This window comes from Struthio camelus, chromosome 1 (genome assembly GCF_040807025.1).
Source record: "Struthio camelus isolate bStrCam1 chromosome 1, bStrCam1.hap1, whole genome shotgun sequence".
NCBI classification, from domain to species: domain Eukaryota; kingdom Metazoa; phylum Chordata; class Aves; order Struthioniformes; family Struthionidae; genus Struthio; species Struthio camelus.
In genome coordinates this window covers 152,899,393-152,959,962 of record NC_090942.1, presented here as the reverse complement: position 1 = coordinate 152,959,962, position 60,570 = coordinate 152,899,393, and the positions used below count along the sequence as shown (strand labels likewise).

The 60,570-nt window shown below is 40.3% G+C and overlaps 1 protein-coding gene across 1 annotated transcript; it reads right to left on the bottom strand.

The window, feature by feature from the left end:
* Nucleotides 1-3,367: 3,367 nt before the first annotated feature.
* On the bottom strand, nucleotides 3,368-38,620 carry SLC9A2 (solute carrier family 9 member A2). The gene is made up of 12 exons (XM_068925165.1): nucleotides 38,430-38,620; nucleotides 32,290-32,753; nucleotides 26,866-27,116; nucleotides 19,803-20,020; nucleotides 17,749-17,951; nucleotides 14,843-14,932; nucleotides 13,325-13,395; nucleotides 11,681-11,842; nucleotides 10,982-11,078; nucleotides 9,917-10,048; nucleotides 7,977-8,067; nucleotides 3,368-5,833 (listed from the first exon to the last, which is right to left on the bottom strand). Exons 1-12 carry the CDS (start codon nucleotides 38,575-38,577, stop codon nucleotides 5,472-5,474), a joined length of 2,289 nt encoding a protein of 762 aa, XP_068781266.1. The 5' UTR covers nucleotides 38,578-38,620; the 3' UTR covers nucleotides 3,368-5,471.
* Nucleotides 38,621-60,570: the final 21,950 nt, after the last annotated feature.

Below are 60,570 nucleotides of genomic sequence, written 5' to 3'. Positions count from 1 at the left end.
TTTTCGTTTCCTTTCTTGTTTTCTTTTCTCTGAATTTACTTACCACATCACCATTGTAGAGATCGGTACCGTTCTCATTTTCTGAGACTGTGTCGATCTGTGAGCAGGTAACACAGAAACAAAACAGGACAAGTGTGTGGCTTTATAATTGACTTACTGGTTACTTCAAACACTTTTTAATACCACTGTCCAACCCCCATAACAGGCTTAATGTCACAACTGTATAGAAAATCTCATTCTAGCTGACTGGAACCTCTGTGGGTATGATCACTCACTGCCAATCTCTCTTCAGTTACGGATGCTGTGGAATATACTGCGTAAGTATTTATAGCTTGGTGCTTTGGGATTTGTGAAATCCCAGACTCAGCTGTGCTGTCACTGCTATAATTTTGCAGGCTCCTTCACAAAGAGCTAATCATGAATCTTTTAAGGGAATTTATTGTAGCCTTAGCTTTGAAAATCAAGCAGTTGTGAGCGGACCTCAGATTTCTTTCTTGTAGAAACGAAAGTTTGTAGAGCTTTTTCTAAAAGAGTATCTTGAAAATATCCTGTGTTAACTTTGAAAGAGAAATGAAACCAAATTTCTAGTTATTTTTAATTCTGTATTGCCATCAAATAACTGCTTTTGAGGTGTGCTTTATAGGAATTTTCCTTTCTGTCAAGTTTTCCATTCTATCAAGTTTGTAGTAAATAGCAGGTCTCAAACAACATGAACAATAAATAAAGAAATAAAATGGGGTACTTAAAATCCCTTTTCCACGTTCTCTAGACTGTGGCCAAAAATTGCCTCTTGAAGCAGAATCTATGGCAATTGTAGTGCTATTGTAATTCATGAAACGTAAATGTAAACCTGAGCACGTTTCAGATCCTGAAACAGTGCGGCTCACCAGAGCAGCCAGTGTAACTATTACTTCCCATCCTGTGGTCTTAATCCCTGATATTCAGTCAAAACTCACAGGCTAAAAAATCTTCCAAAGCATGTCAGTGCTGTATGGGAACTGCATCAGTATTTAACTATTTGGGAGAGAAATGCTGCCAACCCAATATCCCATTGTAGCTTCCTATTAGAAGCTCTGTCTCCCACCTCTAGAAGGAATACTCCTGATGCAGAACATCCTCAAGTGGAGATGCATGGTTTCCAGGGGGAAGAATTTTCAGCCTGAACTTGGATAACTCCAGAATGCTAAGACTCCTTCAAATATTCAGAGGGGAATTAAGCAACCATGCTTTATTTTTATTATATTTGTATTTTATTTTTATTTATTTGTCTTTTTCTGGTAGCTCCTGATTTAGCTGGCTGGCTGATAAGTTAGACGAGAGAGGAAATGAAACCCTTTGACTTGAAAGTGGTGAGACAGAGCATGCTGGTTCACGTAACTGGCTCTGTCAAGCACAGCTGTAGGTTTATCTGGAAAGTACAAATTACATCATCATCTAGTAAAACATGGGAGAAAAAATGGCTTGGCTTTGGACCATTGATCTTCTTTTCTCTTCTGGAATTAAGTAGCACCTAAGTCAGGTGGGTCAGATAGTTTATGACTTCTCTCTACTATGTCCTTTAACAGTTCCTATTTCTCCAGCTTGGACTTGACCTGTCCTGCTTCATGTTTCCTGCGCTGTGCCTCCAATCTGATGTTGGCCTGGTTGTGGCTGTGTATTGCAGATGCTGTATTTTAAGTGTGTTCAGAGCATGTTTTTATAGGACCAGAGCTCCTGTAGTATAAAAAGCATTCCTCCAGCTAATTTAAAAATCCTTCTTCCACTCAGGAGCTGGGAGATGTTGGCAGAACTTAGACAACTTTGGAAATTGTGACCGGCTGAAAAACTTCTAGCAGTGCCAGCCTTAAAATGTTGCTGGTATCTGAAATCGGTGGACTTGGCATGTCTTGAAAAATCTGGCCCAGAGTACAGTGTGTTTGCTCCCAAATATCCCAAGATACCCTTCACAACAGCTTGTATGTTATTTTGACTGAATTTTCAATTTAGTTTATTTCCCTTCATGATTCCTATGTGGCTTCAGCAGAGAAAGATTCTAAAGTTTCTAAATTGTTATGGAACATTATTACCTTTGGTTGAACACCTGTGGTTTCAGTGGAACTTGTATTACACTTTAATGAGAGTAGCACAGCCCTTAAAATTTGGTCCCTTATGTCAAATTATTCTCTTTTTCTAATACCTCCTTAAAACAGAGAGCTGGATGCCTATCTATTCTCTAGCCCATGCTATACCTACATACTTATCCTATTTACTTTCCATCTATAGATCTCTCAGCAACTGGAGGGAGAAAAAAACTCCCAGAAATCCCTAACCCACATGCTAACATACATATTTTCTCCTATCTCGTCCCTGCAATTGAGCAGCTGGGCATCGTCCTTCTCCACCAAGGCTGTAAAATAGCCATGCTACAGAGTGTGCTGGGGCAACAGAAATCTCTGTGTGCATTTGGCAAGTTTCCCAGCTACGCTGAAGAAGTGCTTTGCTGAAAAAGTGAAAATCACGTCCCCAGTCAATACATGGCTTCCACCATCAGATGGTGCTCGAGGACAGATTTATTGGGCTTCTCGTTCTCCAACAGACAGGCTCTTTCCTCGATACAAGATTAAGAAAAAATCTCCTCTGCAAGCTGAAGCAAAACGGGCCATTTAGAAGCACCTAAAAGCGCTGTTGAACTTGCTTTTCCTCTGCAGGAGAAAAAAAAATGGTAGGAAGAGACAAGCCCCAGACCCACCAGGGTAAGAGTGAGATGAGAGGGGCCAGCTGGGACACAGTCAGCTGCTGCTGTCCTTGCTATTGAAAAGGAGAACGCTCAGGAAAGTAGCTCCAGAAGGTGATGGGGGTCTGTCCAGGCATTAGCGGAAAGGAGCCTGGAAAAAGTGGTAGGAGCAGGGGTGGGCAAGTGAGAGTGCACTCACACGGAGACAGAGAGTCCCAGGAGTCTTGTGATTCTGCTTTACAGCATAATGCTGCTGGAGTCTTGCCTTGGTGCTTGTCTTCCACGGACCTTAAAGGGCTTTGAAAAGGTGATTAACTACTAGCATGTTTTGAAGCACTGAGAGCTCAGGACCAGATTTCATAAAAATGACCTCCAATTTAATGTGCCTGTGCTGTGAGGCACCCAGTTTAAATAGCAGTGGTCTGAGTATGCGCTGTTCTAGTGGACAGCAAATAAAACTGTAACGTTCCTGACACCTGCAGTCATTATTTGAAACTATGCCAATAAAACTGACCACCCTTTAAAAAAAAAAAGGCACTTTTCCCAGATACAAGCCAATTGCTTGGTCATTACCAGCGCAGGAAGGAGAAAGCTCCACAGAGGCTAAAATAAATGTTGATGTGCAATGTTTTATGTTTATTTAGTGGCCACTGATATAAAACACCTAATATAAAGAATCTGATTTGCCAGGAGGACCTGGTTCCAAAACTACAATCCAAACTTAGGGCTTCTTTCTTATTCAAACATGATTTCGATAACGCAGTAACAGCATTCACGACAGTTTTACTAATGAAATGTACATTCTTGTTGAAAGGCAAATTCAGATTTGTTTTTAAAATTTACTGATTTTGAATCTAGTTTTATTTCCAAATAGGAGATGACCATTCATGGATCTCTAAGTATTGCCATGGTCCTTCCGCAAAAATATTTTGTTTATAATAGAGACATTGCCTCAACATGAACATTTGACTGAGATTTTCTAGGGTTCATATAGCCGTCTCTTTGAAGCTTAGAATTTGCATTTGACATATAGCAGAAATTTCCAGAGCTTGAAGAGAGGAAAAAGACTAAAACACCTGTGCTGATAGAAGAGTTTAGGAAAGTTTGACATTTCAAATAAATACAGAAAATGAATATTTCTGAATAGCTATTTAATGAGTGGAAGTCTTAATCCCTATTTATAAAACACATTTGTCAACCCTGCCTCCAACCCTTTGAAAGAAATCTACCCTGTGTTTTAAAAGGAAAATTCAATTTTTAATAGTTCTTCCAAAACAGACTTAAATAAAAAGAAAACAAATCTTATTGCCCACTGATTTAAAAATGTGCTAATCAAAAAGGAAAGTAAGTTATGATTTTCACAGTGTACATTCTTAGATGAAAGTTACGAATCTTGTAACAAGGAGAATGAAAGTGATTTCTGCATTGTGCTGAAATGCATATCTGTGCTGAAGCAAGCTCAAAACCTAGAAAAGATTAAGTGGGACAGAAAGTGCAAATTCCTGAGAGCTACAGTTAAATATCATTTATTTTAAAGCACCCTCCCTTCCCATATGCAATCAAATAACAGACATTTATACTAAGATGAAGAAAATCTGTGTTTCTTATGGGTGTTATTAAGGTGCACAGTGACTTCAACTGATTCCAGAGCCCTATTGTGCTACTTTTCTGTACAAACAAATCAGAAGGAACATTTTCATTGCAGGGAGTGGATAGCCCAGACAAAGAAAAGATTATCTCTCCCTTTTATAGATGAGGAAAAAAAAGTCAAATGTGTATACCAGAGTCACAAGCATGAGTGAACTAGCTTTCTTGAATCTCAGTAGTCAGTGACGCAACCAGGAAAGCCTGCCGGCTTTCTCTATGTGCAGTGCTCTACAGCCATCCTGCTGCTGTGTTTGCACTGCAACTGAGAAACTAAGGTGCAAAAAGCAATCTTAAATAAGAACATTATTTATCTGCTTGAAACTTTCTTTTTCAGGGCTTCTGGTGTAGTGCTAGGTACTGTCATTGGCATTAATGAAAGTCAAAGTCACTCAGATTTTCTTTGGTGATCCTCAGTACCTTTCAGAGGTTACACATTGCCAAAAATTCAAGAAGTAAAAATTCAAGATATCCAGGTCTTGTCTCTATTGCAACTCTATAAACTGTATTTGCAGTTCTGCTCCTACAGCTTGTTCCTTTTTTTCCAGTAAGAAGATACTGTTTTTCTGTGTCCCAGCTTTTCATATAAATTTGGCTTCAGGAATACATTTACTCTTCTTACAAAGTCTGTATGATAGGTGCATTGTGCAGTTTTCAGTGTTATTCTTATTAAAGCTCCGGTCAAAACAAGTATAATTTAATCATAAATAAAATCTGAAATTATATAGAATGTTTTTAAAGTTTCCCTTCATCACTGGACTTTCAACAATGGTATTCAATAGATAATTGGGTATTGAAAATGGGTAACTTTTTGTCCCAGAAAAATGATGTGATAAGGCACATTTCCATCCTATCTTAATAGTGAAAATAACGTAATTAAAGCATTGCTATAAGTTATTTATAAAAGAGATTTTTTTTTTTAAGTCTTCAGTTTTGCAGTTGCTCCAGTATTCCATTCATTTAGTTAACGGCATTGGCTTTACCCAAACGGAGATGCTCATATCCTCATTGAGTTCATTTTTGTTTTAATAGATCCCATTGTCTGATGAGAGAGTTTAGAATCCTAATTCGGTATGTCTGTGATTTATTACTGATAGCTCTATTTTTGATGTATTCAATAGGGCTGGTTCTCAGGCTTATTTCTCTGCCTTTCCCCTTGTGATGCCTGCCTGACTAATCGTGGTGGTGGCATAGGTCTATGGTCTGTAGTCAGATCTTCTGCAGCCAAAGTGCCAAATCTCGGTCTTGTCAGCAGCGGTTGCCTGAACCCAATGGATGGCTGAGGCTGGCCACTTGGTTCCTGGGGCGCTCCTTCGCCCTCCTGTTTCCCGTCAACTTCATTCTTCCACTCCATCCTAAACTCGGGCAATGGCCTCTGTTGTTTCTGTCTCTGGTCTCTCAAAATTTTGCCTGCTCTGGGTCTTAAATTGAGCACTGTGGTAGCAGCATCCATTTCAGAGTCACTGCTGTCACCCACTGTTAATTAAAAACAAAATTCAAATTTTAGGCACAGAATATTGCTGTCTCAGGAATATTAAAATAATAGCACACTGAACAGTAGTAGCCATACGAAACTAAAATACTTCCCTGTGTTTTCTAAATTCAGCCCTTTCTAGTTAGACTCAGTAACAAACACTTAACAGGGATAGAGGACCCTTTCCTACCCACCCCCCACCCCCCAAAAAACTGTGCTTTTTAGAAAGCTCCCACTCAGCTGCCACTCAGTCACTGAGCGACACCCTGTTTTTGCTGACATTTCCCCAAGCTCTTCAGTTCTGGCTATGACATGAAAAAACCTGACTCCATCTGAGTTCCTCGGAGTCTAGTCCCTGCTTATATCCAAGCAGAATATGAAAATGATACCCATATCCCATAAGAGGCCTAATCTGAGAGGCATTTGCAGAGCACTGAATGGTACAGGGAGTCCAGGAACTTAACTTAGAAAAAGGATCTTCAATTTGCCACCAAGCAGAGGGTCTCCCAAGGCTAATGCATGGATGGACAGAAACATCCAGTCCTTAATATATCTGAATGTAAGTTTTCAAAGAAAAATCCATAGAGCATATCTCACAGGTTGCAAGTGCTACAGATGCCTTCACCTCTCCACAGCAGGGTAGAAAGTGCCCGAGGGAAAGCTGGCATTACCATTCAGGGAATGAATTTGTAAAAGATCACTGTCAGGTAAACTGAGCTGGAAATATTCTGGATGTGTATATGCATAATATATTTTCCCTAGAAGACTTATTTAAATTGACTAACATATTCACCAAAACTTGCACACTTCAGTCATCTGATATTCATCTGAACAATCATTTATGAATGACCTACATTTGTTCTTAGACTTAAGTCAGATATGGTGTTTTAAAAGAATCGAAGTAATGAATTGTAGATTGTGCAACTGTCGTAAGAACAACTTCCATGAATAATTTACATGTTATTTCTTTTAAAAAGATGAGGAAGGGGTCAACAAAATGTATCACCATATAATTGTCCATTCACCCAGATCATTTTAGATCAAGAAAGCTCCTCTTCAGACTGTGTTGGCAGGCTTTTTTCCCCCTAAATATGTCAAATAGTATATTTTTTGACAATTTACTAATCTAGAGGCACATTTCCTTTTTCATGTTTAATTCTAGGTGACAGTAGATGACCTCTGTAGACATAGCTACAAAACAAAAGGCATCCTACATTCAGTACAGCAAAGAGGCAACTATCAACAGACAAGGACACAATCTCTTCTAAATTAATTTGGAAGAGAGGAAAACTAATCAGAGCTTGGGTGGAAGTGGGGCAGAAAAATCAAGAACTTCTAGTCATCATGCAGAGATTTAATCTTCCCAGCAGGAGACCTTGATTGTTACATGGCACGAAAGGGAATAATCCTAAGGATGGTATAAGCATGGTAAATATAAGTAAATATAATACATGGGAGTGGTCAAAATGTTCATATGAAATGGTTTTCTTCCTACAGAATTGTTTTTGTTATAAAACTCAAGAACTCCAAAATGAAACCTTTGTGAGTCTAGGCAGGAAAAAAAAATAAATATTTTTGCTGTAATTGTGAGCATTTTGAGGAGTTCTTCATGAGATCCATAGATCAGACATCACGTCCTCATTTGTCTCTCCGGTGTGTTTCTCAGGGCACTGCCCACTACTCTGGCCCCGGGGAGAAAGGAAATCGTAATGAATCATAGAGTTATAATCCAAGAAGGAGATCTGGACATTACATAAGAAAGAAAAGGAGCATGGGTCATGACAGTATTTCTGGTGCAAAAGTGTTTCAGGCTGCTACTTGCTCACATGGCGGGATATGCTGTGTGGACTATGCCACTAGAGCACTTGAACTGCAAAAGCCACACAAGACTGCCTGCTGGGGCATTTCTCTACACTAAAATAGCTGTTCCATGCCCAGTCACTCTATAACCCGTGTTAAATATCCAACACCTAGAAATATGCTAAGAATGCCTTACCCTAAAATGTGTGCTTGCCCATAAAATGGTTAATATTTATTTGAAGATTAATATGCTGATTTCTCCACATCATCCCTAGAAAAGCTTTCCATCTACATAAGCAAGATGAGTAGCAGCACAGTAAGAGAAAGCAGAAAATGTTCCAATACCTCTAGAAGATGTTTTATTTCTTACTCGTAGTTTCTCTGGGAGTTTAGTGTTTTTAGGAAGTGAAAGAAACCTTTTTGTATTCGCAGCAGCCTGTACAAATAAATATAAGAAACATTAAGTTACAGCAGATTGAAGTACCTACAAAATGAATGTTAAGATGCACCACTGAGGACTGAAAGGGTTTATGTAGCTAAAGCTAGAGAGTAGTTTGAGATTAGCTAATGTGTGATCTTTTACTGCACACTCCATGCTTTTTTGCTGGTTGACATCTGGGCTAAGGTAAAGACAAAGACTAATCTCAGTCAGCTCAGTATAATGATATACCCTTGGAGTTAACAGATGTATGCCCTCTAACTACAACCTGACTTGGACAGGTTTTCTGAGGTAGGCAAACACTGCAACTTTTTACGCAGCTCCAGTTTGGAGCCTTATTAGTCAGTGGCTAAAATCAGGTTGAGACTGAAGCCTGGGCACAAGAGCAAATCTGTATTCTATCCTGAAAATGCTTTATACATATAAATGACTTTATGATAGGTGACTAGCCACACTGAAGTTGATGGAAAAGTTACGCACTAGTGTGACTGCAAGTTCAGGGCATGACAGTGTAGTTTCCCTAACACTAAACTCTAAGGGCCCTGGGTACACAGCACACCTCATACTTCCTGGAACATAAGAGGTACTTTCCCAGATTGGACACTTTCTTAAAATTCAGAAATTTCACAAGGGTATCCTTTCTCATATGTATTACAAAGATTTTTTTTAAACTTTTACAATCTACCAGCTCTCCCATGCTTGCGCCATTCGCTGTTGCACGCTCAAAGGGAACATGAAAGGAAAATCCATTTTCCATGAGCTTTTTTCCCTCTTTGGGTACAGTAGTGCTGCTCAGGACCACTAAGCTTCCTTGTATGATGGATATACTTAAGGATAATTATTTTTAAAATTACAGCCTATGCAGTCTAAAAATATGTCAGACACCATGTTTCTGTCCCTGTCCCCAAAATGCCTCAATCTTGCTTCTTCGTTACTGCACCCAGTAAATCATTTATTAGTATGACAAAGAAAACATATGTATCTGTGGCTGAGAGGGAAAAAAATCATTCAGGAGCAGACCTGTTGTTGAAGTAAATGCCACAGAAGCCCAGGTAATGTTCACAAACTAGATACAACGCTTACTGGACATGTCATTCCAACCTCAGCCTTCAAAGGACAACTGTATCAGTGAAGGTAGCAGTCATTAAGGAATCTTGCAACATGAAAATACGTATTTATAAGATGGTTAAATTCCCTGTCATCTGAAACGGGAAGATGATTTGGGGGCTCAGCTTCTCTGCTGAATGAATCGGCATGCTCCTTTCCAATACGGTCCAACGTTTACAATGATGGTATAACAGCATTGCTTCACACCACCAAATCTCATCACGCCATGAAATTTCTTGTAAAGGGAGGAGCTTTTCCTATCCTGTGTCAAAACCTGAAATTCTGACTACATTTTACGGATACTAAAGACAAGACGTTTTTTAAATGAAGTGCTTACCCTGTCTTGATCAAAAATGGTCCTCTTTCTCATATTTTGGAGCACTTTATTTATCTCAACGTCATTTTCTACCTCAATCATACAGGTCTCATCAAATAGTGATGCAGAATTCTCACCAGGTCTTAAAGGTACACTGCGTATGGAGTTTGTTCAGCTCCTCCCAGCTAAAAATCACAGCAGAAAACCCTGCTCCTGCTTCATGCTCTACAACACTGGAGCTTTGCTGAAGGGGTCAACACAAATTCAGGGGCGGATGTGCACAACTCAGGGTGTAAGTGTGACATGTTTGTGTGGTTGCCTTCCAAACTCAGGATTTATGTTTCTGCATTTCAGAAGATTTTTTTTGACGTAACATTTAGCTACAGAGAACTGCTTGATGTAAACAAACTAAAATGCAAGTACCGGTCTTTCTCTTGACAGGCTGTTAGTTTTCCTTAAGCTCTCCCTAAGGCTGTGCCGGCGACGGATCAGAATTTCTTTGGCCTGCTTTTCGCTTGCATCCGCAGCCAGGCTATGTCGGTTGTATGACATTGTCTGAAATATAAAGGCAGTGGTTATGTTCTGAAAAGCACAATGTCAAATGTACTGAACTATATAAACTGTGCAAAACAGGCTTTTTGCTTTAATGGTTTAATAAGCATCATAAATCCTTGCAAACAAAATCACACTAAAGAAGATGATCAAGACCAAGGACAGTAATTATGCTAGCGTTTTTTTAGTCATCTGCTTCACCAGCACCTGCTTTTTTTTTAAAACCTGCTGATATTTATAATGGAAGAGAAATTGGAAAAGGCTGGGTTGATACGGTGTTTACCTCAGCCTTGTACTAGCTCAGTCAATACGTCAATAGAAGATGCATATTTGTAAGCGATAAGATCAGTCACACAGAGGGAAGTCATTTTTACCTCCAGCAAGCTGAAGCAAGCTCCACTTTTGAATGGTTTCCAAAGGTGCAGACATTCAAATACTTAGCCACAGGAGGGTAAATTTGAAATGTCCTTCTGCTTTTATTTCACTGCTTTCCCAGCTCATCACCTCTGTTCTTAATACAAACAACTTCACAACTGGGGGCAAATGGGAAAACTAATCCCACATCAAGAACTGACCAAAATGCTGATATAAGTGGGACAATGTTGGGGTTGAATTTGCACCTATAATCCTTTGTAAGTAATGTAAGTACATGGCAGGTAATATGTATACTATATATAAATATATATATGTATAAAAATATATTTATGCATTATATAGTATGTATAAAACATTAAGCTTTATCAATAGTGTAAGATCAAGTAAACCATTCATGTAAAGGAGTCTGGATATGTTGCTGCAATTTTAACAGGGAATGGACCCATATGCAGTATAAGCAAACAACAGCTATTGTACAGCAGACGCAGGGCTGGCCTAAAGACACGCTTTAAAGGTAGGTGCACTCAAAGATAATTAACTATGTAAAAGCTTCATCCTTACTCGATGTCGTATTTGGTAGAGATTCTTTGTTAATATTTCCCGCATGTTTTCCATTTCAGTGGGAGAAAGTGGCTTTATTTTTCCTTCATGATATTCACTGTGGCAGAAGAAAAAAAGCAACATACATACACAAAAGAGAGAGAGGAAAAATGTTTTCGTCATTGGGAACTACATTGGAACTATTTCCTTTGTTAAAGCTGGAAACAACATTTTTAAACTAACCAAGGAAGATGTAAAAATTTGACACACAGAAAAGAAACTTTTATCTCATTTCAGTCACTGATAACCCTCAAAACTTGCTACTGGTGCTCAGGACTCTCCAAAATTTGATATCAATTACATTAAACTGTGAATTTGATTAAGATACTTTTCCAAATGCCCCTCAAGCTTCTCCTGTAGCTAGTGTAGCAGATGCACAGGCAATGGTTCAACCCCAGCTCAGCCCTACATGGCAAATCAATGCTCCCCGGAAGCCGTGCACAGCTGACCTTGTAAACCTAGACTCTCCGGAAGAGTGAAGTTCACTGAGTGCTTTATATGTGCGCTGCAAGTGAAATGCTCTTGCTTCCTATCTGCTTACCGCTCATGTGACATTAGCACACAGGCCTTGTCAAAGTGATTATCCTGTGTACAGCCTGGGCTGTGAAATAAATACTAAGCCAGTTGTGATGCTCAGCCATGCTGGCCTTGCTTGCTTACCTGAGAGACACCGACGATGGGACCTTGCTTATCATTCCACTCTCTGCCATCTCAATGGCGTGTTTTATTTCCAGCTTCTTGTATAAAGAAACAATGCTGGATTTGGGCTGGTTCTCCCGGATTAGAAGTCTTCGCAGGTATTTATTGTCAAACTTTTTAAACCTGTACATGAGGCAAACCAACCCAGGCAGTTAATTTGTACTGTGCATAGTCCAGGAAAGCCAATACACTGTCTCTAAAGCAATCGTGAAGGCACTTATTCCCTGGGAACATTTTTGCTCATATTAATAACTTACCAGTGAATAACTTAATAAAGGGTCAAGTTCATCTTTGCTTCAGATAGTCTTGGACCTGTGTTTTTGTTAATATGCTAATGGACGGTCTCCCTAGCAGGAACTTTTAACTTGTAGGTACTCTGTGTTATTAGCCAATATTATTTTTAATTCTCCATTTTCATCCAGACAAAGAGAACATTAAATATTTACTGTAAAAGCAAATAAAATGTCTAAGTTTACACCCACTGCTTTTTCTTTGAAATTTTAGCCAGTTCTTGCAAAATCTTGGAAATACTCCCTTCCTCCAAAGCAACTGCAACCCTTTTGGATGCTTAGTGAAATAATATTGATTAGAGTTGAGGTGATTTTGTTTGTCAGAAAATATCTTACCCTACGGTCATCCTGAAATTATTCTTGAATTTGGGTCAAAAATGTTTCTGAAGGTCATGTGGAGGTGGACTTGTCTTTCTCTCTGTAATCTGTTAATTACAGATCTCACACAGACTGGAGGAGAACTAGCCTGAATAAAGCAGAGTTGTGCCCATATCATGCATCTGTCAGGTAAGTGTCCTCACTGTCATGCCCTCAGGTCATCTGGCGAGAGCTCTTAGACCCTCCTGCTGATGCAGTTCCACTTGTATGAAACACTTGAATGCTTGCTGAAGCAGTGGCTAGAAGGTGAGTGAGTAATGTCCGTGTTCTGGGTCTAAAGGATCAGTATTTGGGGGGAAAAGAATGTGCTTCGGAGAAAAATAAGTTAGACCTAAAACAACGAAGATGATAATTCAGTAGCTAAACTGAACATATGTATTATTCATGCATTGCTAGTGATAATCTTCTTAACTCACACTAAGTCTTAAATAATACCATCAAGAACTGTGGAGCTGCCTGCCATTAAGATCTCTCATGCACCTCATGTCATTTAATGCCTTGATCTTCCTATAGAAAGCTCCAAAGCTTTTGTATGTTTATCATCAAGTAGCCCCTCAGTGAACACCACAGAGATATATATACAACTTGCACTAGGAAAACAGCCGGTGGATGAAAGGCTCAGTAGACACACAGGAAATGCTCTGAAACAGTCAGAAATAGAGAGATTACACAGACTTCAGAAGGTAAAACTCTTTACCCTGGGATCAGAGGGCTGTGTTTTTTCCCAGCTGGAGTTTTTGTTCTACTTGCTTGTGGTTTAGTAAAAAGATTCTGTTTTCCTGTTTTCTCTGTGTAACCCACACATTCTAAAAACAACCATCTGCTTTCAGGAATAAAATGCTGAAAATGAAATATGATGCCCAACAGCGTTCATTTGTTGTGGCTGAGCCAGTTTGGTCTTCCCTGTATAACAAAGAGTTTGAAATGCCATTCTTACTTATCTCTCCAAAAGTTGTGACCCCAGTGTCCACACACGTCTTCAATTCCAGTCTTCACATGATCGAAGAACTAGAGGGGAAATGTTGGTTCACTACATAACCTTATAGACATCATTTGGTTTGCACTTATATATTATTATTTTCTAACACCAACTTACTTCTGATAGAAAAGTCCAGTCAAAATTCAGGATCATACTTCAGTTTAACTAAATACAGTCTAATGAACCTAGTGCAGATTTGGCTTACAGTTATTAAAATGGCTCAGCCTTTGCTTCAGTTCAAATGCTTGGGGAGCACAGCATGCATTCAGTCGTTTGCCTGACTCAGAGAGCTGGATTCTGCTCTGTTTTCCCTTGCAGCTTCCTCAGATCAGCTCCCCAAAAGGACAGAAGTTAGTTGCCTGTCTCCAGAACGTCAGTCTTGCTCAGCTCCTAGCTAAATCTGCAGGCAGCTTACTTTCGCTATTGAAAGTTCCCTAGCTGCTTAGGGCTATGCCTGGGACTTCCCCAGGGTCTTTCCTGGGCTTGGCAGTGAACCAGGCATGACTTTGCAGAGGACAAAGCCCGAGAGGGCGGCAGCTCCCTGCGTCAGCGCTCTGAGTGCCCGGGACGTGGCTGAGACACCCAGCAGAAGGCCCCAAACTCCTATTTCAGGGGGCTGCGGTCCAGCCTGACCTCAGAGCACTGTGAGCACCCAATGCTAGCGACACACTCTTCCTGGGTCTGTTACCAGTAATGAAAAGGTGAATCAGCCCAGCTGGCTAAGATCTCACTTGATCCGCAGACGCATCTCTCTCTCCCTCTAAAACATTTCCTAGAACAACTGTGTTCTTAATTCAAGTGCCCCAGTAGGGGGTCTCTAAAATTCAGGGGCAAATCCTGGTAGATATGTCCAAAGGACAAGCTCTACAAGTGACTGACTTTTAGACACCTCAGTTCAGCTCTTTATTGAATCTGGCCCTTATTATTCCTCATTTGGGGAATTTACAACCACCTGTCACAGGTATGCTGCAAGGAGAAATATAACGAAGAATGTGCATGGCTAGTAAACTGCAATATTGGGAGATATAAAAGTACCAAAGACAAATCCATAAACAAGCTGATGATGTGAGAATTAAGTAAGATTAAGTGTGTCTTTAGGAGGGGTTTGCGTTTGTTTAATTAGACTAGCTGAAATGCGATGTAATGTAATTAAATCGCTGTAGTTTTCCTAAGGTAGTCAAGCTCTAAAACAGCATATTTCCTAAGTGAAACAAACTACAAGAAGATAATTTATCTCAGCAGGTGAACATTATAAAATGAAAACTCTAAAGTAATGATAAATAATAATAACTTTGATAATGATGAAAAGTTAAATATAAGTTTAGAGTTATTGTCTTTATAGCAGCTCTAGAAAAGAAATTTAAAAGAGCACCTCTCCCTCTGTAATGTTGTATGTGAAACCCTTGTCTTACTGAAAGCCACCGAGAGTTTCATCTGTATCAGGGCTTCATCTATGACACTGAAGCTGCAACATACCCTGTTATAAATTTCTTCACTGACAGCAGGCTGCTTTTTATTTGACCTTTTGACATCAAGAAACTCCACCAGTGGGCGAATTGTTATTCCCTGTGAAGAAAATAGCAAACATTTCTGTGTTTATCCATAAATATAATGGAAAAAAAAATCTTTTAGTCTCTTAGTCTTTTCCGTCTCTGTCGGAGCAGTCCAAATGGCTGTGGGAACCTTCCTAGTACTCAACAAGCAAGCCTGGAACTATAGTTACAACAGTGAATTCACTTTTGTAATTAGCAGGTGTTGCACTTAGCTATGAAGTCCTTGTCATCCCACAGAGTCTGCTAACATAACAGAAGAAATGGAAAAGTTAAGAGGTAAGAGGTCCCTGCCCCCACCAAAAGCATGGCAACTTGACAAATCCAGTCAGGAATATGTCACTTACCACCTCCCTCAGGTTTTAAATATTTTTTTCCAATTCTCTTATGTATTAAAAAAAATTCTCACTTGTTTTATGAATCAACAAACAAATCTTCCCTCATTCCAAAGCAAAAGTATGGAGTCCTCTTTTCTAGTGATTGCTTTCAACACATGTACACATAGATATCTCAACAGTAGCACTAAAATTACTACTCAAGATCTATGACAATAAGATTGTTGGTAAATAAGTGAAAGATCAAAAAGTTTTGGCCACCTCAGAATGATATACTGGCTTTGAACAATTACTTGTGGAAGAACTGATATATTTTTTTTATTTGTATAGACACACTGAGACAGGGGGAAGGGAATAAATCCCGCATGGTTTTGAGATCAGTCCCAACTATCCCAGACAACCATGCCATGCATTTCTTTTCATAAATGAATCAAGCTTTATTATAAAAGTAGTTAGGTTTTTTTGCCCCATTGCTCTTACTGGAACACTCATCCTGAACCTTATTGTTCTGATAATTAGAAATCTTCTTCTTAATTGCACCACGGTCACTTTGTACCACTTTGTTCTTGTGCCAACATTGTCTTTTTAGCTTAAAGAGTTCTCCTTCTCTAGTGTTTACTCCTTGATATAAACAGTAGCTATAGTCCCTCTTCTCCTTCATTTTGCTAAGGCCAAGACAGTCTGGTCTTTTTTCATACGACAGGCTTACCAGTCCCATGATCGCTCTAGAACATGGCATTATTCTCTGCTGCAAATATTTTCTCAGTAGGTCTTAAAATCATATTTGCCTTTCTTGTGTCCCCATTGCATTGGTGGTTTAAACAGCATGCGGTTTTCGACTATTACACCTGTGTCTTTCTCCCCTTCTATTTTTTCTCAAGGCCCCCATTTCATAGGAGAAATTCCTAATAAGTAAGAAAGTCCTAGTAAGAACAAGTTTGCACTTATTACTGTTAAATTTCATTCAATTTCTACCATACTGTTCCTCAGTTATTCTCTTCTTCCACTCCATACCGCTGTCACCCTGAGAATACCGTCCAAGGTCTGTCATCAAGAAATAGCAGCATCAAAAGAAGTGCTACCTTTTTGTGCCATGGTCTGTAATGAGAATATTAAACAAGACCATCCCCATGAGCCGTCCTTGAGGAATTCCCTTAATGATATCTCTTCAGAGTGTTATCTGCTAGTGGTCGCATACTGAAGCAGGTCCCCAGGGAGGCTGGGTAATCTCCATCTTCGCAGATATTCAGAACTAAACTGGACATGGCACTGGACAACCTGATCTGCCTTTGAAGTTGGCCCTGCTTTGGGCAAGGAATTGCTCTAGAGACCTCCAGAAGTCCTTTCCAACCCAAATTATTCTATATTTCTATTTCCCATTATAGGAGAAATTACCAATCCCTTCCTCATCTACCTTACAATCATTCTACAGTCAATCTAAACCTCAGTTTAACTAACAGTTAAACTAACAATTTCCTATGTAGCCTCACCACAAAAGTTTCACAATAGTCCATTTAGATGAGGTTACTAGTGTTGCCTTGCTCTAGAAAACAAATTACCTTATAAAAGAATGATATCAGGTTTCCCTTTGGTAACCCATGTTGCATTTCATAACACATTCCATTTACCTCCACATTTTTAATTATTCTGTCTTTCAAAATCAATTTTCACAGCTTAACATGCTAAGGAAGTCAACTAATTGGCCTGCAGTTGCGCAAACTACCTTTTTCCCTTTTTTAAGCATGAGCGCAGATACTTTCAACTTTCCATGACATCTCCCTTCATGTAAAGGACATATAAAAAAATATTTGTCCACATATCTGAAATTCCATGTACTAGTTTCTCAAAAGCGTCTCACAATTTTGAATAATGACTAGCCCCATATGCTGACTTGAGTGGCTTCAGCTCCTCTGAATTTTGCTGGTTCTGGTCACTTCCTTCTTCTCATTCTTCTTGGTCATCTTGACCAGGGCCCCATGGTCAGTATGAAGCCAGAGACAAGTTCTTCACATTCTTCTGCACACCTGGCGCTTTTGGATGGGTGTCCAGCTGGTTTTCAACATTATTGCCTAATACCTAGATTCAAAACACTCCAATTCACCTCTCAGTGTCTTAAGTATCTTCCCATTCCTCTGCTCACTGCACACCATATTCAGCACTAAACTATCAAGTAAATACATAACTTGAAATATTCTAACAAGAACTTAGTGCTGGGGCTGTACCTAGATTATCTTTTATCTCTACCCCATCCTCACTGGTTCTTAAAAGCTTAATACTACTTACATGCTAGCATAAGTACTTAATATCTGGCATGCCTTTACTACTGCTCTACTCTCTGCATAGAATTTTTTTTTAAGTATGCACATGGAGCAATGCAGAAGAGTACCTTCAAGTATGTTCCTGCAAGTAAGTTGAGATGTCTGTCTGTCTACCCACTGCTTATTTACAACCCATCTGACAAAGAAAAAAAAAATGTCCAGAAGAGGAAAGGTATTACCTGAATGAAAACAGTAAAGAATATCACCACAATAACAGCAGTGATGAACAATTTCTTCCTGGGGAACACAGCAGGAGGAAGTAGAAATACAAGTGAAAAACAAATAGCTCCTCGGAGACCTCCATAGGCAATAATAAATTGGTCCTTAAAAGTGAGAGGAATTGTTCGGAACACATTAATGATCTGAGTCAGAACAAAAACACCTGAGAGAAAGAACAGAAATACAGGGAAGAGAAAAAAACCAAGCAATTAAAATTAAATGAAAATCCTCTACAATGCTTATATTTAAAACATTGCTTTTATTTGTTTCCTACTTATATATTTTTGAAGAAATGAAATGTTATTTTGCACCTTTAAAACACCATGTAAGAAAAATTTAAAAAGCCTAAGAAATACCTTAAAAATATTTAGTCAGCTAACCTCCCGAGGTCAGCTGGATTTAGAACCCAAAGCAGCTAAGTGAGCTCCACTAGACAGCTCTCTGCTAGACTTTGTCTGCACCTTCAGAATATCCATGAATCTCTGTGTCAGGATGGAACAAGGTGCCTAAATCATTTTTAAAGTGTGATCTGAGGTGCTTTTGAACACTTTTGCTTATCCACTCCAACAATCTGTGCTTTGCATCCTGCAAACTCCTACTCCCACACTTAATTTTATGTGCATAGTAATTTTATTTTAGTGAGTGGACTACACTAATGAAGTTAAACATAAACGTAAGCTTTTTCAGGACTGCAGGCTACAGTGGCAGTTCTTGAGATGACGACTGAGAGAGGGTGGAAGCGAATGCAGAGCACAGGAGGGGAGAGGACAGGAGAAAAGGGCAAGTCCACCCAAGCTTTGCCCTTTGCTTCCTCCTCTTTCCATTCTGTGTCCTCCTCCTCTGGCATCCACCTGGAGAGTGTAACCACTCTCCAGATGCCAGACGGGACAGGGAAAGGGCCACTTACAGTGAGCAGGTGGGCAAAGACTACCTTCTTCCTTCCTCCCTCCCTTCCCTCTTCCTAATGGCAAAATGATCAGAGCTGCGCAGGTGCACCAGGTCAACTGTGCACCAGAAGCACATGCAAGGCTGCACTTGGAGCTCAGGCTTGCAGCGAGGAAAATGAAAGCAGTGTGGCTGGGCAGCAAAGGGCATAGACACATACAACATGCCCTTTGTAGACAGATGGGGTGCAGGTCTGGGGTTGGTGTGAGAAGATGCCAGCACAGTGTGATGTACCAGAGGAGAAGGCTCTAGAGACGAGGAGGACTGGCTCAGCAGTAAAGGCATGAAGGCAGGTGAAAGGAGTGAGCCTGGTGTCCAGGAGCTGAAGGGCAGCCAGGCTGCTTGGCTGGTTTTGAGCATGAGGCATTAATTGTGGGGTTGTGGGTGGGCGGAGGGAAAATAGTTGAGATTTCTGCACTAGAGAGAGTCTTGGGAGCTGGAAGCATGGGTGCAGAAGCAGACCAGAGCATGAGCTACTTGTGTGCATGAAGTGACTGAAGCATTACATAAGGAATTGGGATGACAGGCAGGTTTAAGACCTACGGGCCTGGCCTGCACTTGAGTCCTGAGGTGAAAGATAAAGAGGTAGTACTACAAACACAGGAGAGGTCAAGTAGTTTCTTACAGTATTTGTTTCTTTACAACATATACCTGAACAGCGTTTCAACTATAGCGTTTCCTGGTTTGAGGCTATTTATGCCAATAACTCGGAAATCCTACAAACCTAGCAAACACTAAAAAAAAAACAAACCTGTTTTGTTGTTCCAGAATTGCTAATTATTTAAGTAAAATGTGTTTATTTATAAATAAATGCTTACTTAAATACAAAGTGTTCCCTCTGATTTATATGCAGCCTGTCTTTGACTTTGTATGGGCAGACTCAAGATCGAACTGATTTTTTGGTACCATTTTGAGAAAAGGTGGAAGCCAACCCTGTAAGACACCTTATAAATAAGAACATTATATATGGGCTGATGGAACTCTACCTAAATTTGAAGTTTACTATGTGAGGTAGGACTAGAAGTTTCACTTGTAAAGAACATTGACGCATAGTCTTATATGTGCTTACCCAGTGCCCTCCAGATTAAACAAAAAAGGAGGGTGAAGCTAACAAAGGCCCAGTTCCACTCATGGTTCTTCCCAACTGTAGACACTCCCATGAAAATGAAGATTAAGGTCTCACTGACACTGCTCAGCATCTTCATAAAATACTTTATCGTTGTATAAGACTTTTGGGAAACATTTTCCTCCACATACTTGTTCATGGTCATGGCACAAGCTGTAATTCTGAAAAGCAAACATTATCCTATATTTCATCGGTTTGATTTTTGTTAGCTCATCTCATTTCTGGAGAATGCCACTCACTTTTCCATGATCCTTTTTTATAAAATATAAAGCATAATTGATCCCATCACCAACCAGTCTTAAATGTATAGAGGTAGTAAACCTACAGTTTTGGACATGATGTTTTTTCCACAGTGAGGAGCTTTCTGAGAAGGCATCAGCATATGAAGAGTTTTCTCACATACTAAATCCACATGATCTGTGCAGGGATCACTCAAACTATATTTTGAACCTGCAAAAGGGAGAGCTGCTGAGAGCCAGGGCGTTGCTCTGGAGAACAAGGATGGCTGCTCCCACTGCTGCTGAAGGACATAAGAAGCCAGGATGGCAACTGGGGAGGACTTCCCTTCCTCCCCATCAGAAGTTGCTCCCCTATACAATTCCCCTCCTCGGTGACAAAGTAATCAGCTCCTTTCTCCAGGCAAAGTAAGTAACAAGGCCATAGACAATTTGCCGTCCTCCTCCACTCCAGGCTACGGCTTGCTTTGCCTATGCATAGGGCTGGCCATGGCTCCCACAGTAGAAAAAACACAACCAGAACTCATGCTGGTGCAGTAGCACATTTAAAGTGCCTACAAATGAATGAAATGGGCATCTCAGCTGACACATGAGAGAACAGACAGGACTTACTACGTGTATGTCTGTGTGCCCATGCTCTGAGCCTGTGTTAGTGAACACAGTTTTGTAATCAGTAGGAAGAGCAAAGAGTAACAATACCAGTTGTACCTCATTTGCTCAGTACAGCTGACCATGATGCAGGGATGGCTGAGGACCACTGAGGTACAAGGTTTACAGGCTTAAGGATGATTGGCAGTGCTGGCTGGAGGATAACCTCAAGGTTGTGCCTCAGTGTAGGGGAAGCACAGTCTAAATCACTTAATAATTATCAGGGTGTGCAACTAAGGCAAGATTCATTGTGAAATAGCTAACACTTCTGAATATACTACCTAAGGCAAAAGCATCTCTCTCCTCCCTGCAGCTAGGTCTTTTTGGATTTCCCAGTTAAATACAACTTTATATACACTCATGTAAGGGTTTTGGGTCAAAACATACCGATTAAACCCAAGTGAAGAGAGAGAGATGTGTACCTATGTTGTCTTTCTGAATATCATCCATTAGGATTTATCCCAAGCTTATTTATCCCAGCTTAACCAGTTATTTGGTTTATACAGAATATTTGCCAGCCTAGGGGGATATCTCTTCCCATCTTCATGTTGTTCTCTCTCATGGAGGAAAAAAATGGTAGGTTTGCCAGTCTCTCTTTGGAAAAAAATGAAGAGGGTTCTCACATGTCTTGTGGAGATCCCAGTGCAGAGTAACTTCCATTGAGCATATCCTGTCTCTAAAACAAGAGCCCCATCTCCGAACAACTCAAACATCCCTAAGGCAGACTAAGGGACAGCTCACAGCAAAGCCACTGAGGGCTCTATCACTTTTTTCATGTACCCAACCGGAAGGAGATGAGGTCCAGAACACCACTGAGACAAAATGCATTACCTCCAGCAGGTGACGAACTGCTGAGAATTAAAAAATTTCACTTCCTGCGTGGCCTCCACTTTCCAGAGTGTAGTCCTGCCTGCAGCTGAAATTATGAATGAATATATCTAGAGTCTTTCCTCTAAAAGAAGGGACTGAAAAGATCTTTTTACAAAGCAGCAAGAGGAATCACAGAAACAGCAGTGACCTCAAAAGTACTTCAAAATAAAATACTTTCTTAACATTTAGATGGAGGATGTCCATAACAGAAGCTGAGGCTCTCCTAACATGCTTCTCCTAATTAATTAAAATTAGCACGTTCTTTTGTTCAGAAGTTTCCTTCTGTTATGTGGAGCCAGAATGGCCCACTTTGAGGAAAAAGTCCAAGATCTGAAATGTAGTTGTAGATCTCTGACCCACCAATACATCCACATCCTCAGCCCCAAAGTGGCTGAGAAGTATTACTTCTGACTGACGAATCTGGGAGGCCACATGGGCACTGGAAAGGGCCCTGCATGCATATTAGGATGAGCGAAATCCAAGGAAGAGAGGATAGATGTTCGATGGGGCAGGTCATAGTGTAGAGACATAGGTGGAGATAGGTTGCCGGCAGAAGAGCAGAGGCTCTCCGTGCACCTAAGCCCGGCCTTCGACCTCCCTTTTTGCCCACCTAAAGTTAGTGATAGAGAGGAGAGTCTAGTCAGCACAATATAAAATGGCCGTTCTTATTCAAAAGCTAGCTTAGTCCCTAAACATACTTCAAGACTGAGCAGAAGGAAAGCTGGATAAAAACTCTTTCAGGCCCTCAACTGCACTTAGTGCTACCATAATTAGCCACTATCTCCTCATTATCACCCTATTTCACCAAGATCTTGAAAAGAAAGATCCTCTATGGCCCAAAAGTAATGCTCCCTGGGAAGCAGAGCTCATCATAGCTACTTGGGATCCAGCACAGAAGGAAAAATGCATACTTCATGAGTATGCAAACTTCCTCCCTGCAATAGTCTCTGCTTTAGTTAATGTTTCTAGTTTTAAGCGTGTAGCTGGGACAAGAGAGGTCCTGCATTTTGCCAGCACAGGCAGATGTGGTACAGTTGCTCTTCACAGCTCTTCTTCTTGTTTTGGTCTTATAGTTTTCCAAACTAGGCACTTGGCTCAATCGCTACAATCTTTGGGAAGAGATCACCTGCACATCTTGGAAATAATAAAGAAGGCTATGTCATTTTGGCCTAACATGGAGTTATGATATGGCCAGGACATACACTCAGACTTAGAAGTCAGGAAGCTTCAGTTTACACACAGCTGGTGCTTCAGTTTACACACAGCTCCAGTGACCAGCCTTGAAAGAATATGTGAAGGGTCTCAAATCTACTTAACACTTTCCCTCCTCAGAACTCTTATTATTTAGCGGCAATCCTGGACTTCATAAGCCACAGTCTTGTGAAGTCCACACTGACAGACCTACAAATATCTTATGCCACGGCCTATGACAGTTCTCCTGTGCATGCACAGCTTATCTGCACAAGTATAACAAGTCCACTCCATCCTGGCCACCTTCAATCGGTTGCACAGGCAATAGAGCTGGCAAGTGCCGGGCCAGCAATTCCAATATATCAGGAATGCAATGGGCAGGCTGCACAACAGCCGTTTCCAGACACACAGTCATGCCAGAGTCTCAAAGCTGTGGCCTGCTGCTCATAGCATTAGGGCTGTCAAGTCTTCATCAAAGAAAGAACAAAATACTACTCTTTACTACCTTCTTAAAATAATAAATTACTTTCATTATTATAGTCATTTAGGAAAATCCTGCAGCTTGGGAAGCAGGGAAGCATGCTTTGGCCACAGTTTGTTTTTGGATCCTGAGGTAATGGAGACACTGTAAATAGATGTCTGATAACAATCTGTCACTGGATTAATCGGGATCTTAGCAAGCTGTAACTTAAAACACCTCCCATGTTTAACAACTAGAATTTAAAGGGACTACGCTCACATATACTTCTTTTTTCAGTTACATTTTGCACTCACCCAATTAGTGTCAACAACTAAACTGATTCACCAGTATACAAAATAGTGCTGTATATTATTTGCTACTCTTAAAATGAGTACTATTCCACAGCTAATCAATGCTCACTCTATGAATTTGATATCTCTTCAGCTTATTTATTTAGGCTAGAAAAAAATATACTAAAGTCTCTTCGGTTGATGATATGTCAATACAGTGTTAGAATACAAGATAAAATCAAAGTCTTAAGATATGCAAGATGTTATATACATCATTATAATATCTTATTTCCAAATTAGGTTCTTACTATCTCCATAATCTAAGCAAAAGCTTAGGTGTGTTCTGTTTCATATTTCTTGTCCATATATACATTATTTCTAGCTTCCATTTCCGTGACCTGAGGTGGTTGCCTTGGTCAAGAAAGGGAGGAAAAAAATAGTTAATTACCCTTAACCTTCAACCTTCAGTGCCTTTGAAGAATAAAAGTTCTCCTGTACAAACAGTATAGTTTCTGTCATGGCTGGAATAAACAAGGCTACTGGGTTCAATCCTCAAGTTTCCTTGACCTACTAAATTTACAGTAGCTGCAATGTTTGTTCCTTTCAGTCTGCTAATTCACTGTTGTAAAAAAAGAAACACATACTAATACTTCTGACGTTTCACAGCCCTTATAAGAAATAAGTAAACAGAAAAAGCAGTATTATAATTAGAAATGGAACCAGGCAAATAAAGTGCAGATGCACATCTGTATTTTTTACACCCATGATCCTGATTCAAGCCCAGCTCTAATTACAGGAGAACCTATTTCCTCTCCTTCTGAAGAGAACTTTCTCATTGCAGCTCACAAGGATGTGATTCAGTCCCTTAGCTATTTAAGCTGAGTCACCTGACTCAGGGGTTATACACAGATGTTTCAAGAATCATTTGTCCCCGGAACAAGTATATAGACTTATCAGAAGAGGGACAAGCACTTTCCCCTCTATTCCTTTGCCAGTGAATTCCTAGTTGCACAGAAATGACGCACTCCATGCATGTATCTTATTTATTTGATAATACTGTATGTTCCTGCCCGTGCCCTTCATCTAAAGTATGGTACAGTGCATAACTGCAACGCTTTGTTGAGTACCTTTCGGCATCAGGCTATGAAGAAAGTGGAAATCAATAGTTTAAAGGGCTCAAGTGGATATGGGTGAAAAGAGGGAGATGACAGGTTTGTTGCCTAAAAGCTAAACTATAAATGACCACAGAATCATAGACCCACTGAACAACCCAGGTTGCAAGGGACCCTCCAAGGTCATTTGGTCCAACCACCCACTCAAAGCAGGGCTGCCTTTGAAATCAGAACGAAGGGAACACAATCATGAGTCACTTGTTGCAGGAAACGGCACACAATGTCAGTATATGTTGCACTTTGTGACATGGAGCAGCATATTCTCTGCAGTTCAAAACCTAATCGGATGTGAAGAGCGTGGGGTAGATTTACTCCAAGTGAAACTGGAGATTACAGAAGCTATAAGGCCCTCACCAGCACTGCTTGGTAGGGAGCACGCTCTATGGCTCGTGACAGCTGAGAGATTGCACCTCTGCAAAGACCTTTCTCCTCCCCATGAGTCTTACTGACATAATCTTCTCTGCTAGCTATTACAAAATACATTTAGAATAAAAATACATATAGGCCATATTGAAGATAACTTTTTTGGAGCATAAAAAAATACCTCATATTTCCTCCATTGTTTTGCACCTACTCAGGGGTCACTGGCGTAAATAAAAAGAAGTAATTTATCTGTGCCATGTGAAGTATTAGTGTGCTCGTTCCTGGTGCTGGCATGCAGTAGTTCCACTTACGCACTAGCATGCCCATGGTGCCTTTTCATTTTATCCTGAAGAATGTTCAATTCAATATTTTCATGCATGCTACTACAATTTTTCCGTATACAGTTTAGCCACACGTTTTTGTTTTAGAAGGCCTTTAAGTACTTGATCATAGGATGTCAAGGACATTTGACTTAAGAAGAGGAGGAAACTAGAAACCACACAAATGCTATGAATAGAAGCTAGGGAAAGAGATGGCACATCTATGAACTCGGTCACAGTGGATGCATATGTTACTTTATTTAGGCTCATATCAGAGAAAGAAAGCCATGCAATCTTTAGCTCTTCACTTATATTAAAGTACTAAACCCTTACTTTTTGTGGCATATTTCTATTTCTATACTACTTAATCATCAGCGGTAAGTTCCCATTTTAATTGCTTCTTGGTCCCAGAAAACATTAAATTGACCTGGCTATGATATCAAACCTATCTTCACTTTCTTAAAAGATATTTAATCACCGAAAGAGGTATTATCAAATATTAGAGGTACTAAGAAATAACATCTGAGCTTTCAGAAAAAGCTATGCTTCTCATGCCTGAATGACTCATATTTGCCACTAGAACAATACAAAAACATTAACGCTGGCCTTTAAAAATATACCATTTAAGTATATCAAGTGTCATAAAGGCTCTTTCTAAAATTGAGATTGTTACAGTATAATCAGCAAATAACAAGAGGCTATACTCTCTACTGAAGCCCAAGAGTGAAAAAACGTAATATTTTTATCTGTTAGAAATGAGAATAATAATGTTATTTTATACGTATTTATGTATACAGAGGGCATTGTAATACACAGGCACATGTATCAGGAAACTAAGCTAAAGGCTTAGGACTAGATTCTGCAAATCTTACATTCATCCAATCCTTACTGCACTTGTAATCCAGTAGTAGTTTTGCTTTCATGATACATGCATGGCCTTCATTGCGTGGTACTTACTGGCTGCTCGTATGTCTAAGTGAAGATGTAGTTTCACAACACATTGGCATCAGTAGTGAAGCCAGCTCATGAAATAGCCTAGCTACCCCTCCCACTCCCTCTCAACCACTGCTGCCCCCACATCACCATCTATCACCCCTCAGTCGTTCCTTTAAGACCAGTTGTGGGGGTCACACCAGGACATAGGTCACAGAACTGATCTGGGTTAAAAATAACCCCACCAAAAATGTAAGGGACTTATTTTTAACTTGGAACATTTCAAAGATATGGTTTATGATGTGATGCCATGAACAGTTTTAGTGACACAGCTGGTGTGGTGGCAAGCTGAGACAATGGGATGGGAACAGTAGGGGAGAGGCCGGAAATCCTCAAGCCAGCTTCACTGCCATGCAGGATGGAACCATGCCATATGGCAAAGTTTGCAAAATCTGGTCCTCTCTGCAATTTCCTTTGGCATTCTTATTTGGGTGCTGTTATTACTGAAATTTGGGGTACTTACGCCATGATGCCCGAGAGATGAAACATTTCAGCTGTTATGTATGACAAATAACTGTACAGGAAGACAAAAAGTGGCTCAATCACTCGGATTTTATGGGTGAAACGGGTGGTAAATGCTGCTACAAATCCCAAAAGGATTCCAATCAATACTCCACCGATCCCCACTATAAAGAAGTTAGCAATCCCAGCGAATATGTCAACAACCTTAATTGTGCGCATCTGGCAGAAAGACTTGAACAAATTGTACAGGACCTATGGGAAAAAGAAAGCATATTATGTTTCTGAACTCTTCTTAATTTCTCTTTATGTCTTTGTGTTCCTCCATTTCAATGTTGGACTTTGTATTTCTGTATCTACCTTGAACTCGCTTTTGAGATCTGCTGTTGCTTACCTCTGGTATATTATTTGTCATCTATAATTATCAGGGAGATTTACAAATAAAGGTAAATATCATTATTCTCACTTTTGCAAATGGGAACAGAACACTGAGGTGTCATTCTGCAATAGTGAATCAGACTGAAGGTCCATTCGGCATAGGGGCAGTCCACAGAGGCCACCCCAGGAAGGAGTACAAGCAAGAAGGCATCCATGGAGTGGTCTTTCTCTGATATATTCACCATTAGGGATCTAACAGTTGAAGGACTTTTCAAGCCATGGATTGTTTCCAGAGATTTGGGTTTAATTCTCAGTAATAGACCTGTTTCCGTGTATTTGCCCAGTTTCATTTTTTGAACTATTCATAACTGCTCTCCAAAATAAGTTCTGTCAATGAGATTTTTATGTTTTCTTGGCCAGAGAGTCTTTTCCATTTTATATAGGAAATGATATATAAGTCCACATTTCTCTAATATCCAGTGTTCTAGTTATGACAAAACATTTACCAATGAAATCTGTTACTCTTAAAGAAAACTTACAAGGTCTCTCAACTGCAGATTTATTAGGGCGATTTAAGCTTTGCCTGATGCTGCTCACATGCTCCCAGCCATGTGATACCATGAGGGCTACATAGTCTCCTTGGACACATCACAGCTTGGTCATGGGGGTCAAGAGGGGTCTATTGCTGTCAGAACAGATATATGCCAGAAGTGGAAATCAGGTTCACAGACTAAGCCACCGCTGGTGTTTTTAATAAACACCACACTAGTCAGCTTGGAAAGCTTACAAAAGTTAAACCTTTGCTTTCATTCTGAACTTCTTAGTAAACCAAACAGGTTCCTCTATGAGAAATGTTATTGAGATAGCAGTGCTTTATCGGTACTCGCATTGTGCCAATATGTACATATTTGAACAGTGACTGGAAAGGATTTGTCAAATTAGCAGCCTTATTCTCTCTCACATGGCAGAAAAAAGTTGTAGAGCTCTTCTGGGCCAAAATTTGACAGGTCTCACACAGGTAAAAGTCCTCACTAAATATTAATGTGAAGACGTGGCCTATTATGGGTCCTTTGGGCTAAGTGAAGGGAAAGAAATGAAAAAGAAGAGCAAAAATATATTCCAGTGCAAGCATGAAAAAAGAAAGTCAAATCAAACCCAGCAGGGTCACCACTAATTTCTGATTTTCTGATTACAAAGTGACAAATAGGGCAAGAGCAGGAGCATGAGTTACTTATGTCATAAGAATGCTGAGCGCAGGATGAGTCCACCAGGGAGAAGTGTCAGTTTTCACCTATGCAAACCCATTCAGCTTTCTGCAGTGAGGCAGACCCTTGTCTTACTTTGCTCTGTCCCTTGTTAACGTATCCTGTGAATGACTGGAAAGTTAAGCTGTAAGCTCCAATGGTTTTCAGCCTGTCTTGATTTGCAGACCCTATGAATTTATATGGGGGAAATATATCAAAATTAAGCACAGTGACAATAGGTGTGCCTGTGTCGGTCACTTTACAAAGACCCGTCAGTTCACAGACTCCCAAGGCTCCATGAATCACAGGCTGAAGACAAATACTATTCTTTGTGTCAAGCAAGCAGAGCAGATTCCCTGAATCACTTCTTGGCACTTGTGACTACACCAGAGTTTTGTTTTTCTTCAAGACAACTAAAGAATTTGACCCTGCAGAATGTGTGGTTGGCATGTATTAGGGAAGATGATTATTTTCTTTAATTGAAGTTAAATAGCCTTCTTCACTTTTTAAAAGAAACTACATATATATCTATATATATATGTATATAGGGCAAGTTTCTGAGATAAGGCCACTGAAAGCTGCTTATGAAGACACAAATAATTTTGACCTACTCAAGCAGTAGTCTTTCTATAACATCACCTCATCTTTATGGAGAAGTATTCACCCTGCAGACAGTCAGAATGGAGCTGTTGTTTCTGCATAGACTGCCTTATAAACCTGTAGTCTGCTGCCATAAGCTATTTGAAAGAAGAAAAACAATGTTCTCCTTTGTACCTGAGCTCAAAACCAGAATGCCGTACCAAAAACAGTAACGAGGACTATAGAATGTCATGAACCTGATTTTAATCTTGTTCCTATTGTTCTCTATTTACACTAGTGTAAGTAAGATTATAATCAGGTTCACTTTCCTTTTACGCTAAAGTTTTTTAGAGTAAAGTTTTACAGTTTAACAACTCTGAAGCTTTTAGGTGTGTTAAATAACAGCAGCACTAGTCATATTTTTTAACGCATTTGGTATAAGAAGGGGGTTTTTCAAATTCAAGATTTGCATTTACTCAACGTCTTTTAGCTGAACTCACTGGAGGTTACACCACAGCATATACAGTCACTAATAATTTTTTAATCTTTTGTCACAGTGTCTCTGCTCTTCCTAGACACTAATTGCTTATTTTCACCAATTTTCAATTATCTTTTTTTTCCTGAAATTACTTTCAAGCACTCTAAAATAATGATTTTAGAAGAGGCGTGATACAGAGCAATGCTGTAATGTTTTCTAACATGGGAATATTAGTGTAATGACACTGGCTCCCTCATTGTGATCTTACAGTGGAATTTGAACTACTAACACTCAGCTTCAGCTGTGATCTTGCCATTTAGTACCACTATGCTCATAATCACTGAAGCAGTCTTTTGGTAAAGCACCAAGCCCAAACAAGAAGCGCTACGACTGACTGGCAAACTTTGTCCTCAGTCAAATTCAAACTCCAAAATTCCATCAGTGGGTGAAACAGGTCATCCAAATGCACGGGCATATTGTGAAAAGTCTTAGTCCTGAAAGACTGCGTGAAAGATGGCACAATGATGAAGGTAGATTATTCCATCTGAGAAGTGCAGCAGTTTGGATTCCCGGCAAAGCAAACCTTACTTTATTTATAAATAGAAAATGTGGTAGCAAATTCGCTGAAAAGGGGAAACACAGATGACAAAGTTTTCTGAATAAATGCTTTTATTAGGAACAGAAAGGAACAGTGAGCAGGATAGCAGGAAGAAGGGCTTAAAGTATTTAGAAAGTATGTTTACTAAAGCCATGCCATTCTGCACTGCACATCTGATAGCCTCTGGGTTTTTTGATAACGTAGTGGCCAAGTGTTTGAGGGTCAGGAATTAAGCAGCTTTCTGTTGACTGCCAGCCTGACTTCAGCTCCTCTCCACGATGGGCCCATCCCACTGAACGCACCACCAAGAGAACTGGCCAACAACAGGTAGAGAGGCAAGGTCTTTTAAGGGCACTCCTCAGGGGATTTGTTTGACTGCTTGGGTCAGATTTTAAGTAAAATCACATGATTACAGGTGTGTAAAATGATAACAAGGACACATTAGCAGACCAATGTTTAGCATGTGGTAACCACTTGATCGTCTGCCAAGTATTACCTTTAAGCAGTAGCCTGGAAGTAAGACCAAACATATTCTAGATTCCTTTTATTCCCTCATAAATATACGCCGGATTGGTCCAACAGAGTCCTCAGAATCTCCTTTTGTCAGCGCATCTGGGCATAAATTCGGTGAGAAATGACTATCTTTACAAGAAGGCAATGATGAGGCCTATAGGAAAGCTATGTATCATGGTTATTGATACATGGCAGCGCCTATAAAAACTGCAGTTTGAAGTAATCCTTCTAGGGCAATGGCACGCACAAATACTTTCATCATCAGAATGTAGTGTTTTGCTTGCAAATTTTGCTAGATTAACTTCTCTTCCAGGGGAAAATGATCCAGGGGAATGTGACTGATTTTGTGATTGGAAAAAGAGATTTTGTTTGGGAAAATCCACAAAGAAGGTGCTTTATATTAAGATAAAAATATCCTTTTTTCCCCAAAAAACTTATGTGAAAAGGATTGCACTGAATGAGTGGTCATTAAAAGATAACAGACAGACATAGCCCTGGCTGAACCACCAAGCCAGCTGCAACTCAATATTTACACCAAGGGTTTTTCAGGACTGGATTAAATACCAATTTAGGAATGAGAGGCAGTTTCAGCTGTGAACTAATGAGAAAAGCTAGGCTTTAAGGCAAGCCTATAAAAGAGGATGTGATTCAATTGGCTGGATAACAACAGAATCAGATAAAGTGTGAAGCATAAGTGAGGAAAAAAAAAACAGCACTCCCAAGGAAGCAGAAGAAAGAAATGATCAGTACCAAGGCTCAGATTAAGTGGATGCGATATACATGTGTAAAGTTAGTCAAGCAAAGTTCTAGAAAATATGAAAATTGGAGGACAATTCTGCACGGAAGGGGACAGTCAATAAGAATCCAGTGACAGAGACAGGGAAGATGCGGACCCAGTTTATGAATCTTTCTGTCATATGACAAACTGGATTTACACGCCTCATAAAACAGAAACTACGACAGGACATAGTTAACACAGCTGGGGCTTCAAGTAAGGTATGGATAAATGGGAGTAATGTTCCAGACATGGTGTCACCAGGTACAAAAAAGGGGCATTGGGAGTGTTAATGGAATTTGCAGATTGCTGTCCTCAGGTCAGCACCACAAACCCAGCTTAGCTAGTTAATGATTAGAAATGACTACCTCCAGATGGCTGTCCTATCTCAACTGCAGCCTGAAATATATTGGTGGTCTCCATGCAGTTCCAGTTGGACAGGCACATGCAAAAGACCAGCATCAGCTGGATGCTGTGCTTGTGGTATCTCATGGATTTGTCCAGTCTCTTTGTGTACGTGCAGCAGCACTCCATGTTGGCCCTTTTTCCTTTCCTGTCTAGACATTTCTTCAGGTGAGGAAAACCTCTAGTCTAAGATTACAGAAGCAACAGAACCCAAAGATACAGAAACTAAAGAGATCAGGTAGCAAAATGACTAGAGAAAATATGCTACCATTACACATTACTCTAGTGTAGCCTAAACTACCGTAGTTTCCAGTCTAAAGTTTGGAGGATTGCATAAACACATGAAGCACTCATTGACTTCCTTCTTTTAGCAAACTGTAATAACTAGATACAAAGACATATAGCACAGTGGCATGCAAACAATCATTTATCTAGCAATCATTGATCAAGTAACTTACCACAGTTATAGCATCGTTCAGCAAAGATTCTCCAAACACCAGGATGTAAAGCTGCTCATTGACATGAATATTTTCAAAAACCGCCAACACTGCCACAGGATCCACAGCTGAAATGAGGCTACCAAAAAGCAAATTCTGCAGCAATGTGATATCAGTCAAACCAAACACACTGATCTGGCAAATTCCAAAAAGTGAAATTCCAATGCCAATAGCATTCCAGAGCGTGCCTACCACAGCATACCAGAATATGGTACCAAAGTTCTCAAAGAAAAGACGAGTTGGCATAAAATATCCAGCGTCGAGTACAATTGGTGGTAAAAGATACAAGAAAAAAACATCGCTGTTCATTACAGGTGGGGACTTCTCCTGTGCTCCAAAAATAATCCCACCAAGAAGCAATCCAACCAGAATAAGGAGACAGCTTTCAGGTACTATTGAGGGCAACTTGTGATAGAGATGAAAGCCTTCAAAGGAAATTCAAACACAAGAAAGTGAAATAGTTATTTGTACAGAATCCAAAAGACTACGCTGGATTCTGTTATCTTAGTCTCCACAGTATGCAAACAGTAATCAAAGGCCAATTTCATTTTCGTTGTGAAGACTGAAGTGGGCCACCAAAATAGGTCAAGATAAATTTATCAGTGAGAGTAGTTAGTTCAGTTAATTTAGGGGATAGTCCTTTCCTGTTAATAGCTAAGCTAGCTGGAGGAATTTTTTGCGTGGGCTCTGTTTGCAAAAGCTTTTTTTTTTCTTGTAATATGGGATCCTCCAGAAGCAGATTGCAAAGACTTTTCTAGTGCAGATTACATCTAGATAGGGGGGAAAAAAATCATACTAACTACTCCTATCTCCATTCATAGCTTCACAAAGGAATTTAAAAAATACATTAATTTTGGTTTTAGGTGTCTTTTAGGTTTTCAAAGCTAGGGGAACGGGCATATCTGAGCAGCGCCCAGTGACCCACAATCACTTCCTCAGTGACCGTGAGGAAGCATTCTACAGACTCATCATTCTTTCAACATCAGTGAAGCCTCCAAAACTGCACGTTTTCCATTAAGTGATGGCAAATTGCAGCCTTTATTATTATGGTCATTGTTCTGTGTTATATGAATTATAGTAGTGTCAAGAACCTCTGTTAAAGAACTATGCAAAGTACTGAAAAAATAAATAAAAAAGATTCTGAATGAGGATTTAATTGTTAAATAGTCTATAGCCTATTAAAATTCTCTAAGCTATGCAGTTTTGATTTCAAGATTCCAATTAATTTTAGAAGTTGATTTTTCTTAACTGATAAAACAAGGATGATGTCTGTAATTGGTGAGAAAAATTTTAAAGGAAGTTACTCTGACCAGTCTAATGGAATGGTCAACCTTATGCACGAAGGTCACATTTCAGGTCCTGGAGATGCCAATCTTTTCCAGGCTCCTCCTTATCTATACTTAGCCCACATAATTATATAGAAAACTGTCCACACCCACAAGATCCTACAATTCCTGCCTAACTAAAAAGCATTTTAATTATTTTAAATGAGAGCCACACAGAAACACTGGGTGTGGTAATAACGGACGTCTATTTCAGTAAAACTATTTCAGTAAAAATCACACCCGTAGTCGAAACAGTTAAATAAGTGCAAACTTAGTATATTTCATACCTAGTTTTCCAATTTCAGTCTTTTGTATCTTGTGACACCTATTTTGTTAATTCTCCTTTCATCATAGATTTTGTCCATGAGAGAGAAAGACTAAGCTTATAATTAGGAAAAAAAAATGGTTAGGAAGGACTAAGGAGAGAGCTTTTTACATACAGACTATATATCTATTAAAGCGATCTTTAAAAGTAAGTAGCTTGAGCTGCATTTTTCCTTTACAGATGAATACAGACTATTTTTTTAATACTTGGAAATACAGCCTATGCGACTTCTTAGAAGGACTGCCAAATTCACCATCATCCTTCCAAAGAGGAATCACCAATATCCAGTTTGCTGTACGGGCAGAACAGGTAACGACCCTGGAGACATGAGAATTTACCGCTGCAGACCTGACTCTTCACCTTTCAACCACTTTCACTTAAATGTCTTAGGGCTTGTATTAGTTTCTCCTGCGGCAGGAGGCCAAAATTTCCAGCACTGTGATTGAAGTTTCTCCTGAGTAAGTAAGCAGGTTTTACTAAAAGAAAAGTTTTTAGAAGGTCTTCAATAATATATGAAAACATTTTCTCAGTAAAATTGAAGAGGTGATTTTTATTAATGCAGCTTTTCATGGAAACAAAAACATCCCAACCAGTTCTAATAAAAAGATTTGTTGATTATGAAAATAAAAAAAAAAAAAAATCCCATTACTTCCTTTCCTTCTTTACCAGTCACTATTCGGAAAGTTCAGACCCTCTCAGAGCCATTGGGGTTTTCCATACCTGTAAAGGTAATGTGAAGGCTCCTGCTATGTTAAATGTGTTTTTTATCCATGTTAGCTGCACCAAAAGTCTTAAAAAAATTGCCTGACTCCATGAAAGGCATTCACAGGGATCCTAGGGGATAAGCTGTGGTTTCCCACTTAAGGACAGAGAGCTGATAGAAGGGATCCAGTGTGCATTAAGTCAGGTAGAGATGCCCTGTAGGACAAGGGACATCATCCTAGCTCCACGGGATTCATAGCCGTGCGGTCAGGAGCACCAATACTGCTGAGAGGGAGAGCAGATCCGGGGCTGCAGACCTGCGCCAGGAACGTGGTTGCATTTCAACACAGGCTATCACGGTGTTAAACAGAGAGCAGCCCTGGGAGCAGACTCCCTATGCCACTCTGACCGTTATGCCGAATCCAACTCGGGACCACAGCTACTTTCAGCTCCTCTGACCCCTGGTTCTTGGACTCCTGACTATGCAGTGATCCAGTTTCAACAGCATGGAAGATGGTTTCCCTCAGGCCTTTGGACATTAGGACACTTGCCTAAAGTGCAAATGCAATAATCAGTTTAGAAGTCCTTAGAGTCCTGGGCTCCTGCTTCTGGGGTGAAATTCAGTAATATCTGATGCTGGTAATGCCACTGCCAGATACACTTCTGATGATATGTGAGTTTTCCAAGAGTATTCTCAGAGCTTAGGTGCTGAACAGTTTAAGCCTTTTTCGGGAGGTAACTGTAGGAAGGGTATCAGCTCATGTTTCCAGAGGAAGCATTTCTAATCAGGCATTTGTGAATAAAGGCAGGAGTCACGGGAATTTGGATGAGTTAGGCAACATTTGGTAAACTTAGTAGCACGAGGATTAAGCAAAACTAGAGATAGACGGTCACACTTTCTTGAAACTATGGCATACTTTAAGTACACTGGATCCCACCTATACACTGGTAGAGTCCATCAACATATTAGTAACAGATCTTATTTATAGTATCATCACACAAGGTAAATAACTAGAGACAGTCAGAAAATAACAATTCATTTCAAGACATATTCTGAGGTTTCATAATGTGTTCTTGTTCTACGTGAGAATAAAAAGCACTGTCTTTCTAATGTCTTTGTGAAGACGTACCTTGTCAAAATGTTTTAAGTTCTGCTTAACAACTAACTGCAGGTTTTCCTTTCTCACGCTCTTTTGCTCTAAGCCTGGTCTATAGTGACCCCATCACAGCTAGGATCTGAGGAACATTTCAGATGAATCCTCTATAGAAACTAGCACCTGTTTGGAACATTTCAGCTTCAGTGAAACTATATTTCTGTGAAAACATATTGGTCCAAAAATGCTCCAATCAAGTAATAAAAAGGTGCTGTATGATATTTGTTTTCAGTATTCTTCACACACTGTGAGAGGTATTATTAAATTTGGCCATGCCTTCTGCGATCCTTGCAGTTAAAAAGAACTTAGGGCTAAATTCATGAAGGTTTGCAGTGCCACGTATACGTGTTCAGCACCTAGCCCCAGAGAGGAATTTGCAATGCCAGATTAAGCACCTAAATTTCCTGGGTAGTGCATGAGTCTGCTCGTGGATTTCATGCCACCTGGCATGGCATGGGTAAGATGCCTACACTGCCCGGCACAAAATCCTGAAGAGAGGAATGTATCAGAGAATCCCAGGCCTATCCCAGGGCAATGCATAGTGAGACAGGCTGCAAAACCCCCTGCATCCCTTTGAATGCAGGTGAATGACCCACCCTCAGTAACAACATAGGAGTAGGATGCGGCAGAGACAACATTTCTACATCTCAGTGGTTAGAGAACTATCTATCTGGGCCATCTTTAATACAAGAGAGGGCATAAACGAGCGAAAAATTAACACTGTGGGAATGTGACCTAGGAGCAATGAGGGCCTGTCCTGGGAAGGTTTGCCTGATGCAGGGGCTGGATAAGGAAGTGCCACAGGAGCTCCAGGAGTAAGAACTGGGTGTTCCTAATTGCAGTCTCGGAGTCAGGGCCCCTGCAGTGAGGTGTGGTGAAGCTCAGTACTGCCACACCTAGGGCCTCTCTTGGATCTGGCCCTTATTGCTTATAGTGCACACTTAAAACAAGCAAGATAATGTCCTAGATTACTGACACCAGTTTTTGTTTGGTATAACTGAAAGGATCTAAAAATCAAATGCATTTCTCCTTATTTACACTGTTTGTTTATTTATTTTACTACAGTCAGCTTGGAAAATAAAGCCAAGTCTTTTTTTTTTTTTTTTTTACTTTTTAGATACCTATACACCAGCAAATTATTGTGATAGTTAGGACATATGCAATCCTGCAGAAACTTTATAATATCGTGTATGTATGTATGCGTGTTTAGATATTTTAAATGGCCTCGCTGAAATCTCTTATAAAACAAAACAGTTTCATTGGTCTTAGCTTATTCAAGGGTTCTTGCTATAATACCTAAACTCAGAACCTAGAGCTGTTTTACAATATTATTTTAATTTGGTTGAGATTAATTCTTTACAAAGCTCCATATGTTCTGGTTATAACAATTCATGATATATTTGGGTGTATAATAGATGAACTCTATCCTGATTCTGCAGATGCCTAAATATACACTCAAGAACAAGCAGGCAAATCTTAATGCATCTTTAATGCATTAAGATGCATGCATCTTTAAAGGATGCAACCTCCAATATTTCTGCAGAAGGTAATGAAGCTACAGGAAGCTACTTGGGGAGAGCATCTGGCTGCCGACCTTGACACTAGCTGTGATTGGAGGTGAGTTTCAAGTAAGAGTTTATGCAGAATCAGAACTACCTGACCACTAATCAGAACGTGACACAACCTATCTAAATGGCACAAGTGGAAGTCTAAGTTTTCAAGTTTTATCAAAGTATTTTATCAGAGTGAGTATGACCAAGTTTTCAGTGAAATCTGTGTTGCAAAACCAGACTTCTTGATCAGACAAGTGGAGTACTTGTTTACCTTTTCTTTAGTTCCCATGGCTTTATTCCTCAGGTTAAGACTATCTTCTAGCTAAAGAGCTACATCATTCATCATCTGTGGAGATTTTTTTTACTGATTTTTAGATAGATCTCTAGCATGCCTTTATCTGACTTTCTTTAGATCATTATATTAGACTCATCCTCTCAGTCTGGGACGTAGAAGTCTAATTAAAAACACTATATATATATAAACCACACAAAATGCACAGAAACTATGCAATACAAATATTTTCCACGTGAGGGAATAAGTGGCCTTTCTTACTCATTTAGTTTTGTATTTTCTTTTTTCCTTTCACAGGACACAAGTGACTGGTGGGAAAGTAAAATGAGGAGGCTTAGTCTACCCTCGTTAATTTTTGCTTTCCATCGATTCGTTGCTATATTATGGAACTGTCATTATATCCGGCGTTATTTTAAGAAAAAGAAAAAAGTGCTTAAATGACAGTAGGGAAAAGCCTGTCATGCGCTCAGTAAACTCTCGCTAATAATTCGGCATGTGTGCTTTGCTTTAAGGGCAGCAAGTAATCTCCTTTCCTCGCTTGCTCTACCCTTCCCGAGCTCTTTTCCCAGCCCAGTCACGCCCGGGCATCACCTCAAGCACGGCGAGGCCGTGGAGCGCATCCCCCCCCGCGGCCCGGGGCGCCCCAGCCGCCGGCACCCGCCTCGCCCCGCCGCCGGGGGTCCCGCCGAGGCAGGAGGCAGCAGGCAGGGTGGCCCCGACGGCCCCGCTCCCGCCGGGGCGGCCGCTCACCGATCTTGGCGAGGGACGCCAGGAGGATCCAGAGGGTGATCTCGAAGGGGATCTGCACATGGGGGTAGTCCAGGGTGAAGACGTGCAGCCGCGTCTCCTCCAAGGCGCTGCCGCTGGGGCTCGGCGCGGTGCCGCCGCTGGCGCCCATCGCCGCCGCGTCGGGCGGCCGGCTCCCCGCCGTGGCCCGCGCCTCCGCCGCCCCGGCCGCCGCCGCCGCCGCCAGCGCCAGCAGAGCCGCGGCCGGCAGCCGGGGGCCGCTGCCGCCCATGGCGCCCCCCGCCGCCCTACGGCCCCGCGCCGGCCGCCGGCACCATCTCGCCGCCGCGGGCACCTGCCGCCGCCGCCGCCGCCGCCGCCTCCGCCGCCCCGCCGGCTCCGCCTCCTGCCCGGTGACTGCACGAGCGCCGGCCCCGGCGCCGCCGGGCGGCCGCGGCCCCCCGGGCCGCCCCGCCCGCCCCCGCCCCGCGTGGGCGCAGCGTGGGGAAGGGGCGGGCACCGGGCGCGACCCCGCAGCCGCCGAGCCGCTGTCCAGCGCCGGCCGGGCCCGGCTCCGCGGGGGCTGCGCGCCCGCTCTGCCCGCCGCGGCCGGCGGCGAGCCGGGGGCGTCCTGCGGCGGCTGGAGCGCACCGGCCGGGCCCGGCGCTCGGCTCTGAGCGCAGTATTCAGCAGGATGCCGCTCAGCCTGCAGAGTGCGGGAGGTAGTCGTGCGCAGGACCTTGTCCTGCCCAAGTCGCTGCAGCGCCAGCCCCCTCCTCGCAGCCACGGCTGGAGTGACTGGGCTCCACGGAGGTATAAAAATAACCAGTGTGCTCTTCTAACTCCCTAACTTACTTTAAAAGCGATTTGTATATAGGCGTGTTAGTACACACGCATGCATACATACAGTTATATATTTATGTTTACAGATATACATATATAAATATATATATACACACACACGTTGCCTCTGTCAAACACCTAAAAGACAACATTTTGTTCCTGCTAATTAAGAGAGTTAATTTAGAGAGTTTAAAGAATACACTCTGCATAAATACAAACTGATATATGCACAGGCATGTGATATATATTCTTAATATATATGCGTGTTGCCTCTATCAAACAAGATAGGCAAAATCTTGTTCCTGTTTATTAAGAGAGTTAAATGCTCTTAACTTAGAGAGTTAAAAGAGCACACTGTATAAATATGTGTTTATGTACGTATATATACATTCACGTATCTATGTTTATGCATATTTGTAAATAAATAAATGCACACACACACACACACACACACACACACACACACACAGAGCCTGTATCAAACATGATTGGCAAAATCCTGCTCCTGTGTAGGCAATGGGAATTTATCATTTGTTTCAGTGAGGCCGGATAATGTTGAGCGCTGGCTCCCTCAGGATCACAGCCATGATTTACTCTTGACTTCACCACTTAGGAGTAATATGGTATTCCAAAGCTCAAACCAATAAAACCTTTATAGCACACCACTCTGCACATCTTTATAGCAAACCATATATTTTATGACAGTATATGACTTAAAGTAAAACGAAAGCCAATAGCAAGAGCTCTCCTTTTTTCTGTATGTGGTGAAAAGTAGCCAATACCTGCCATTTCTGGAGGGAGTTAAAGCTAATGCTCTGAATCAATTAGCTGAATATCTGCGGATGTCATTTACCCTCACAATCTGAAAACAGGGTGATAAGCCTATGATTTTAATGATAAATTTTAAAATGTAACACCAATAAAAGGTTTTTCTGAATTTCATCTACAAGTCAATTTGGAGAACACATTTGAATTTCTTACCAATATTCAAACTGTCTTACCCTTTAGCTGCATACAATATCTTCAGAAGTCATGTTATTTATTATATTAGGTTCTCTGAAATAAGAGCAACAGCTGAACATTATCAGTTCTGAGGAAATTCCCCTTAAATGGAGAAAAAAAAAAGATGCAAGAAGAAAAAGGCTCTTTGATTCCTGAAAATATCTATCAGAGCACTATCATTGGAAAAAAAATCCAGCCTTTCAGTGAAGGAGACAGCAACCTCTCTCACATGCAAGCCAAACTCTAAATCATAAATTTAACTCTGCCTATAATCATGTGGTCTGTAATTAAACTTTAATGTTCAATTTTATGATCCTTCCTTCAGGTGAAAAAAATCTTTCTGAAAAAATATGATTATGAATGTTTCAGTACATGGACGTCCTAAGAACATTGATATAGATCCTCTCTAGTTATCTAATCTGTGGCTTCAGGATATTACACTGGTGTGAGCATTATCTTCAATAAATGTCAATGAAAAAGTAATGGTAAGAGCAAGCTGACCAAAGCTACTGGAAGTACAACTATTTATATGCTGTGCCATGGTCTCTCATTCTTTAACCCCACCTCATAATCCCCCTCTGTGCTGGGAAAGTCCTGCTATATCCGTGCCACAGTCACAAAAGAAATACGTTATAGAGCATGAAAATGGACCATCATCTGATTTCCCAGCAGGTATACTAGCCACTAGATCAGCCTTTGGAAATCTTGAACAACTGGCTGGGATTTTTTGGCTTGTCACAAAAGGGAAAAAGAAGCCTCTGGGTGGAAGAGTTCTAACGTGTACAAAATGTGGAAGGACCCTTCTCATGGAAAACGTTCTTCTGTGCTGTCTTACTGTCCTTTTTTGAAGAACTCAGCTTCTATGTATTGGTAAGGCCAGAGAGACTCTTTGCTGCCCAGGTCATGTCTTTACAGTCACAAGTTTCTCCCAGCCTCTGACACGGGAATATGGTCCCTTCCTCTGGGCATCATCAACACCTTTCACCATTCATATTTGGCATATTTGCCATCATTTGTCCCCGTAGCTTCCCCCTCTGCAAAAAGAAACCAGAAGGGCACAAAGAACAGGAATCTTTCTAGCTCCGATATTGCTGTGGGTCTGACTTTTTTCTTTTTTAATTTTCTTTTTCTTTTTTAATTTTCTTTTTCTTTCTTTCTCTTTTTTCTCAAAAAAGAGAAGCTGGTAAACAGGACGAAAAACAAAATGAGGGAATGACATCATGAATCCTGAGACGGGTGACTTACATGGCAGTGATAAGAAGGGAAATAACAAGTAAATACATTAACAAAGGGACGAAAGGAATGGGAGACTGAACAAAAATTGGAATGGGCAACAATTACTAGAATTCATCTTTTTTATTGCTAAACCAAAATAGATAAAAGTATCTATTTTACAGCTAGATTTTATAGATTAAAATATCCAGCTTTTGGATGGGATTTCCCTTATTATATAATATGACCCAGCAGGGAAGTGGACCATATTTGACTTCAATGCTCATTTGAACTAGACACGGTAAAGCATATAAAATGCTAAAGCTATTGCAGGGCGCCGTACAGTATTTGCAGCACATGCTGCTTTTCATTGCCACCAGTCCCATGCAGTTGAAGCTCTACCTTTTCAGGGCCCACAGGAGTCCAAGGGTTTTACCACCGGTGGAAGACCTCGAAACCCAGGGGGAGATTTATCTGAGAGAGAAGAGTGGGGTATGGTATTCCCATTAGCTCTGCTTCACCCAGGTCGTGCGACATGGTAGCGATGGTGTCGGCTGTGCACCTTTGCTCCTCTCCACCACCACTCGCACAGACTCTGCTGCTATCCTCACAATAAACATGATGGCACCGCCATATGGAGAAAAATATATCCAAGCCTTGAAGCTACCTGGGGAGGGAAGGGCAGGTGTCCTTTTAGCCCGAGGTGGGAGCGATAGCGGTGATGTGCAGGTGTGTCCCTGGCGCCACGATGTCTCGTCATGGCTCTGCCCCTGACAGCTCAATGCATCTGCTCTTACTTGGAACAATTTTGTGTCAGGTCACTCTGCACCCTTTCAATGATAGCACAAACAGAAAGCACGCACACCGCACTTGCCCGACTGCAAATGATCCATAGAGGGCTTTCCCACAATTCACCCACCAATGCTCCAGTGCCCGCTTTGTGCCATGCCGTCTGCGTCCACGGGTACTGTCATCTCTTTAATTCTAGTCATCAGCCTTGTGTGCTTTACAGGATCCCGTGCTAACAGCATTTCATGTGACAAAGTGCATGCTATTTTATACATCAAAATGGTAACTCACATAATTCACTTTGTTTATTTTTTAATCCATTTGTTGATTGCTACTTCTAATTACTACCAGAGCAAGGAACTGTTTAGGCTACGTACAGCACACTGTTTGGGAAAGAAAGCTGTTGGTAGTCATAGTAAGCGGGCTTGCAGTTTTTAGGGTAGTTAATACGGATGGTCTGAACCATCACAAATTATGACAGTTTAGTTTTATCTTCATTGTAGTAGGCATTGTAACCTTTTCGTTGTAGACAACACTTGGAGTTGCAGGGTTTTATGTCATCAGTTAATATTAATCCTGCTTTATCTATATAGTAGGAAAAGATTATCCTTATTATCATTGTGATAACTCTGCTTTCACAATGAAGAATATATATGTACTGATTTAAACAAATGAGAATTTTCAATCTTTCATAAATTCAATCCCATTTTTAGGGACTCTCTAAAAATCATGTGATCTGTAATCATATTTGCTTGTTTAATTTTCTGACCTTTCCTTGATTTCAGGGAAACTTTTCTGCAAAATACTATTGTGGAAGTTTCAACAAATGACTCTCCTAGGAAAAATATTATAGCTGCTCACTAGTTACATGATCAAAAATAAATATGATGGATAAAATATTTTTTCATGAATATATTAATGGAAATTTATCCATGATTTTCACCGATGTTTTGCTTTGATAGACATTTTCAGCAAATGGAGAAAAATGACTTTCAACTACTGACATTTTATTTTGGTGGGGAAATTATAATGCAGAGGAGCTTTTAAGTTGCTTACTGCTTGAATTTTCTCTGACATAGTCCAGAGAGCAGTATTGCAAGAACTGTGTTCCTGGTTTAGAAGAAAGCTATAAATGGCATTCTTCTTCCTAGCGACTTCTCTAAAAGGGACACAAAACTTTTCTTCAAATTTCCCCTAAAAGTGTAGTCCAGGAGACTTAAACACGGACCATCTCACTAAAATAAATGTGTTACTGAAATAAATTCATTAAAAATTGTAGCATTTCCACTAGAAAATAGAAGAAAGTTCTCAGGTTGCCTCAAGTAAAAAGGTAGTTCTTATTCAACATCAGCAGCTGCATGGGAATCACAGCAATACAGGGGACATGTGCTTGGGATACATGTAACTAATATGTTCAAAGAGTTACGGGAAACAGATAGCAAAGAGTTGAGATATATTTTTCACTCATTTAAAAATACCTCCTTCAATGCAGATTTGATGATTAGAAACTATAACCATGCTTGATTGACTGTTGTTTATAATTTGAAGGGGGGAGTTGGTCATTCACCTCGCACATTATTTTAACAAACATTTCTGAAAATATTTCTTCCCTTAGAGGTTAGATGCTCTTTATTAGGACTATGCAGTCGTGGCCTTGATCATGTACCTTTGTCTCTAAATCCATTAATTAGTGAAAGAATATCTCAGCTATCAAGTGATTTATTATATGAAATCAATAGCCCGTTGAAGATGTCTTTTTCCACAGACTTTTCCAGGGCTGCCTAGCAACCTTCACCATAAACCACATCCACTAGAGGTATTATATCTCCATAATATAGCTACTTTAATGGCAGCAATTTAGTTGCGCAGATCTGAACTTTAGTAAACCGTTTTATGGCCCTTGCCTTGTTAACTGTTGTGCCCACACAACTTTCGTTTTAAATCGGAAAGGCCTGAGAATCAGGACATAGGTACTGTCGGCTGCCTAATCTGGCAGAGTTCAAGGAGTGACAGAAGTAGAAGACTGCATGATAACAGGTGCACAGCATGAAGGAAGGAGCTATCCTTTTAGTTTTCCGGAGCAGCCCCATGAATGACCCCAGCAGCAAAGTTGAGCTTGAGGCTGGGGTGCAGCGTGGCGATGGCTAGCACTGAATTCAGAGGGACTAATTTGGTTTTTCAAGCATCTTCTGGGGCTGCACTCAGAAGCTGCACTGCCAAAACACCATTCAGAGTAATCCTGGTGCTGAGCCCTGAGGGAGCAGCATACCGCTCTTTCTGCGGGTTATGTGCAGCCACCTCCCCAGAGTAACAGCTGGGCTGGGAGGCAGAGCAATTGCACCTGCATGAAGACTTTCCCAATGACTTCTTCTAAGGCCTTCCAAAGCCATGTTGCGTGTACACAGACACAGGTCAAGGTGAGCAAGCAGCTCTAATAGGTTCAGCCAGGAAGCTCTCGGAGCACATTTTATGCCTGAAGTATCAAATAACAGAGAGGTTTTTGCAATGTTGCAGGGCGTCGGAATTAAATACCATCCAGAAGGACAAAGGGACCCACCGTCAGCTATTACAGGAGGACTAAGCAGTGTCTTTGTTTCCAGATGGACGGTTATATCCCAGGAAGGCTAATAACCCATTAAGTTCATTTTTGCCATTCCATGAATTATGAGTGCACTCATTCTGTTCAGAGCAACACAGGCAAAATCATGAGGAGCTGACTGGAGGGGTTTCGTGCTGTTTTTCCTTTCCTTCATTATTTATGTTCCAGGGGTCACCCTACCACTGGAAAATGACTTTGTTGGGTGCACTGGCCAGAAATTCAGAACCAGAGATGACAAACTGGTCTCCATCCCTTAAGGATTAGAACAATCTCATTGTTTATTAGCTAAGCGACATGTTTAATGTTTAAACCACAAATTCCTTCTTTAGCTTATTCTGCACCAGGACACTTAGGCGTTGAATGATTTTTGAGACCGTGTACCCACACTGGGTGTCAAAAATAGCCACTGTTCCTAAGCTCGGTACCTGTCACTGCCAAGAATGTAGAAATAAGTATTTAAATGTTTAACTTCTTCTTTTTTGCAAAAAAAGGTTAATGACTAAGAGAATGCCTCCTGTTTCAGCCGTACAATGGCATTATAACAGACAATGAGAAATTTCCGTGCTTTTAGAACAGACTTTGGTATATTTATAAGCATATGTTTAAATGCTTGCCTATGAGTTCAGAGTTGGACTTGGTAACTGAGCAGACTGCTTTAGTGCTAGAACCTATAACTATAACTCTGGCAAATTTTAGTGGATAGGGGCCTAAACACTGCACAGGGCAAGATATAGGCTGATCCAGTCCTAGATTCCCAGGAGGCTCTCTGCTAAGCTACATTTCCCACTCCCTCTTTATCGTTAGATTAATGGCGTAAGTTTGCTGAACAAATGGTCCTTTTAAAAATGCTAAGTTGTTTTTTTCTGAAGAAAATGTCATTAAAAAAGCTACATTATTTTTCAAGCAGTTCTGAAGCAAGCAAACACGTTTCCAAGACGTGTTCCGTTCTGAGACAAATCAGCTGCCACCTTATTCCCAGATTCTCCTTTAATCTCTGTGCTTGTATTCAGTTTACAAGCACAGTCTAAAATCTGATTCCACCTTCACTGACACGAGCTGTTTTGTACCAGCACCGCAGGTAAGATTGAGGCCCTTAATAAGTGCTTTTATAGGAGGACTCAGATTGTCAAAGGCATTTAGAAACATCTATTGGAGTGCCTTATAGGATATCATCCTGTAGTAAATGTTGCAGTTCGGTTTATAACCTGTAGCTGAAGTTGCTATGCGTATATGGAAAGTACAAGGAGTTTATTCTGTAGCCCCTTTCTAACCTGCCCCCTTGTTTCTGATTCCCTCTCGCTGTCCCCTTTATACCAGGGGGTACCTGTGTACCTGTGAAGTACAAATACACACAGACTGTGCTCGCTCCATCGGAGCTGAGCAGCACTGGTCATCATTGTGCCAATGGGAACTGTCCTGCAGCAATTGCATAACAAAAATAACTTGTATCCTCCACAGCCCTCGAAGCTGACTCCCTATCTTGGCTGATGCTATATGTATCCCATGGAAGCCAAGGAAACGGCTTCCTGTACGGCTGAAGCAGAAGCAGCCCAAATAGGTGTTTTGCAGGTTGTGTCTGAGTTGTACTAAAAGGCAGTTTGTGAATTGCTGCCTTTCTTAGCCAAGGAATTTACTGCCTGTGTACTAATACAGTGTATGCAGAGGTTATATGGTGAGCAGATGTTTTTTAGAGAAACTGGAAAACTAGAGGAGGTTATATTTTGTGTATACTAGCTATAACTTTCTCTTAGGGTACAGAAATGCATATTTGAAGCTCTGATGAATTCCTATTTCTTTTCAGTGACTTAAGTTTGTTTGTGTCTTGCTTATCTCTGCCATTTTTTCTTTACTTCTTATTTCTCTTTATCCAATCTACTTGCTGAAGTTAATTAGCCATTACTTACAACTCTGACGTCATTGTGTTTTCATTGCAGAGCATTAATAATCCCTTGCAAAATGTTTAAATGTTGATCTCAGCTAATTGGTTGAATGAGCAGTAGACAGTAGGTGTGAACACAGGTTTTCCACATGACTTGGCGGGAGTTTGTCTTTAAGTTTCTTCCAGAATGTTACATACACCTCGTTTTCAAAAAAATTAACCAGTTTAATATTTTTCCAAGGTCATATGTAAAAATAAACTTTCTTCACCTCTTCACATAATACTGTCCCTGGAAAAGTTAGCATAGGAAAAGAATCCAGGACAGAAATGAGTGAAAATCCATTTCTTTGCATCTGAATTTTGACTTTGTGTTCATGATCACCAAGAAGAATAGGAGGACACCTTGCCAGAGGGAATAACATGGGAAAGCAGAGGACTTCAAGCCTGGGCATAAAGAAGAAAGATTATAGGAAACTCCACCCTGTACCACTCTACATAAAGATGGAGTGGGCTTGGGAGAACATGAATAGGAAGGCAGTGAGAGTGGAAAGAAGACTTTCGTTTAAGGTTCTTTGTAGCTACCATAAACATACAGTCAAAAATGTAAGTTGAAGAGCAAAGAGTCTTCTTATTTATCTAGCTTTTTCAAATGGCCTTTTTTGAATTTCAGGAACACACATAATTAATTAGCACCAGCTTAAGCTTAAATTTGCACACTTAAGTGTTTCCCAAGTTTTGGGGCCAAACACTAAAGAGACTTAGAGGAATAAAGTGTTGAAATTGTACATAAAAAGGATCTCTTCCATCTTGCCTGGGGTCAGCAGTTTGGTGTCATTCAGGATCTACAAACTAGGCGTTCTCCAAGCAAGCTAACATCTCAGTCCTTAAGAAACACTGATAGCAGCTATTTTCTTTTAAAACATACCAGAGCTTGCCAACTTGCTTATAAAACCTGGACAAAGGTTTAGTCCAGGTCACTACTGTTCCGAGGTCGTATGTAAAAATAAACTTTCTTCACCTCTTCACATAATACTGTCCTTGGAAAGAGAAGGTGATTGTGGATGTCTTGTCTTTATTCAGTAATTAAAGAGCTGTTGAATGTGTAGGAAAACAATATTCCATTTCTTGCTTTCTTTCATTCAAGCTTGCCTTTGTGCACACTATTAGTGGAAGGAAGAATCAAATCTTTTCTTCTGAAGCAGCTCCATGGTGCAGATAAGCAACAATCACTGCAACTGTGTAAAACTAAGAGAGAATCTGGTTGCCTACTGCTTATGACAACGAGAAGATCAGGATGCCACTGTCTGTAGACTATGTACTTTAAATGCAGTGCTTCCTTAGGAGCGTAAACCAGCCGAATGCACCTTCCATACAGAGGAACAAACTACTGGCTAACCTAGAAAGTCACACTTACTGGCATTTGCTCCCCCTTTCTGGTCCAAAGAGTCTTGAATGCTCTATCCAAACCACAGCACACCTCAATTAGGAGGGGGTAGGGTACTCTAACTTCCTTCCCTATCCCCTGAGGAAGGGCATTCAGAGAGGTGCAAGAGAGGAAGGCACCACCACCAGCCTCTCTTTAGCTGTCCTTTTTCTTGTAAAAAAAGGGCAAGACTCCAGCTGTTAAACTCTGCCTCTTCACACTGGAGAGGAAGGATACAATGCTACAAGAGGTGACCACAATAGCTCACCACCACCACTGAAGGCAGGAGATTCTCCTTTCTTTTCCCCACTTCACCCTGGCACTGGCCAGCCCTGAGCCAGCTCAGTTCATTAAAATGACAGAAAAACTATGTAATCAAAACATTGGCAAGCTCAGGAAAGGGTCTAAGCAGCACCACAGCCTGGACAAAGGGAAGGCAAGATCCTGCCGCTACAGTGAGTAAAGAGGCACGAGGAGAAGGAGACCTTCCTCATTAAGCAGCAGTGAGCCATTCCACCAGTTCAGCTGCACGCGAAACCATCCCTAAACTACAGTCCTGTCTCTAGCGCTTCCCTCTGTTGCTAAGTAGAAAACAGGCTTAACGGGTGGGATTAACAGAGCCTCAGCCTAAAATAGTCAGTATTGCAATGGTTGGAGCTGCCAGTAGACAAGCATCAGAATCCTCTGTTTTATAGAAAGAACTGTTACTTGATCTCAGAGATGACGTGGTTGAACTCCATGCCTAGTTAACCTTCCAAAAGGGTATTAACATAAATGTAAAATATCTTCATTACCAGAGTTTTCCAAATAATAAAATCAAAAGTAATAGAATAAATTACTAATATGCTGAAACCTTTCAAAGAATTTTAATGGTATTTTATGGAGAAAGAAGGATACAGCATTTTTCAGGAAACATTGGAAAATATGGCCACTGAATTGGATAGCTCCCAAATGAGTGAAAATTTTTGTAAATAAACTAGTGGTTGCTGCCAGTTATAGAAAGAAACTAGACATATCGGCATTATGAAGATAGCAAATTTCTTTGTCTTGGTAGAATGACTTCAGTTAACTTCAATGACCAACCTTTAAATGCAAGACAGATGTAACTTATACCTCTGGAAATGCTGATGAAACTTTTTACAAAATAAGTTTTCATTGTGACCTCAGTGGAACCTTTTTGGAGGCCATTAGCAGTACTTTGACTCTTATACTCTCTGTGTCTACCTACATTCTATGTTTAATTATACTGGCATGCTAATTAAAATTAGGTAGAAACAAGTTCACTGCTTTTGCACGGTCTACTAGCCAGTCTCTTTTTCATATATGCAGAGACATAACGTGTGTGTGCGTGTGTGTGTGTGTGCGTGTGTGTGTAGTTTTATTTATATTTAATATATCCTCCATGTAATTACCTCTGATTAGCACTCCTACATTTTACATGATTCTTCCCTTTCTTCATGAATGCAGATATCACTATTGAAAACTGCTCCTGTCTTTTTGAACCTTTCAGTTAGGCACAGACACTTAAATGTCAAAGTTCCTGGCTTAATCCCAAGCATTTACAAGTTATAAAAAAAAGCAGTAGGTTTTGATCCCACAATTACATATGGGGATCAAAATGTAAGCGTACTTTTTTATCACTGAAGAGGCTGTTCAGAAAAAAAACATAGCCTAACCATAGGATGAGGCATAGGCCTGGGCCACTCTGGAAGAATTCAGCTGGGAAGTGAACTGAAAACAAAATCTCGAATACAGTATCACAGTCTTTCTCATTCTGCTTTCACAAGCATGGGCAGGCAAAGAAGGACAAGTACTTTGTCATCTAAGACAGTATGATATTAGACATTGGCACTGACATGAACAAAGGTACTCTTTTTAAAAATAGCTTTGAAAATATTCTTAAACATAATCATGTAAAGAGAAATACTGATTGCTTGTGGATCTCAAGTTTCCTTCCTGACCTAGGGTCATGGTAACTGTGTGGTAAAAACCTTTATGCTGTTATGGAAAGGTCAGTCCTAGTCACTGATGTAGTAGTGCAACAGGAAAGCAAGGAGAAATGGGAAAGTGCCTTCTGAACTCACAGAAGCCATGTCAGGATAGCATTACTTTATTTAGAAGATTATATCAATTTCCTTGTATTTGAACCTGCCTTTGGTTGTTTTCTTGTGCAATAGCCCTTCTTGGAACGTGACATCATGGAAAAAGAAGGTGAGGTGATTATGTAATTATGTTCACGTTAATTATCAGTATTTTTTGAACTTCTCCAGGGTGACATTCCACCTATACCTCTTGAGGAAGGAATGCACTGCCAAAAAAACAGAATCAACAAAGTTTCTAATGGAAAGCATTGGCAAAAGAAATCATCATCTCTTGGTACACAGAGATGAACACATCCACTTCTTTGTTTGCGGATAGCTGTGAAAATACCAGCAAAACAGCAATGCCAGTTCTGAAGAAAGAAGCAGCGGCAACATAACTCTCCTGTGCAGTCAACCTCTCCTTGCACTGTGGTGAAGTATCAGTTTGTCACAGAAGCAGTTTGGTTCTCGTTCTCATCTCAGCTAGACCAGCGTTTTGGTGCCAGACCTGTGATGGTAAAGAAAAACAGCCTGCAGTGTTTGAAAGAAACCAGAGCAGCTAGTCATCTGAAAAACCTGAGAGAGGAAAGAGAAATCAGTCTGACCTGTGTTTTATTCTGTAGAAATTAAATATCTTAACACCTGAAGCCGCATGAAGTCCAGAGGCAAGGAACTAACACATTTTTGATCCTATTTGTATTACAGCCCTGGCAGAGAGATTCCCAAGCTAGTTAAGGACCATACAGCTGTGGGCAGACATATTCTTAGCTAGGCTTCTGGGATGAACACTGACACAGGGCACATGATACAAGTGTTGACACAGATGCCCTGGTTCTGGTGTGGAACTTGCTTTTTTATAGCTAATACAAGTATCCAGGTAGAGAACTACAATAAAAAGTGTCAAGCTTTTAACAACTGCTCACGAGTCCAGCCCTAGCATCACAGAAAATGTGTTTTTCCATGGAAATACCAAAATTTTTGCATAAACCCTTCCAACTCACCGGGAATAGACAGTCAGAATTTTCTCTTCATTGTGACTCTTCAGTCTTAGATTTAGGCATCTGTGTCCCAGTTTGTCACTCTGGGCTCCATGCAGGGCTGCTGGCAAGCAGCAGGCCCTTTGAGTGGGGCTGCCTATTGCATCCCAGCAGAGATCCCAGCAGTCACTCTCTGTAGATCCTAACTTTTACAGCTGCGTACAAAAGAAGTCAAGAGTTAACAGGCTGGACTCGCACGTCTGAAGTCAGATACAGTGGATTCCAACCCTTTATTTTTTCTGCTGCAGTCAAAATAGCTGGTACCGCTGAACGAGGTGCCCCGGCCCTCATTGTCCATCTCTTCCATACCTCTTTTCATGATTATTCTATGATGTTGGGAAGGAATTTGAGTTTTGGCCATCACTAGGAGCAAACTTGCAACTGTGCACGTTGCCCAGCTCTTCTCTAAGGGGCCAGTCATGGAACAGGGCAAAAGGGGGCATACATTAGAGGGGCTTTTACCTAACAATTTTGCTGTGGTTACTAGCCTGGGAGCTTTTGATGAAACCTTCTCTCCTGGGGTCCAGCCTCCCTCAGGTGTGTCCCACAAATTGCCAAAATCAGAATGGTTGAAAGAATGGCAGGTTCAGATGCAGCTTTTGGAAACAGGCATAATTGTCAGGGTTCAGTGCTGGCATTGAGCAGAGAAGTTGACTTCTAACTCAGGAGGTCATTCAAACTCTGGGTTTGGACTGTCCAGTTTACCCTGAGAAATCATGCCCAAATGCTCATGTGTGATGCCAAAACCAGAAAGTATGTAAGGCTCCTCACTGTAAAAAATCAAGCAATTGACCCAACCAGCAATGATTGCAGGATCCAGATAATCCCTATATGCAGACAAGGAGAAGTTCAGAGCTGTTTGAAAGAGGAAATTCTGCCTTGTTGAACTTGTGGCAAAAAGTTCCAAGTCCAAACAGGATTTCACCCTATATTATTCTTGCCAGTGTGGAGATTTTTGGTTATAGATAAGGATCAGCCAGGGTTTATTGCAAAGTTTATTTTGTAGTAAGTCTGTAGCAGCAATTAAAGTCCCAAAACAGTTTTCACATACTAGTAATTTAAAGAAAAGTACATCTTTGAAGATGTAATTTTCCATTTTTAATCTCGATCCAAAGATATTCTTTAACTTTGAGCAAATTCCTGTCAAACAGTTTGAGTTATAATTGTATGAAAAAAGATACTTTTCCAGATGTAAAAAAAGATGACTACTGACTTTTTTCTTTCTTTGCTGCAAGATAAGCCTAAAGAGCTGACCTCTGAAGACTGGTGTATAAATAACCACTCAGGAACTTGTTCATAATTGCACTGTAAATGCAAACTGGAGAAGAATTAAACTATAGAAGCTGAATTCTTAGTAATAAGAATAAACAATTGAAAAATGGCAGTAAGGTATTTTGATTCCTTCTGAGTCACAATCTACTTGTTAGACCATGCCTGAGGTGGTAGAGCTAGTACACATGGGACTGGAGTTCAGCTTCTGCACAGCTATCAGAGCACGGATGACTTTAGACTTCAGCGCAAAAGTTGCAGCTATATAAAAACTGACAAATATGAGTTTTAGAATGATGTCAAGCAACCTGAAAAAAAAGGTGTCCTACGACAAGATTAACTTGGTAGAATACAATTATTCTTCATGTAGAATGGTTCTATATACCATTCTAATATGGAATTACTTAATGTATAAACTCCCTTGGGAATAGAGCATCTCAGAAGAGTGAGTGGGTAGCTAGAGACATTTAAAATGCAGATGTTTGTAGGATGATAAATAGACCGAGGCAGAGAAATCACTGATCCAACCTATGTTTCCCAGCCTAACTGCTCTTGACAAAAAATTGTCAGATAGATGTTCATATAGAGGGGAAAAACAGACATAATTTTCCCAGGAGTCCATGAAGGTGTTTGTCAGGATGATTGATTTTATATGATTTTTTATACATCAATACTTCCTTGATGCCTGACAGCATAAGTCCTCACGTAAGTAGCTATAGTATTTGGCTTTATTCCGTTAACAATTAGAGTATCTATTACATACCCAAATTAAGATTGATTTAGAAACCTTAAATTTTTCTGTATCTTCATTGTCTTAGACTGCATAGCAAGTATACCTCTAACAACCAGTTAATAACGTCATGGTGCAATGATTTATTATTTTATTTTCCTATTTTAAAATATTTATATTAAAATTAAATATTGTTTTATGTATAGCTTTTCATACTTTTTATCCAAAAAAAAAAAGAATAAACTTGGCTTTTCTTTCCTTCTTAAATTTCCACTAATCATCCTCTGCAAGGCCCAAATAAGTATACCATAATCCATACCAGAGATTAATTTATGAGTAATGTGTCACTACCAATGTCCATTCTTCTGCCATGGTTTATGATCAGAGGGACAGCGCTGGTTCTGAAAGGTATGCTCAAGGTATACTTGGGATCTGATGTAGTTGTTAACAAATTAAAATATCTGAACAGGGAAACCCCCCGGCCTTGTGGTCATGCTTAGACCTACCGTAACACTGGATATAGGAGGAAAAATATATCAATCTGTACCACCATGGCTCCTAGAGGAGCCAAATAGCGTGGATACCAGACATTTACTGAACAGCATGAAAGCATAAAATAACCTTAATAATGCAAAGCCCTCATTCTCATTTATATATATATTTAACACCGAGTAATCCTAAGCAAATCCTCAATTTCCACAAACTACTTAGGTCTTAATGAAAGTTTTCCTGTTGAATTCAGTAACTTTAATCGTACATGATCAATCCTTAAATGCTTTGGTTTACTGAGACTACTCCTAACCTTGAAGTTAAGCATTAAGGCCCAGATTCTTGTGGGCATTTACGTGTTTAATTATTTTCCTGAATCGGAACTAGCACATAAAGAAATGTTCCAAATTCTTGGTCATAAAAGCAGGGCAATTCCTAGATACTTCTCTCTGAAACAGGCAGCCAATTGAAAAACTTCTTTACTTCAAAACTTCAAGGGGACAGTGTGTCAGCCTGGTACAAAGGACCACTCACTAAATTCAGATCATGTAATACATAGGGGAGTGATGCTTTTCTTTGGTGATATAAACTACTAGAATGCAGCATATAACCTGAAAAAACATATCTCTTCTAGTGTGTTATGCCTGCATATCTTTATGCCATTTGTCAAGAGATTACTTTTGCTTTTAATTCCAGATAAGAGAAGAACAAATCATCTAAAAATCGTTTTTAAAAAGCAAACCATCCTAATGAGGATTCTGATCTCAACGTGTGTTGGTAAATGTTTTTTTTTTTTAAATAGGTAACTTGAAATCCACTTTACCCCGTTTACTTTTGGTCCAATTTAATCCTTAGCATAGGATTTGAACGTGTCACCTTTCTTTTTTGGCTCTCTAACTACATTGCTCATTTCCATCAATAGAGGTCACTGCAGCTCTTCTCCTCTTTGGTGAAAGCACGCATTTTCCAGCAGAGCAAACAGTAATAATATTCCAGCAGTATTAATGTTCGTAACTAGGTAAATTTTAGTTTATCCTTTAGAGACTAGTGCAGGAAAATTTGCCCAGGGGCTGGGGAAGGGGTAGGCTGAAAAACAAATCAAAACAATATTAATGCAAAGAGGAATTTGTTAAATGGACTCCCTTTTGAGCTTTGGAACTTAACATAACTCATGAAAACTTGATTATAGTGCTATTTTGAGTTTTGTCTGTACATCTACCTTTCTTTCCTTACCTAAGAACAAGACCTGCAAATCTGGTCTTGCCACTGGCATATCTGCTCTGCATCTCTTGGTAATTCAGGATCAGGCATTTTTGCACTGCAGAAAAACAAGAGAAAAGTTCCTGAAAGAGCTCCTTCAAATTGCTAAGACCTGGATAACAAATTTGTCAGCAATAATCACCTTCGTTTGAATCTATGTTTTCATGCTTATGAAAATGATGAGGAAAGATTTTGGACTATGTATCATTAAGAGAAATTGAATCCAAATGGTCCATTTGAGCCAGCAGTAATGCGAGCTTTGCAATTGTCTGTTGCTAAGCCCATTACCATAGACTGAGCCAAATATACTTGCAGACACAGACTACTTTAGAAATAGAATAGAAGATAGGAACCGTGCACAGTGAGGGACTGTTAAAAATATATATTACCTTTTTATGTGTACATACTAATCATGCAGAAATATCTTAGTTTTTTTGAGTAAAGAAAAGAAGATCCACCTCAAAACTATTGATGTAACAGTCCTAACACCTAGCTTTGAACAGATGCTTGTCATCCATAGGTATAAAAACAATTTAAAGGACTAGGATAGCAGAATTTCCCTTCAGACTCAGAAAACTACGTTTACATCTGTTCCCTGTGTAGGAAATTGCTGATCCCATCACTGCAAGGCAGCCATCCACATTCACTCAGCTGATTTGCATCCTGAGGTCCACCAGCAGTGTTGGCTAGCTCCCCACGGACTTCTGCCCCAGGGGTACAGTCCAGCTGCCACACAGAGCATCCAAAGGTGCCCAAGGGACCTCCTGGCCTCCAGCTTGGTGGCAAAGGGCTCCTGCATACAAATCTGGCATCTCAGGTGGCTTTAGTCACCTGTTTATGACTAACTAAACTTAGCCTTGAGTGACTTTACACCTATTTTACATGTGAGGAAACCAAGGTATACAGAAGAGATTTTTCCTAAGTCTAACATCTGTACCAAACACCTACAGCCTCCCTTCCCTGCTAGACCAAAGTGGAGAAGAAGCAGCAACTTTTAAGAGATTCTGTTTCAGCTTCCATGGAAAAAGTGTATTTGCTACAATTTATTCACTTCTCATTTTCCTTGCAAGTCCGATCAATATCACTAAGCTTTTGGTAGCTATGCAAACCATGCCGACTGAATGTTGTTTTTGGAAAGGAACATTGAATGTACTAGGGGAAAAATGAATGAAGAATTATGTCTTATTTACACGGCATATATTTTGTACCTGTATCTTAAATATGACCAAATTTTATGATGCTTTTTGGACAATGAACGTTTGCAAACAGCAGGTACTGTTCCCTGACTTCAAGCAGTGCACAAACAATACAATTTCTATGCAGATTCTTCCTCTTTTTGTGGTGAAAGCTGGAGGAGCAGTTTCAGTGTGTTCTTTGTTCCTTTCTGCAAGTTTCAGTCACCTGAATGTCTACGGGAAGTAAAGCTAGACTAGAGTCTTATGTTCAGTTCCTGGCACTTGTTACTGTGTGACTTGCACAGACAGCTCGTTTCTCTTATGCAGCCTTCACACAAGGTTTTTAATGTTGGCATAATACTCGGGATGCCCTGCCTCTGAATTATCTGCTGCTTGTGCGCACATCAGATGGCACCTGGAAGACACTGTGCTCTACTGCAAGTGCTATCAATATTCATCATCATGTACTATAGAAGTTGAATATATCTCAGCAGCTAGCCTTCAGGAAACAGGAGTTTTTCATACAGAATTTCATTTATATGTTGTTTTCTCAGCAGAGCATTCACTCAAAGCACGCCTCTGTGATGGTAGATAGGCCCCTAAAAAAGGCAAAAACTAAACTAGCTAGAGAGCTATAGGTTTTATTCCAAGATATCTTTGAAAAAATAAAGGTCCTTTTATGTTGACTTGTGCACATTTGTGTATAACTCACTATTTGTCACTTCTTATCACTGCAGATAATATGAAAAAAGAAAGGACCAAATGGTGTTTAGCCGAGTACCTGTTAATGGCTCTAAGTTAGCACCTGACACACACAACAGTGCAAGGATAGTTTGACTTGAAATTTCTTTCATAGCAATTTTGTATTTAAAAGAATAACTCATTGGTGGAAAAACACTGATTAGATGTCTAATGATCTGAGTAGGGTTTGCAAGCAGGACGGTAGGCTGTGTGTGACTAATACGTGCACCCCTATCTCACTGCAGGTATTCTTGGCAGGTACTTCTTTTTACCGAGCTTATTCATGCAAGAAGGATAGCAGGAAAGAAGCCAGGGATGCTGTACAATTAAAATGTCTATTCCTGACTGTCTATTCCTGTCCACTGGCTGCCCAGGGTTTTAATCTTCCCTGCCAAGGAAAGGGAAATCTGAAAAGCAGACCCTGGCATTGTTTTCTGCAATCCGTTTCTCATTTCTTATGATTGAAAGGCAGTAGAGATCCTAATCATTCCAGGAGGAAGGATGAACTAGAAATAAACAAGAACTAATATTGACTTTTGAAATTTTACACCTGTGAAACCAAAGCGGGGTCGGGAGGGGGGAAGAGTTTCACATGCAATTAAGATTGAGACTGATTTTCGAAAGAAAATAAATTAGGCAATTGAGCTCAATAGATTTCCAGTCTTCTTAACTGGGTCAGAATATTACTCATGTTACCTTACACCTTTGATTTTAAGGTTCTGAAGTACAGTGTGTTTGACAAAACAATAAATGTAATTGTCCTACCCAAAAAGCAAACAAAACATAAAGATAAGATAATCTGTTTTTCCACTCTTAATGTTTGAGTTCTACACACACAAGTAGATAGAAAACTAGAAAAAATAAGTATTAAGAAAGGAAACTTGGAAATTTTTGATATATTTTCCAGTCTCACACAGACATTTTGATACTAGTCTCCATTCTTACATGACAATAAAAAGTGAGTTTCAGGGTCTAAGTAATGCAGAAAAACTTTGAAAATGTTGTTTCTAAAAACCCACATGCCAGCAAGAAAATAACCCCTTCACAACTATTTTTATTTCCTCTAACTTATAAGTCGACTTCATCAATAGCAATTTGATGATTTCACCTGTAGATATCACTGGTCCTCTTTAAACCTGTCTCTGACTGCCTCACTCATAAATATGGATTAAGTTACCTTTTTCATGCTGAAAATGATCACAGTTACTTCTTCTTTACCAGCCTCTGCAGCCTGAGACACCTGCATACTTTTCTGAATCTCATGTAATCTTTCTTAACTGTTCTCAACAATTCTTAGCTTACTTTTGTCTTTTAAGCCGGTCTTCTGTCTAGACCCACACACACGCAGCAGTACTTTTTTTCCCATATACTATAAATCAAAATTAGGATTTCTAACAATCCATCTAAAGTTTTGTCTGGGGGTTCGTTCTTTTATACCTTCACTATTATAGTTTCTCTTCTCTGGCCTTGATTCACACAAACCTGCTCCACTTATTTTAACTTCAAACTATGCGATGAGGCAAATTATTCCATCTGCACCTGCATTCCTTCACTGCTGTCCTCCCCTAATGTGAGTTATGAACTACTTTAAAGTCCTTTCATAACATCCTGTTCAGTCTTACCTGCTGGTATTATTATGTAGCCAGTGTTTTGTTGCCCCAGGTGCTGCACGGACAATGGCACTCCTGATTACACAATTGTTAAATTCCCGATGGGCACCGTTTTCCACCAGAGAAGAAGCACTGTCCTCTTTCATTGCACTCTGTTAAATGGTAGTTCTGAAAACTGAGAGAGGTCACAGCTTGCACCAAATGGGTGCTCATTGTGCTTGCGCCTGTCATGTCTTGATTGCCTGCCCTCCCGCCAGTGCTGCTTCTTTGATTGGAAGCTCTTTGAGGATGATATTCTCCTTTTGCTATAAGTTCATTCTTACCTAGGATATTAGATGAAGAGAAATAGCTGCTACAGGAAGAATAACAGGATCTAATAGTTAATCATCATCTCATGTAATAAATATGGAACTACTGTCAGTTGCTCAAAACGTACTATTAACCTTGATAACTCATTCCCTTTTTCCACTATATTCTGACCTTTGTTGTTTTTATTATTAAAATATTTTCTCATTAACACTATTCTTTTTATTTTCTTATTTATCTTATTGATTAGCGAGTTTTATTCAATTGTAACTTCTATTTTCTCTCTACAGGTACAAGGTATTCATTATTGTTATTCTTTCCTGAAACTCACCTGCCCTGTACTGTCCTCCTGCCCCAAGAAAATGGTCTTAATTCCCTGCATCAATTCCCCAAATTGCCATCTCCTGTCTGGATTTTGAATAAAAACTGTTTATCTTCTGGGCCTGAGTTTCCTGTGCCAGTTCAGCTTCAAACAGTTTATAAGCCAGGCTGGCCAGCACAATGCAAATTCCTGAGTAAATAGCATAGTCTAAAACAGGAGACAGTGGATTAACTTAAATCAGGCCTCAGAGTCCATAACACAGAGTTAATTACTTGTAATGAAGCATTGTTTTAGTTATTGCCTTTTCAGCTATAAGCAATGCGCTTCTTTAAGGACAACTTTTTTTCCATAAGCATGTAATCTCATGTAAACAAAAAAACAGTGCAACTTTATAGTTATTGGCGTATATTTTATATGAGTGTCTGTAGCATTGCTCCTTGGCTAATGGCCAGCAAACCCATTAACAGCAACTAATGGCACAGAAGGAAAATTTCCTCCAGTCCTATTTTCTAATTGCTAGGAAAGCAAACTAAAAATAAACTTTGGAAGTTTGGGGCCAGATTGCAAAAGCTGAGCGAGCTGGGAGAGCGCCATTAACTTCTAGATGGTCTATGACTTTACGCTATCTGAAGGTGTGGCTTATTGATTTCTTAAGAGGAAAGGTTAGGAATGAATTCGAAGTGGGAGATTTTACTCCAGCTATGCACTAGTCACTGTCACTTTTAGAAAGACTTAATTATTTTCCTCCCGTTCTAATACAAATAGTCATCTGAAATTGAATGCTTTGCTCCCTGCTTGTGATGGATAATTGTAATAGTGTTCCACCATTTTTTTAGTATTTCAATAAAAAATTCAAGAGTCAGCTTTAAGCGTGCCTTTTAAAAATACCCTAACCAAACTGCATGGATCCTTCTCTTTCATGATGCATCCTTTTTGATCCCTTTCCACGTTATTCCATACATCCCATTAACCTTTCTCCTCTTTCCCGGTTTGTATCTGTCCAGTTTCTCCAGACAGCTCCTTCATTAAATCTACTTAAGAAGATTCCTCTTTAAAGAGGAAACGCTGCATTTGCAGTTCAGGGTAATTCCTCTGTTTAATCTCTTTCACATTCTCCCTCTTGAACCTTGCTTTGAAGATGAGACATTGGCCCTTCTTTACCCTCCTCTCAGGTTACCACTTTTTGTTCATCCCTATCCCCAGCACCCACCCACACACCCACCAACGAATCCTGGTGATCCCATCCTCTCCTAACTCCGCAATGCAGAAAGCAGGTCCTACGCCTCCATTGCCCTCCTCTAAGCACCTACATCAGCTGTGTGTGATAACAAAAGCTGATTTTGCCTTCAGTTAAATTTTTTGTGGTGACTGCATAGCTCATAGCGCAGTTTAAAGCCT

Excerpts from the sequence above, each read along its gene's own strand:
- SLC9A2 (XM_068925165.1), bottom strand. The coding sequence starts at position 38,577 with ATGGGCGCCAGCGGCGGCACCGCGCCGAGCCCCAGCGGCAGCGCCTTG. Across the intron at positions 11,843-13,324 it reads CACAACTTTTGGAGAGATAA|GTTTAAAAAGTTTGACAATA; the intron begins GTAAGAATGGCA and ends CCTCATGTACAG. Across the intron at positions 11,079-11,680 it reads CCATCGTCGGTGTCTCTCAG|TGAATATCATGAAGGAAAAA; the intron begins GTAAGCAAGCAA and ends CTTCTGCCACAG.